The sequence below is a fragment of the Nicotiana tomentosiformis genome, chromosome 6 (genome assembly GCF_000390325.3).
Source record: "Nicotiana tomentosiformis chromosome 6, ASM39032v3, whole genome shotgun sequence".
Classification (NCBI taxonomy): domain Eukaryota; kingdom Viridiplantae; phylum Streptophyta; class Magnoliopsida; order Solanales; family Solanaceae; genus Nicotiana; species Nicotiana tomentosiformis.
This window is the reverse complement of record NC_090817.1, coordinates 117,394,345-117,465,682: the sequence shown is the minus strand read 5'-3', so window position 1 is coordinate 117,465,682 and position 71,338 is coordinate 117,394,345. Positions and strand designations below refer to the sequence as shown.

Below are 71,338 nucleotides of genomic sequence, written 5' to 3'. Positions count from 1 at the left end.
TTCATCTTCACTTTCAGAATAATCTACAACAGGACGACGAGGATTGAAAACTGAAGTAGCACGTAATTGATTAGGGTTACGACTCAATATTTTTGGAAATTCATCAGAAGCACTGTCATCATCATCGTCCCTATTTAAGTATGAACTACAATTCACGTACATTTTTGCCTTCTTTTTACTTTTGCTTAGATTTCCTTTGGTCCATGTTATTAAAGTATTTATAGCAGTTTTTGTAAGAGGAAATTATATCAAAGCTAGTCATATGATTCTTTGCTTAAACTGGACGCGGAATCAAGTTCTGAGAATATATATCCGAATGGCTTGTACTGAAGAAAGTGAATGATCCATAATGAAGATGATGAGAATTGTCCTAATAACTTAAGTATGAGGGTTTAAATTATAGTAGTAATTGTGTAAATAACTGTTATACTTGTACATGTTGTTTAACCTGATGTAAAAGTTTTTATGCATTGTCATAATACTACAAAACTTAAACTCGTATGAATTTTAATGTTATACAGTATAACTGCCAATTGAAAATACTTTTACCCTATCAACGTACTTTAATATGTTGAAATCGTCAATCTGTCTTATTTTTAAGTTACTATCCCATTTCTTATGGATGGTTACATGTAATTATCATTTAAGTGATAGTATAAACTGTATATTGCATTAACATAAACCTATATAGTCGTTGCAAAGCTGAGGTAATAGTGAAGACGTAAGTTTCGATCAGGACGTAAGATTCATTTGGTATTAGATTCACTTCTATCTTACAATCTGTTAGTACTCCATTTTTTCTTTATTGATATTCCTCGTCAGAGTTACTCTTAACAGTACCAAATATAAATGCTTATCAATAATTCTTTACTTTCTTTGATTCTTGATGTTATCTCTATCGCATTCATTGTACATCTTTAGTTTCCTGCTCCAGCATTTTCTATTCCAGAATATGTTGTGGAAATATAGAGAAAATTCTTATCTTTAATTAAAGTCAATATACTTTGCTTCGAAATTATGTATAAATAAAATAAAAATAAACACTTAGCAATACAGAATTTATGTCGCAAACCAGGTACTCCATTATTTATGCGAAATTTTATGTTGAGATTATGTTTCCATATGCAACCAACCAAACAATTTACATAGATAACTAGCCCTTTGTGTGCTTTAACCAAACTGGTATTAGTACCCGCGCGATACGCGTATATATACCATGTCTGTATACAGGTAAAACTGAGCCCATGGGACGATTCAGTTTCCGATGAAATAAACGGAGCAAGAAACATGAAGGCGGGGAACCGGAGTCGAGGCAAGGAGCCCCTCGATCCAGGGTCTGGGTAAAATACCTGCCCTTGGGAGTATCGCGGACATGGGCCCTGGGCCCGATTCAAACCCCAAAGGCCTCGTAGAGCATCACCAAATAATCGAGCACGACCAACAAAAGGCCGTGATATTCGCGACCAGCCGGATATCGTGGTGTGGATCTCGGCACGTATCGGCAGAGAACCAGTGTTTTGTTAAACAGAAGATATTTATCTTTTATGGAATTGTACTTAGGATAAAACTCTCCTACTATATAAAGGGGGTCTAATTATTCATTAGAGACACTGTAACAAGCACATCAAGGCAATATACCCTTATTTACTCTCTTATTCAAAGTTCTTATTCCTGTTCATTAGTGCTTCGTTATTGTGAGTCCGGGATCAAGGGCATGCATCTCATTAAGGCTGTTTTTGAGCCCGGAATCACCCCCTTAAGTGGTTTGATAATCTATTACGTCTTTTATCTGTTTAATCTAATGCAATTTGTCATTTGTATTGAATTAATCTGCATATCTTTAAAACCACATATAAATTCAATTGTTATCCGTTTATGAAGGTAAACAGTTTGGCGCCCCACTGTGGAGCCAAGGATAATATTGGTAATTTGATACAAATTTTTATAACACACTTTATTTTACACTTGTTCTTTGATCTTTAATTTCAGGTCAAATTAAAAATGCCAAACTTCCAATCTGCCCCTTTGAATGTTGATGTTGAGTCTGGCCACCATGGCAAGAATAACAATATAGCGCCCAACAACGAGGTTCACCCTGCTGACCCCAACGGGGCACTGGTCGCAGACCCAATCGATGCCAACTCCATGTGGCCATCGATGCTAACTTACCCACCGTTCTGGAAGTCAGCGTTCGCGAGGGAACCAGGGATACGCACGACAATGAGGGCGATGAGATCAACTTACCGGTGATCTTCGAAATGTTACAGGCTTAATAAGCAGTGATAGCCCAGCTGCAGAATCAAAGTCGCGCACCCAACAGAGTTGAGCCCGAACCATCCCAAGAAAATATTCGCATAAATGAACCAGTCACAGAGAGGCTGAGTGAAGCTGAACCCGGGACCAACACTGAGATCATAAAGATGCTCGAGGAATTAACAAAACGGGTGAAATCTAGGGAAAAGAAAATCAAAGCCAATGAAAAAGGTGGAAACCTACAACTCCAGGGTTGATCAAATCCCAGGAGTGCCACCGATACTGAAGGGCCTGGATTCTAAGAAATTCGTTCAAAAGCCTTTCCCTCCGAGTGCAGCCCTGAAGCTGATCCCAAAGAAGTTCCGCATGCCCAAAATTCTGAAGTACAATGGAACAACCGATCCAAATGAGCATGTAACCTCCTACATATGCTCCATCAAGATAAACAACCTGGAAGATGATGAAACTGAATCCGTTCTGCTGAAAACGTTTGGAGAGACCTTGTTGAAAGGAGCCATGATACGGTATCATAACTTACCTTCTAATTCTATTGACTCATTTTCTATGCTCGCAGATGCCTTTGTAAAAGCTCATGTCGGGGCCATCAAGGTCGAGGCCAGGAAATCAGACCTTTTCAAGGTAAAGTAAAGAGATAGCAAGATGCTTAGGGAATTCATATCGAGGTTTCAAATAGAACAGATGGATCTGCCCCCAGACTCTAATGCTTGGGCCATTCCAGCCTTCACCCAAGGACTCAATACTCGAAGCTCGTTGTCTTCACAGCAGTTGAAGCAAAATCTAATAGAATACCCAGCGGTAACTTGGGATGACGTCCATAACCGGTACCAATCAAAAATCAAGGTCGAAGATGATCAGCTCGAGGCTCCTTCCGGGTTCGTTTATCCCGTTAGAGCTAGTGAAAGATCCAAAAGAGACATTGATCGTGAAACAAGATCGAATAGAGACCAATGTCAACCATACAATGGAGATCGAATGGGTAATAGGTTTGGATGAAACCCAGTGAGAAGTGAAAGAGGAAGCGACTGAGGTCATAATTACCGGGGACTCATGAGCAAAAGTGGTTTTGACAGACCCATCGAGCCTAAGGAAGCACCAAGGTTATCAGAGTACAACTTCAACATCAATGTTGCTGCCATCTTATCACCCATCGGACGCATCAAACACACCAAGTGGCCTCGACCTTTATAATCCGACCCCTCTCAAAGAGACCCCAACCTAATGCATAAATATCATGGAACTCACGGCCACAAAACTGAATACCGCCGATAATTAAGAGAGGAAGTAGCCCGATTATTCAACAACGGATACCTCCGAGAGTTTCTGAGTGACCGGGCCAAAAATCATTTTAGGAATAGCGACTCCAACGAGCAGATCAAGCACTGGAACCCCAACACGTGATTAACATGATTAGTGGTGGGGTTGATGTTCCCCATGGGTCGATGTTAAAGCTTATCAAAGTGTCCATCACAAGGAAAAAATAGACTCGAGATCATGTGCCGAAAGGAACCGTATCTTTCAACGACGAGGACGCTGAAGGCATCGTGTAGCCACACAACGATGCACTAGTAATATCTGTATTCATAAATAAATCTCGAGTTAAGCATGTGTTAATTGATCCATATAGCTCGACCAATATCATAAGATCGAGGGTCGTAGAATAGCTAGGTCTACAAGACCAAATTGCTCCTGCAGTCCGAGTTCTAAACGGATTCAACATGGCATGTGAGACCACTAAAGGGGAGATAATCATATCGGTGAACACCACTGGAACCGTTCAGGAAATAAAGTTCTACGTGATCTAAGGAGATATGAGATATAATGCTCTGTTCGGGAGGCCGTGGATTCACAACATGAGGGCAGTACCCTCAACACTGCACCAGGCGTTGAAATTCCCCACACCAGGAGGAATTATAACAGTTTACGAAGAGCAACTGTTTGCAAAAGAGATATTCATGGTTGACGAGGTGGTCCCGATATCCGCGCTCTTGACATCAAAGAACCCGAGTTCGGTCACCAAGGAAGAAACCAAATAGCAATCACAGACACCAGCCCCGACCGAACCAGGAAAGCAGGGGAGGGACGAGAATGACGACTACGGAGTTCCCAGGTCTTTCATAGCCCCTGACGATTCCGATGCCACCAAGTCAATGGTCGAGGAGCTGGAGCAGGTCATATTGATGGAGCACATGCCATATCGGAAGGTATACCTGGGCACGAGGTTAAGTCCCGATCTTAAGAAAAAACTCATTGAATTCCTTATAGCTAACATAGATTGGTTCGCTTGGTCCCATCTTGACATGACAGGGATCCCGCCGAAATAAATACTCACAAGATGAGCTTGGATCCAAAATTTCACCCGGTTAAACAAAAGAGGAGGCCTCATTCCCAAGTTAAGCATACATTCATCAAAGACGAGGTATCTAAACTCCTTAAAATATGTTCCATTTGGGAAGTTAAGCATCCAGATTAGTTAGAAAATGTAGTAGTAGTCCCTAAAAAGGGAAATAAATTAAGAATGTGTGTAGACTATAAAGACCTGAACAAAGCATGCTCCAAGGACTCTTTTCCTCTGCCCAACATCGATCACATGATCGATACGATGGTGTAACGATTCGATTGGTCATTTTGAGCTCTAGCACGTCATTTAGCGATTTGAAGCCTTGAGTAGCTTCACTTCAGGTATTATGACTTGTACGTGTGGTTGAAATTGGATTTCGGGATATTCAGAGTTGATTCAGATGGAAAATTCTAATTTCAGAAACTTTAAGTTGGAAGAATTAACTAAGGTTTAACTTTTGAGTAAACGACCTCAAAATCGATATTTGAAGGTTCCAACAGATTTGTATGATGATTTCGGACTTGGGCGTATGTTCGGGTTGAGTATCGGGTCTTCCGAGAGCATTTCAATGCTTAATATGGAAAGTTAACATTTTGAAAGTTTAAGAATTTTCTTAAGTTTGATTTGAAGTGGACTTTGAAGTTGTCGATGTCTATTTGGGATTCTGAGCCTTGAATAGGTTCGTATTGTGATTTATGACCTATGCGCAAGGTTTGGCATCATTCTGAAATGTTTTGGTATGGTTCAGACGCGTTCGTCAAAGTTTGAAAGTTTAAACAAGGATTCGATCGTCGATTCATAGCTTCGATGTCGTTTGGTGTGATTTGAAGGATCGACTAAGTCTGTATTGTGTTTTAGGACTTTTGGTAGGTTTGGTTGATGTCCCAGGGGCTTCTGGTGGATTTCAGATGGTTAACGGATTGGATTTTAGAATGAGCAAATGCTGGAAAAAAATCTAGTTGCTGGTGTAACAGCTTCTGCGGAAGCTTCATCGCAGAAGAGACCTAGCAGAAGCGAGGCTGTGAACCGCAGAAGTGGCTGGGAGTGAACTAGGTAGAGGCCGCAGGTAAATGAAGCATTTTTCGCACCTGCGAGATCACAGATGCGACCGTTGGATCTCAGAAGCGGAGGTTGGCCAAGAAGGCCTGGGCCACAAAAGCGGAAGAGGGAGCGCAGGTGCGCGAGCGCAGAAGCGCTTGAGGCCCATAGAATGTAAGCGCAGATACACTGGTGGGAGTGTAGAAGCGAGGGGTGTTGGGTTGTGTTGAAGCCACACCGACGATGGATTATCCGTAGGTGCGGAGCCGCAGAAGTGAGTACCGTTCCACAGGTGCGAGGGAGCGCTGGGAAAAATTAGATTTTTATACGAGATTTGGCCCATTTTCTTTCATTCTCTCTTGGCTTGGGTGATTTTTGGGGAGCTTCAAATGGAGGATTTCATCATATATGTCAAGGTAAGTTATTTTCACCTATTGTAAGTTAAATACATAGATTCTATAAGGATTTGAGCATGAAAATTTGGTAGCAATTGTGAGATTTTGAAAGAAACCTAGAAATTGATATTTTTGAATTTTTACCACAAAATTGGACATGGAATTTGGAATAACTTATATATTTGAGTTCGTGGTGTTATTGTTACACCCTATATTTTCGTACGTAAAAGTGCATCGTGAGCAAACTAATGTAGGAGAAAAAATGAGATCATCTTTGAAAATATATAAAGTAAGGTAATCATGTTACCTTATAGAATCCATGTATTTAACTAATCAGGTTACAAATATTGAAGATTATGAACAACAAGTACAAAGAGGGTTGGAAGGTTCAGAAGTTAAAGAAATTGAAAAAAATAATGTTTCGTCGAAAGTTGACAAGTTGAAAATATTATAACATGTACTTTTGGTGTGAGACTAGGGTGCTTAACATGATGGGGAGGTTATTCACTTGGGAAGCGGAGGAAGAAATGAAGTCTAAATACCCCCACCTATTTCAAACTGAAGATATGGCTCGAGATGGGATACTAAAACACAGCTCTATTCACGCTAATATATGGCTGGCAAGTGGGCCGGTCCCGGGCCTAAACGGGTCAAGTGGGCCGACCCAAACGGTCTCGATCTCGGTCCCGGGTCGGTCCCAAATTAAACGGGCCAAATGGTCTTTTTGTAGGGACCAGCCCGGGACTGGGACAGAGACCGGGACCGTTTGGTCCTGGGCTAAACGGTCCCGTCCCACGGGCTAAAAGGGCTAAGTGGGCCCAATATTTTTTAGAAAAATAATTAAATAGAAATTAGAGACAAAAGGCTGTTAAAAATAATATCTAAGGCAATGCCTTGTAAATTTTATTATAGAATTGTGACCTAAATTTTTTAATTCAAATTTAAAATCTAAAGATAAAAATATTATAAAGAGATATTCAAAGCAATGCCTTGTAATTTTATTATAGCATTAAAAAAATATGACAATATCTTTCTTAGTCTTCCTCTCCAGTATGGAATGAGCATAACAAGGTGTTAATACCACCATTGAGAAGAAAAATAAACTAATCAAGATGTGCCAAAATACAAGTTACATAATACATACTAATTTTTGTTCATACAAGTTACATGGTATCTCTTACAAACTTCATAAATCCATCAAGGTCCGGAGGAATTTCTGTTGGTGTTGGTGGAAATATAGCTTCAGCACTAGATTCGCCACTCTTGGATTTCCCCTTATTTTTACCAAAAAGTTTTTTAAAAGAAGCCATCTTAATTAATAAAGTAGTAGAAAATAAATAAAACAAACAAAACTATAATATTAAAACTTAAGAGTTGGAACGAGTTTACCGAATTCACGAACAACTTGTTGAAAATTGATTATCGTTGAAGACTTGAAGACTTCAATTCACCAACTTCATAATTCTTTCACAAATTGTAATAATAAAGTAAGCAATAGTAGCAATTATAGAAGAAAATTAGAGAGAGATTGTGATTTGATGATTTTGTAAGAAAAATGAAAGCATTAGGAGGTATTTATAGTTGAACATAGGAAAAAAGTGTAATTATAAAAAGTTTGGGGTTAAAACAAAGTTGGGGGGTTAAATGGCTATTTTATAAATAGCCAACGACTATTTTTTAAATATTTCAATTTTTTTTTTTAAAAAGTTGACCATTTGGCCCGCAAGGGGGCCTATCCGGTCCCGGTCCCTGGTGGGCCAAACGGTCCCGGTCCTGGCGGGCTCAAAGCATAAGACCGGCCCATGAGACCGGCCTAGGACCAATAAAATCGGTCCTAACGGTCCTGGCCCGTTTGCCCCGCCAGTCCCGGTCCTGGACCGGCCCACTTGCCAGCCTTACGCTAGTAGGTCATCAGGTAAGCTCTTATTTCTTGACTTTCAGTATTTATGATTTACGGTTGTGTGAGGCAAACTGTTGCTATTTATAGACATTGGCCATGTGTGGCATGCATAGTATGTTTTCTGGCTGCGTGCAGGTTGGTTTTAGTCTAGTGTACGGAGGAGACTCTAGAAAAAAAAAATTCCAAAGTCTCTAAGAGTAAACATTCGAGGACGAATGTTCCTAAGGGGGGAATGATGTTACACCATATATTTTCATACGTAAAAGTGCGTCGTAAGCAAACTAATGTAGGACAAAAAATGAGATCATCTTTGAAAACATATAAAGTAAGTTAATCATGTTACCTTGGAGGTTACAAATATTGAAGATCATGAACAACAAGTACAAATAGAGTTGGAACATTCAAAAGCTAAAGGAATTGAAGAAAATAATATTTTGCCGAAAGTCGACAAGTTGGGAATGTTATAACATATACTTTTGGGGTGATACTAGGGTGCTTAACATGATGAGGAGGTTATGTTATGATTTATGTTAGTCGTATGATAGTCGTGTGTTATGTTTTGAAGTCAAGCGAGTTGTGGAACAAAGGTCGATAAAAATCATCACAAGTTACGTTCATAAGTTTTACTGAAACTTTGGGTCAAACGTAACTGCGATTTCTCCCAATATACTTAGAGTTATGGGGTGTTCCACCCATCAAATTGAATATATATGAGTCTATTTTGTAACTCATTAAACCGTTTGTTAATATGATATCGGAGTAGAGAGATATGGGTATTTTTGCAAGACTGCGCAGACTGCTAGGTGACAAATAGGTGTGTCACCTACTTGCTTAAATGAGAGTCAAAAAATTGGGTCGTCTAGAAATGAGCCAGTTTGGGTAGTCCAAAAAGTCCTTTTAAAGGCCTATTTTATTCATATATTAGACTGATAATAGGGCATAATAACCAGACATAAGCTCTGCAAAAATCCTCCCAAATTTTGCCCACAAACCCCAATTGATTTTCTCTCCCTTTCAAGTTCTAATTGGAGGTAAAACCTAGAGTTTGAAGAACCAAGATAGGAGCTTAGTTATCCAACAAATAAGGTAAGTTTACTGCTCTCTTTAATCCATTTGGTTCTGCTGTAAATGCATGGTAAGTCGTTCTATATTTGTAAGAACTCAAGGGACGGTGATCGGAAGCCGTGAGTTCGAGTTATTCACTTGTAGCGGACTTTTTTGTGGACTTTTTTGTGTTGATATTGAGCTGCGTGTTTTACTACTATTTTGTGGAGTTTTGGAGGAGGAAGGGTGTGTAAAAACACCACATAAATGCAAGGTGGTGGGCTGGTCATTCGTCGTAATATTTTCGGGTTGTTTGACACTACTACGATAGTCGTTTTGTGTATGAAGAGATTGGGGTGTGTTGGGCTATTTTGTAGTATTTTGTGATGTATATAAGGTTGGAAAATAATGTATATATGTTGTTATTGTTGCGTTCTTGTGTTGTTGGTGCTATCTTGAATTTGGAGGAAGTAAGGATTATAGGGGAGATGCTGCCCGTTTTAATACAAAATAAGCTTGTCGTTCGTTGTGCGATAGTTGTACCTTTCGTAACTTAATGATAGTATTATTATCATTGTTGTAGATTAAGGTGCGAAGAGGTGAGTTAAACTTGGTGATTGGAAAGATTGTGATAAAGTATGTTAAGGCTAAGCCTTTCCTTCATTTTGGCATGATCTCGTAACTACATGTGTTTGATAACGAGGCATAAAGAGAAGGTCATACTCCCGAATTTGTATACATTATCCTAGTCTAATAAGTTACAGTATTCTCCCTTATCGGGACTTTATATTCAATTGAGTATTGTCTTTTTCCAGTCAAGAGAGAAGAGAGTCTATATATATATATACAGTATTCCAGTATTTTCATCACCATCGAGTTATAATCGATGGGTAGGCCCCTATTGGGAAATCTCTGATCAGATGGTAAGTTATATACCGAGCCCACTGTGGCCGAGTGCCTATGAGCGAGCCCAGCATGGTCGAGATACATAGCCTAGTATGGCCGAGCGCCTATGAGCGAGCCTACTATGGCAGAGCAGTTATATATACCGAGCCTTATAAGGCCGTATAATTATTTTACTTACTATATTGAAGGAGTTGAGTCAGTATCAGCAGGTAAGTATATCTCCAGATCATCTTTGACTCCCAGTTACTTCCAGTTATTATATTATCAGTTCAGTTTCGATTTTCAGTTATGTTATTGCCTTACATACTCGGTACATTATTTCGTACTGACGTCCCTTTTCCGGGGACGCTGCATTTCATGCATGCAGGTTCAGATAGACAGACGAGTAGATCTCCTCAGTAGGTGTTTCCCGAGTTCAGCCTGATCGGTAAGCTCCACGCCTTTCGGAGTTGCCAGGTCTAGAGTGTTGTGTACATCTTATGTATATCTGTATATATGTTATGGGTAGGTCGGGGCCCTGTTCCGATCATAGTACATCTATCAGTAGAGGCTTGTAGACATATCCTGTTGGTTAGTGCAGTATGTTGGGTTTGTAGGCCTGGTATGTATAATTTGGTGGTTTGTCAGCTGTAGTAGCTATGACGGCCTTTTCAGCCTAGCTTTATATTGATGTTTAGTTAGCGCTAGTTTCCATTCAGTTTTATATTTTGCTTCGCAAATTGTCTTGCAAGGTGGCCCCATGGCCAAAGTATGACATTATGTGTTCAGAGTCCCTTAGTCGCAATTTGGTACGCCAGGTTAGGTGAGGCACCAGGTGCTTGTATCGCTCCTAGGTTCGGGGCGTGACAAACTTGGTATCAGAGCAGTTCTGTCCTAGGGAGTCTACAAGCCGTGTCTAGTAGGGTCTTGTTTATAGATGTGTTGTGCACCACATTATATAAGCAGGGCACTACAGGGCATTTAGGAGTTGGTTACCCTTCTTTGAAATCTAAATCGTGCTACAGAACTGAGTTATAGGAAATTTGAATTAAACTTATGTGTTGGTGTTTGCATGCACAGATGACGGTGACTAGGAAGACTACGGCTAGCCAGAGGAGAGATACAGCAGTAGGTGAGGGGACCAGCAGGGTACCCCCAGTAGATGGGGCCCAGTCTGAGGCTCAAGGTGAGACCCCTACTCAGCCATTACCGGCTCCTCCACCAACTACGGAGATTCCTAGGGAAACCGCACATCCAGTTCCCCCTCCACTTCCATCAGATCAGGACTTGAGGAGTGCGGTGCATTTGTTGACACAGTTGGTAGCTACCCAGCAACAGGCTAGGGCATCAGCTAGTGCAGGAACTTCTGAGGGGTCTGGGAGTTCAAGGGTCCGAGAGTTTATTGCTTTGAGTCCCCCAGAGTTCACGGGGACAGATCAGAGGGAGGACCCGCAGGATTTCATAGATCAGCTTCACAGGATCTTTCGTGTTATGCATGCCACGGAGAAAGAGGCAGTTGAGCTAGCAGCTTTTCGACTCCGAGATATAGCCATCCTTTGGTACGAGGGATGGGAGAGGTCCAGGGGACGTGATGCACCTCCAGCTATTTGGGAGAATTTTTCAGATGCCTTCCTTGACCAGTACTTACCGCGGGAGATCCGACAGGCTCGAGTCGATCAGTTTCTAGCCCTCAAGCAGGGCAATATGGGTGTTCGAGAGTATAGTCTCCATTTTGACTCATTGGCCAGATATGCACCTCCAACTATTCTTTAAAAGGAATAATTAGAACATTATGTCATTACAGATTTACTCCACTATTATTCTGCACTTCATACCTATTATGAATTATTATTTATTTATTTGAAGCTTTAGTAAGTGTCGATGTCGACCCCTCGTCACTACTTCTCCGCGGTTAGGTAAGATACCTACTGGGTACACATTTATTTACGTACTCATATTGCACTTCTGCACTAAATGTGTCGGATTTGACAGGTCACTTGGTGATCATCTTGGCGCGTTGGCGCATCTATTGAGGAGACTTTATGTGAGTTGCACTTCAGGCTACACACCGCAGTCCACCGAGTCCCCATTGTACTATTTATTTTATCATATTTCATTTACATTTTGGACATATGTTGTATTATTGTTATACTCCTTAGAAAATGTTCATGCACTTGTGACACCGGGTTTTGAGGGTTCCTTCGGGTTGTTCATTATTATGGTTCGTGTAAATTTTATCAATCACCCTGTAAATTCTATTTTATATTGCATAATTAAGGAAAAATTATGATTTTAAAATACTAAAATGAGTAATTAAATTGGTAAATCACTGTCGGCTTGCCTGACGGTGGCGTTAGGCGCTATCACGACCTATAGTAGATTTTGGATCGTGACAGCTTGGTATCAGAGCGTTAGGTTCACTTAGGTCTCACGAGTCATGAGCAAGTCTAGTAGAGTCTTACAGATTGTTATAGAGACTCCTGTACTTATCTTCGAGAGGCTACAGGGATGTTAGGAGCACTTCCTTTCTTGATTCCTCATCATGCGATTTGATTTCTTTGAGGCTTCTGCCTTTATACCCTTCATACTCATTCTTATACGATGTTCAACGCTCGTTTCAATTGGGTATCGAGGAGTTGTAGTGGTACTACAGACGTAGAGCAGGATGTTTCTCCCCGCGCATTCGAGCAAGTTATTATCATCTTCTTACGAAAGGATGTTCTGTCATTTCAGCTCAGTAGCTGTATTTTCGATAGTTTCAAGGCTACGCGCAGATTGCTATGATGTTCAAACGTTGTTATCACATAATGTTGGTGTAATGGTAGGGTGCTTATCTATGTGTCGAGGCAGTGAATGACTTGAAATGAGGATTTCTCGATGCATGATTTAGGGGTTCAATAGTTAAATCCAGCGGAGGAAAGACAATCGGTCTATTAATGCTCAGGCTTTGGTAGATGGAGTATCGAAACTTGATATTCTCGAGTATGGTGGAAATTTTTATTCTTGATGTGGTGTCGTCGTCCTTGTTGCAATGTGTTAAGGTACACTGGTGTTATGGTCTCCTTTGATTTGCCTTCGGGGCAGGGTGTTGTGAAATAGTGCCTAAACAACGGTTGTCAGATATGGCCGGTGTATGTTGGTTTCTGAATCGAATCGGCATTTCTAATCCTGATGGCTCGATAAATATGATTTTCAAAGAGGCTTAGAGTTGGTAGCAATTTATCAAATCAGGTGCTACAGAGATGGATTTTGCTTTGAGGCAGTATTTGGGCAGCGAAGGATGGGGAAGGGCATGGCGGAAGGTGTCTCGTGGTGATTAAATTGCTAACATGTCAAGTATGAAAATTAGAGGTCGAGAAGTTTCTTAAAGGAGAGGGTTTAACCAAAGTGGGGGAGTGGCAGAATAACATATGGATTCTGTGGCAGGATAGCCACATGCCTTGAGGAAAGTTTAGAGCGAGTTGGAAATCATGGTGGACAGCGACTAGGTCCACAGATTTTATTTGGAATAGTGGCTACTATGCTAAGGAAGGTTGAATATGACGGAAAGAAGTTGCTTGGAATGAAGAGGGTGTGAAAACTTGACTATAGTTTTTGGATGCAACATGACTTCGAATTTGGAATGTATTGTCAGAATTGTAGTTGATGTCAATGAGGTGTGAACAGACTTCTACAACTGGTGGATGAGCATAGGCTCAGGAGGGTTTATTGATTTCATTATTGTTGCACCCAGTGCAGCGTTGTTGGAAGATGTCGGCATGGAATTTCCACGCGTGGGTTATCTCTTCTGATAAGGTTAGCGGTTGCATGATATTGATGAAGCTTCTACGAAGAGTTTTACTTGCTACCAGTAAGAGGTCGAATATGTGATTGTGGCAGATGATTCAGAATATTCATGAAATATTTAACGAAAAGATTTCGAGAAATTTGGTGGGTTGACAGTACGAGATCATGGTATTTGAGAAGGAAGAATTGTTCTGGGCTCTACATTATGTGATGATAGCTTAAATCTAAGTGGGGGAGCCCACCATCTACGATTGGGTCCCGTGGTTGTCTACTTGTGCGGTTTCTGATTATCGGTGCATTGATGGATCAATCATGACTAAGAAAAGGAAAACATGAGGGGGTAATTCGAGCAGGAACTGGATGAACGTGTGCTATACTTTGCCTTATCGGTTCAGGTGCAGGTTTTGAGAAGACGTAGAGTTTATACTTCTTATGGATGTGATGTACAAAGAAAATAGATCATCTGGTTGCTTCTTTGGGAGTGTTCATGTGCTAACAGAGCGTTGAAGTCTGATTACATCCGGGACCAAGTTAGAGTAGATGACTCTCAACAATGGTTCTAGTTGGTTCAAGAATTTAAGTGCAGTGCCTAACGATTTCGAGTCCGTGGTGTGGTTAAGTATCGAGCTTTTGCAGTGGATTATGAAAAGGACTTGGAGTGTTTATGTTATCATCGGTCTGCGGTGCAGCATTGGAGAAGTAGGAAAAAATAACTTCGGATTCATAAAGGAACTATCAGAATGGGTGTACCAGTTGAAGATGCTATTGTGCACATGATGAGGGTATGAAATGGTTCATAAGTATTGAGACGATGTGGTCTCGTGATTCGGATCACTCGGGATGAGTGCAGATTGAGTCTGATATATTTTGAATGAAGCCATTGTTATTTCTAAGACAGGTCCAGAGTAAATTAGAAGAAGTTGGTTCGGTTAGTAATGGTTTAAGTCAGCATAATTGTGGCAGTGATCAGTTCCTTCAGCGTGTTAAGTTATACATGTGATTTGTGGTTGTATGTGCGAGGCTTGACGACTGCTGTAATTTGATTGATTTGGAGGTATTCAGTTATAATAGCATGTTATGTATAGATGGATCCCGGAAGAGTTATGATGGTTTAGACCATAACTTGAGGTTTGTATTTTTCTGCGATTATGGGAATTCAGTCGCGTGTTGCAATGGTTCTCCTGAAACGAGTTAAGTGTAAGGTTCTATATGATGAAGTGTTTATTCTATTGGTGGTTCAGGAGTTATGATGAAATTCTTGTACTCTCGCATAGTGGCATGTTAGGTGCAATGAGCGGCATGGGAATTGGAAGTTGAGGATCAAGGTTGCAACTCAGTGTTAATAAGAAGTCCCGGATGAGCAAGGAAGAATTCATATGTTCGGAGTAAGCTGGAATTTTCTTTAGTGTTACTTGAGAACGGTGTCCTATGTAAGAGGCTTTGTGTACTAATTTACGGATTCTTGATTTGCTTTACAGAATTAGTACGGTTGGTGGTATAGAGGTGCAGACTTTGCTACCTGGCGTGGAAGGTTGTGGGAGCGTATCACACAGGGTAATTTGTATAAGTGTGACTTGTTAGTCACTTGATTGTTAAGGAGTGAAACCAAGCATGGAGAATATGGTACTATCGTTAATGTGAGAGTTTATGCCTGGAAGGCGCTCTATTCCTTTGGTTCTGAACTGTGGGAGTTTAATACGGATTGGGACGGCTGCTCGTGTGTGTCATGAATAGGGCCACAGTGGATCCTTGAAATATTGTTGGCCCAGTATGGGATGATCGAAATCGGTTTGGGGTTTGTTGATGGGTCTAATGTGAATGTGTGCTCTACATCAGGTTGGATGTGTTCATTCAACATAGCATTCCTTATGGAGGAGTCTTCGGGCATTGGATGATATTTCCGTCATCAGCATAGCATTCCTTTGAGATATTATAGTAGAATACAAGATCGGGAAATTTATGCTTTAAAATGAATAATTGGAACATTATGTCATTACAGATTTACTCCACTATTGTTGTGAATTTCATACCTATTATGAATTCTCATTTATAATTTGGAAATTATGATGTCGACCCCTCAACACTACTTCTCCGGGGTTAGTCTATATACTTACTGGGTATTCGTTGATTTACGTACTCATGTTGTACTTCTGCACTAAATGTGCATGATTTGACAGGTCACTTGGTGATCATCTTGGCGCGTAGGCGCATATGTTGAGGAGACTTTATGTGAGCTGCACTTCAGGCTACGCACCGCAATCCACCGAGTCCCCATTGTACTATTTATTTTATCCTATCTCATTTACATTCTGGACAGATGTTGAATTATTGTTGTACTCCTTAGAAAATACTCATGCACTTGTGACACTGGGTTTTGGGGGTTCCTTCGGGTTGTTCATTATTGTGGTTCGTGTAAATTTTATCAATCACCCTGTAAATTCTATTTTATACTGCTTAATTAAGGAACAATTATGATTTCAAAATACTATAATAAGTAATTAAATTGGGAAATCACTATCGGCTTGCCTGACGGTGGCGTTAGGAGCCATCACGACCTATAGTGGATTTTGGATCATGAAAGACGGCCGTCCAAGATATACTCAGCTTTCTCGATGCCTATTCCGGGTACAACAAAATCCGGATGGACCCAACAGATCAGGAAAAATATTCCTCCATCACTAAGTACGAAATTCCTTCATCACTAAGTACGACACCTATTGTTATAACGTAATGCCGTTTGGATTGAAGAACGTCGGTGCCACTTACCAACGCCTAGTAAACCGGATGTTCGAAGAAAAAATAGATAAATCGATGGAAGTTTACATTGACGACATATTAGTAAAGTCCCTGCGAGCAGAGGACCATTTGGAACATTTGAAGGAATCCTTCAACATACTAAAGAAATACAATATGAAGCTCAACCCGGAGAAATGCGCATTCAGAGTCGGATTCAGAAAGTTCCTCGAATTTATGGTGTCCAACCGAGGAATCGAGATCAATCTCGACAACATCTAGTCCATAGAATACATCTCCATCATGGACAATGTCAAGGTCGTTCAAAGGTTAACCGGGCGTATAGCCGCCTTGGGCTGATTCATTTCACGGTCCTCATCAGTTCTTCTCGTTATTAAAGAAGAAGAAGAATTTCTCGTGTACCTTGGAGTGCCAACAAGCTTTGGAAGAACTCAAGCAGTACCTTTTGAGCCCGCCTTTGCTTCATACTCCGAAGGCAGACGATCAGTTGTACCTGTACTTAGTGGTATCCGAGATAGCGGTAAATGGAGTCCTAATCTGGGAAGAGGAAGGTAAGCAATTTACTATCTATTATGTTAGCAGAACTCTAGGCGAGGTCGAAACTAGGTATCCTCACCTGTTGAAATTGGCGCTCGCTTTGCTAAGCCCCTCCCGGAAGTTAAATCCATATTTTCAATGCCATCACATATATGTCGTAATTACTTACCCGTTAAGAAACATAATGCATAAACCCAAGCTCTCGGGATGACTGGCCAAATGGGCCGTGGAAATTAGCGGGTACGATATCGAATATCGACCCCGAACTGCCATCAAATCCCAAATTTTGGCTGACTTCGTGGATGACTTCACGCCGGCCCTAATACCCAAAGTCAAAAGGGAATTATTGTTGAACTCGAGGAATTCCTCGGGGATTTGGACCCTCTTTACGAACGGTGCCTCGAACGCCAAAGGGTCCGGACTTGGCATCGTATTAAATCCACCCACGGGTAATATAGTTAGACAATCTATTCGAACTGTGAAATTGACCAACAATGAGGCCATGATTGTAGGTCTCGAATTGGCTAAAAGCCTGGGGTCTGAAGTAATCAAAGCTAAATGTGATTTCTTCTTGTGGTGAATCAAGCCAAAGGGACGTTCGAAGTAAAAGAGGAACGAATGTGAAGATACCTGGATAAACTACAGGTAACGCTACATCGATTCAAGGAGTAGACCTTGCAACATGTACCCCGAGATCAAAACAACGAAGTCGATGCTCTAGCTAACTTGGGGTCGTTCGTTGATGACGATGAGTTCAACTCGGGAACGGTCATGCAACTTATGAAATCGGTAGTGGAAGAAGGCCACGCCGAGATAAACGCGACAAGCTTAACATGGGACTGGAGAAACAAGTATATAGATTACTTAAAGACCGGGAAGCTAACCTCGGATCCTAAAGAATCAAGAGCTTTATGCACGAAGGCGACTATGTTCAGCCTGTCCGAATATAACACCCTATTCAGAAGAACATTCGATGGCCCGCTTGCCATATGTCTGGGACCGGGAGATACCTAATATGTCTTGAGGGAAGTTCACTAAGGCACTTGCGGGAACCATTTGGATGCCGAGTCGTTGGTTCGTAAGATAATCAGAGACAGGTACTACTGGATCGACATGGAGAACAATGCGAAGGAATTCGTATGAAAATATGACAGATATCAGAGGCACGCACCGATGATCCATCAGCCTCGGGAGCTACTGTATTCGGTCTTGTCGCCTTGGCCATTCATGAAATGGGAATGGACATCGTTGGTCCCCTACCATGGGCATCCGGTAAGGCTCAATTTATATTTATTATGACCGGCTATTTTTCTAAATGGGTTGAAACTCAGGAATTTGAGAAAGTCAGGGAGAAAGAAGTTATTGATTTTATTTGGGAGCACATAATATATCAGTTCAGAATGCCTGCCGAGATTGTATGTGACAAGGGGAAGCAGTTCATCGGCAGTAAAGTGAGCAAATATTTCGAGGATCACAAGATCAAAAGGATCATATCGACACCCTAACACCCTAGTGGGAACGGGCAGGCGGAGTCTACAAACAAGACCATACTCCAAAACCTTAAGAAGAGATTGACCGACGCCAAAGGAAAAAGAAAAAAACTTTTGCTTGAAGTCATATGGGCATACCGTACGATCTCAAAATCTAGTACCAGGGCCACCCCGTTCTCGTTGGTCTATGGTGCCGAAGCGCTAATGCCGGTCAAGGTAAGAGAATCGAGTTTCAAACATTGAGGACTTGGTGTTAAGAAATATGACACTAAACACCAGAACCCGATCAAAGGGAAAATGGGACCAAATTGGGAAGGTCCATATCGAATCATCGAGATTACCGGTAAAGGTTCATACAAACTCAAAGCACAAAACGGTGAGCAACTACTGAACAACTGGAACGTAACCCACTTAAAACGATAATACTGCTAAGGTACGATCCCGTTTATTCTTTTCTTTACATGTGTTGCGAATTAGACTAACATTTGCAGGAGACAACCAAAGAATGATGTGATTGTTAGGTCTAAAAGCACGCGTTGTACTCTTTTCCCCTTGAACCAGTTTTGTCCCAAATGGATTTTCCGACAAGGTTTTTAATGAGACAACATTGGATCGTGCTAATTTAGAATCAAAGACTGGGTATGACCCAGAATCGATGGTCACATCAACAGTATCTGAGCCCTCTCGACGATCGACCTTGAATATTGGGGGCCATCACCCTTGGGTAATGATTTTAGCAAAGAATGAAACTTTGTGTTTGAACAGTTTGGGCTTGGTGGATAGGATTTATTGTAAAGGTCAAATGGTCAACTGAATCATTCCCGCGTAGACCACTTAAGCCATAACACAAAACTTGTACACACTTATAATCTTGTATGTTGCGCACAGGAATGAAAGAAAGTTTCTACCTTGCAGATACATATTTTGCCCCTTAAGACTATTACGTTTTGTTTATTAAGGATATCGAGCCCAAAGCCCGCCTCTATCCAGATCCAAGACATCACCCCCACTCGGGGACTGTCATCCAAGGCAAACTCGGACGGCTCGGGCTATCGAAGCCCGGGGGCACAAAAGCCTATTAGGCGGTGCTTAAACTTAAAAGGCTACGGCCACCCCCACTTGGGGACTGTCATCCAAGGAAAATTCGGACGGCTTGGGTATCGAAACCCGGAGGTACAAAGCCTATTAGACAGTACGTGAATTAAAAGGCTACGGCCACCCTAGAAATGGCTCGGAGACATCTGAAGTCCATTATCAAAATATAAGGCCTTCAAATTTCCAAACTAGTTCAAAGGCTACCCTCGCAAAGTTATAATCTAAAAACAGCTAAACAAGCACTTTGGGGAAAGCTTCCGGTCAAACCGAGCCCTCACAAGTTTCAAACAAAATTTACATCAATAATGAGTCTTGTTCGAACCTCGAACAGGACCTTATAACTACGTTTTATTCTGTGCTTAGGCATTTGAAATCTTTGCAATCATAAAAAGGAATCCAAAAGAAACGAACTCGAAAATTGCCAAAGGGAAAAAAGCCTTATATACATTCCAATAAAAGTCTTTAAAAAGGCCAACAATAACGGCCTCAACAAAATGAACAAAATTCGAAAACAAAGAAGAATCCCTAAGGCACCTAAGTCTGATCTTCACCAGAACCCTCCTCGTCACCGAAACCGTTGGGGTCTTCTCCATCCTCGGGTTCGCCAAAATCCTTAGAGTCTTCCTCACCTTTGGGGTCAGCCAGCATCTTGGCCTCGACCTAGGCCTCAAGCCTTTTTCGCATCTTCGATCTTGGCCGACAGTTCAAAACCCTGAGCATGGACCTCCTCGAGAGTCTCCCTTCGGGACAACCGCTTTACATACTCAATAGTAACTTTCAGGCGGTCCTGGGTTACCTCGGCATCAGCCCTATTCTAGGCCACCATCTCCTCTGCATCAGCCCTGGTTACTTCCGATACGGACCTCGTTACTTCGAGCTCCTTGCCAAGGGCATCCCATTCAGTAACGGCCAAGCCCAACTGAGACTAAAGGTCTTCGATTTGACGAGTCCGTGCTTCGGCTTTCTCTTTCGCCACTCGGAGTTAGACCTATGTCTATGCCAGCTGCTTCCGGGCGATCTCCTTCTCCGAAATCAGTCAATCCATTCTTCCTTTCCACTCTTCGGCCATAGCCTTGACCTCGTTCATCTCGGCTCGAAGTTGGTCGAACCTGTCAACCTTCCGTTGGACCTACAAGTTTTGGCCGTTAGTCGCATGTCTAACTTGTTATTACTAACTTCAAAAGTCCTTACTTGTTCCAACAGCTAGCTTGCTCCTTCTGAGCCGCATCCAACTCGTTCTGAAGGCTCTTGATAGCTTCTTCATGTTGCTCGCTAAGAAGCCTATACGAGTCCCTCTTCTCGGCGATATCCCTTACCTCGGCCTCGAGATGGTTAACCTCAGTCCGATACCTGAAACTGAGGCCTGCAAAAAGATAAAAGAGAGAATACATGAAGGACATTTAAAACTTAGTCAGAACACAAAAAAAACGTAATGACACCTTACCCGGTTCAGCGCCTGCTGCGCTTTGTTGAACAAACACGGCACACCCACTTCGTTCATTTTTTCCTGGTATTCTTCGGTTACCAGGCATAGGAGGTAGCTCGCTACTCCAACGGGGGCGGAAAGAACCTGGGCATCCTCCGGGACTGTAATGGTTATTGACCACTTTCGGCCGGGATCCATGCTCGAAGCGGGGAACCGATTGATTAATTTTGGGCTCGAGCTCAGCCTGTCGACCTCCGAAGATAGGTCTTTCTTTGGTACCTCCAAATCGCCCAACCCAGAGAAATCGTCCAGGGCAGTTGAGTCCACACCTTCAAAAAAGGAACGCAAGGGATCATCCATACCATGGGCCCCTTCGTTGGATCGTCCTTCGCCGCTCGGGCTTCATCGTACATAGACTCGGTAACGAAGGCAACCCTAAAATTTCTATGACACCGAGCGGAGAGGAGCCGTTGTCTCGAGAGGTCTCGGCCCTCACATCTACATCAGCCTCCTAAACCTGAGGAGGATCAACCTCCGTTATTTCCCCCTCGGCATTTACCTTCTCTTCGGGGAAGGACGACTCACGGGCCATAAAAGCATCATCTTTCTCGGGCTCGTCCCTGAGCCGGAAAAGTAAGTTTGAGTCAGGCGCTCGGGAGCTAGAACTCTTCTTTGGCTTACGAGCCAACCTTCTCCCTCGCTTCTTTTTCTTTGGACTCGAGGAACTCAGAGCACTCCTTTTCTTCTTCTCTCCTGCTACAGCCCCAAGCTGCACGGAAGCAGAGGGACCGACAGACAAGTCCTCGTCCCCTACTACAGGCTTGAGCTCAATGATCTTAGGCAAACCTGCAGAGGAAAAAACAAAGGAAAGAAGGTAAGTACGATGCTAAGGGGAAAAGCCAGAGGTTACCTATTCGAAGAAGGGTCCTACCGTGAGAACGGGCTTCCCAGCGGCCCTTCGAAAGTTTGTGCCATGAGCGCTCGGAATAAGGCATCTGCGAGCAAATGCCCTCGATCCACTCCTTGAGTTGAGGGATTGCGTTTGGGACTCGAGCAAGGGTTGCACCACAAAAAATACCGGTGAGAAAAACGAAGATAAAACATAAAATCAAAGTTTAAAAGGAATTCATACTTACGTGATACGTTCCACTTCTCGGGTAATGGCCTCCACTCTGTAGGGATCAAGTCTGCGGTCCGCACCTGGACAAAGCATCCCTGCCATCCCCGATCCCAGTCCTCGTCGATGCTTGAGAATGGGGCTTTGCTAGCCAGGTGTATAAGCTTTATCAGTCCCCCTCGGAATATTCGAGGACTGTACAGGCGGAGTAGATGATCGATGGTGAACAAGCAAGAGTCTATTTTGTTCACAAAGAATCGGAGGAGGATTACGATCCTCCACAGCGATGGGTGGATTTGACCGATGCATACTTCATACCTCCTACATAAGTCCAAGATGATCGGGGCCACCAGGCCCAATGTAAAAGGATAAGTGCCAGGGATAAATATGTCCTTGCCTGCCTAGTTGCAGTCCTTTCGGACTTTGAGGAGAATATTTTCGGTGATTGATCATATATATCTTGATGCCTCCTCACACTGACCCTGCACCGACAACAGCTTCTCAACCTTAAAGCCATCAGCAACCGAACAACCCCCAGGAACAAACCTTTTCATGGGAGGTTCGGGGGTCGGTTCATCGGTAGCCGCGTCAGCACCGGACCTCTCCAGGATGACCACATCAGGAGCGGTCTACTCGATTTTGGTGGTCAGCTGTGAAGAAGAGGAAACAACTTTTTGGGGAACAGTTTTGGAGGTTTTCGCCATTGTTATATGGGAAAAATTTAGAAAATATAGAGAAAGATTGGGAGATGAAGGGTAAAAGCTTCACAGAGAGGATCATGTGCGTTAGTAGAAAGTAAATAAAAGCTTGTAATTTGCTGAGAAATCTTGAAGAACGAAGGCAAAAATGTTGGAGTATGAAGAAAGGTAGTGATATCCTGAAGATTCGAAGGTAGAAGCTTGGTCAAAAGTGAAAAATGAACGAAAGAAGGGGTATTTATAGAGGCTCTGCACCATTTTGCGTCCAGAGACGGCATGCCGATGGCTGACACGCATTTGAAGCCATTATGACGCGACTGACGGGACGTTTCAGATTCTTTGTCGTTTCTGTCACGACGTATAGAAGAAGAAATCGAAGAGCTCATGTTGTTTCTCGTCGTCTCTGTAAAGTTACTCTCCGAGAAACGACAGGACTATCTGTATACGGGTAAAATCGAGCCCATGGGACGACTCGGTTTCTGATAAAATAAACGGAGCAAGAAAAATGAAGGTGAGGAACCAAAGTCGAGGCAAGGAGCCCCTCGATCCGGGGTCCGGGTAAATTCAATTTAATTAATCCGCATATCCTTAAAACCACATATAAATTCAATTGTTATCCATTTTTTTAGGGTAAACAATGTCAAATTATGATTTGTGTTATTTGAATTATGTACAAATAATCTTAAATTTTAAAATTCCAGATAAAAATTATAAATAATCATTAGATATTAATTAAGAAGCAGAGCATAAAACCATTTCTCAAATCTCGTATTGGATAGCATGTTGTCCTTTTCTATATTTATAACAAATAGGAGATTCTTTGCCTTTACATTCTAGTTTGATTGGTAGTTTTCTTTTGCTAAGTACACGAATTATTTCATGTTAAAAATAATTAATTTTTAATTGAGTACTTAAATTATTCATCACTATTTGATTCAATTATCATCAATATATCTTGATAAATGATAGATTTTTCAAAGAGCAATTGGTTAAATAGTGTTACGTTGAAAACGTAGTCGCCGGAATATATGTTTGGTAGTGTATGTCTCATATTTAAGAAAAAATTGATAAATAACCGAAAATTCGAAAAACCAACAAAAATCGAATCGATTAAAAATGACTTAATTGGTTTGGTTCCAATATTTGAAAAACCGACTTACTTGATTTGGTTTCTTTTTAGGGAAAAACCAATCCAAACCGAACCATGAACACCCCTACCTGCAATCAATAGTTTCACAATGCTTATGTTTAGTTGTATGTAGAGGTGTCAAATGGGTGGGTTGGGCCGATTTTGGGCGGGTGAAAATGGGCTAAGCCAATAAATAGACGGGTTAAATGACTTGTCCAAAAGTTATTTAGACTGAGATGGGCTAAAACTTGGGCCGTGGCCCAACCCTCTCCCTCCCCTCCCCCCCCCCCTAAAAATCTTACCAAGCTTTAATTAATTATGTGTTATTTTTTTATTAATTGTATAACTACAAAATAAGACTTTTTTCCTTTTTTCTGGTCATATATAATATATAAAACAAAAAAAATATTTCTATGATGTTTTGGCAAAGTTACTCATGGATCAATTTGACCTAAAAATTAGCCTAACTTTAAATAGGTTGAGATGAATTGGATCAAAATGGGATGAGTTCAATAAATGAGCGCGTTAATAACGAACCCAACCTTGGACGGGTAGAGCGGGTCATTTGGGCTTGGGCCAAATTTGACAACCCTAATTGTATCGAACAGACAGTTCATTTAGAACAGAAATAGAAAGAGAGTATATTGGAGTTTTTGGCCAATATTGTCCCTTATCTTTGATGGTAGGTCTATTTTGGTCCCTCGAATATAGCCCTGAGCTTATTTAGTCCCTTAAGTATGCTAAAGTGGAGCACATTTAGTCTCACTGACACAATGTGTTAAAAAATTAACGGTGTTACCCAACTCTGATTCATGAAGTAAATTTTCGGCTTTGAAGCAAAACGTTTCCTCTCCTTTTATTGGATAACGTAAATTTTCACTTTAATTTCTTGTTTTTAGCTAATGCCTTCTAAAATTTTGACCATGAAAATATCACATTTTGTGCCAGTTTTCAATGAGAAAATGATATTGTATAGCCGCTGTAAACAAAATAGCCAAAAAATGTATTTTTTATATATATATATATATATATATATATATATATATATATATATATATATATATATTGTATGTTAATATACAAAAATTATACAAATTTTATATATTTTTTTCACAGCAGATGTAAATAGTTTCTGGCACGGGCTAAAAGTGATAATACAGCATGGTTATTCGTTTGCTTCAATAATATGCCTAGAAGTGATCCTGGCAGCTCTAATTTTTTCAAATTTTAACTTTTCTTTTTGGAAAATCAATCGAAATTTTTAAATGTATATATATACAAAAAAATATATATAAATTTTATATATTTTTCGGCTAATATTTTTACAGCGGTTATACAATGTCATTTTCTCATTGAAAACTGGCACAAAAGGAGATATTTTTAAGGTCAAAATTTTAGAAGATATTATCTAAAAATGAGGAATTAAAGTAATAATTTGCGCTATCCAATAAAAGGAGAGGAAGCGTTTTGCTTCATAGCAGAAGATTTGATTCATGAATCAGAGTTGGGTAACACCGTTAGTTTTTGAATGCACTGTGTCAGTGAGACTAAAGTTGCTCCACTTTAGCATACTTAAAAGGACTAAATATACTCAGTATTATATTTGAGGGACCAAAATAGACCTACCAAGATAAGGTACAATATTGGTTAAAAACTCGAGTATATTGCCTTGCAGCTTAATTCCAAACTCACAGCTACTACCAGTACATGTTCTGGATTTCTTTTTTCCTTAGAACTGGTAGCTGATACTCCTAATAAACCTGCATAAGGCAAAGCATAGACAGTGATAAAAGGATGGCGAGACTACTTCTTCACAGCACAATAATATTGGCATTGGATTACAGGCAATTCAATATTAAAAATTTCTTAGGCTAATCGACGCTTAAACCTGATAACAGAGGCCTACAATTTTAACCAAAAGGAAATGTAGGATCTTTGCAAGTGATTAAAGGTACTAATGATGGTACTCAGCGAGTTGAGAAAGCTTGAGAGGGGTTGTTGAAACTAAGCTTACGATTTTTAAGCTTTTCCATAGAATGGAAACGAAGAATTTCCTTTTCTAGCAGAGAATTTTTGAAGTTCTTAATCCTGTCTCGACTCTCTAGTTGTTGCTTTGAGCCCCAGGCAATAAGCTTGAAAGAGTGGGAACTCCTTGGTTTCTCATTTCCTCTTGTGTTCGTCTTATTTCTTCAGGATCTGCCACATAAAAAAAAAGCAGCACATTAGTGCGATAAATCTTATGTAATGTCTGTTTGATCTAGCAGCGAAATGGCAATAAATCAAGAACCAAAAAGGTAAAGTAACTTCCAGAAATGCAAGCATGAGTTTCCCTGATGTCTCATGATCACTTAACTCTGTGCTATACAGAAGAGAATATAGGTTTACCGTTGACCAACAGAGTCTAGCTCTTAATTAATGAATCAATGTTATGTAACACTTGATCTGCAAACAATGGGTGCAAATAGGATGATGGATTTTGACAGATCAAAAGGATTAATTGAAAATGGATTATGGATTTTAAAATTTTTCGATTAGTATTTAGTTAATCCAAGGTGAGCAAGATCCAGGAATAATTTGGAGGAACTTTTTGACAGCTAGAAAAGATCAATCATTATAGTAATGCACACAACTTTTAAGCTGTTTTCCCTCTCCTGTCAATCTGCCTCCATTACCCTCCTATACGTGTTTTTGTTCTTCTGTTTCTTTCACCCTGTCACATACTACTGCACTCAATACTATTTTAACCGTATCTCATCTAATGCAGTCTGCAGAAACTCTAAAACGCCTTAAGGTCATCACTTATCAACGTAGGAAAGAAGAAAAGAAAAATGTCTTAAAGCCATCCCATTTAATTTGCAAATCTTTGTTTTTCAAGACAGACTGTGAGACATAAATATGAAGAACAAACGTTTATTAAATCATTGGAGCAAGCTAGCTAGGTAATAACTGCTGATTCCAAAATTTAAGATATCGATCTCAAGCTGCCATAAACAGCATAGAGCCACTAATGATGCATCTGGAGGGATTTTCTTGTAATCCTATAGGTGAAATACTAACATAAACATCTATATGTAAGTGAGATATATTAATCTGTTAGATAGATGATGCATATAGAATGACACACAAAGAAATATACTAGAAACACAGATATCCACGGATAAATTAATTGAAACAATATGTTAGACAAATAAGACAAATACAAGCATCTATAGATATAGTCGAGAAATATTATTTTGTATGTGTTTGGGGGCATGTGTGTGTGCGCGCACACTCGTGTGTATTTATATGTGTGTGGGGCATGTCTGCGTGTATACAACATGTAGTTATAGTTATATATACTGTAAACACAGATATCCATCAATACAAGAACACACATGTACTTGGAAAGAGTCCAGAATCTTCAGACAGAAAGAGAAGTGTGCTGTGTGCACAGTAAACATCAGGAGACGGTGAAGCTTGGGTTAAACTCATATATTATGATTAACAGCTGATGCTTGTTACTTTAGGAACTTTCACCTTTTCCATTTTTTAGTTAGATTTAGACATCCATGCTAAATCCCCATTTAACTCATGAAAATGAATGTGTGCCCGATATTCTTTTTTGTTGCATAATTCAATAATTCTATAGAGAATTAGAGATTGATGTATAAATGGATAACATCACATAGATTGGAATTTCATCACATTTTTAGTGCAGTCATCGTGAAGCGTACAAAATTTTAGCATTATGGACGGATAATTAGAATTGCATGTGTAGCTAGCCACTTCATTTTGGTGAAAACTTAGAGCACTCACCCATATTTTCTGCTAATTTTGGCATCAGAAACATTACAAACAGCATAAATCCAATCATCAGGCCCACTGGACTTTTCACCAGTGACATAATGGAGAAGGGTTCCTTTATCTGCAAGAGAAATTCATGCTGTGATTTGGAAAGAAAATTAGAGAAAAGAAGGGAAAACTAGGAGATTCAAGCCTGACCTCATAATACTGCTCCTCACTCAATGGCTCCAAAACCAGTTCAATCAGATTCCTCCTATTCTCGGTTAACGCTGCTTGAACCTTACCTGGGTTCCTTGCACTAACATCAACTCGGACCTGGCATCCAGAAAGGGATCAGAAGCATATAAATCCTTTTAAGGAAAAATTGATCAAGAATTAAGCAGAGAAGCTCACTGGAGAAAAGTAGTAGCCAATTGCAGACACCTCTATGAGATGTGTTCCAGCTGAAACATTATGGCTATTGCTACGGTTAAGGAATTGTACATAGAGAACAACATTCACTTCTTATGACCAGAAGGTTAGTAAAAGCTAAAGAGCAGACAAGAGGGCAAATTTCTCACCATGCTTAAGTGTATGGCTAACAGCAAATATGCGATAGATAATATGAATCACAATGTTATTTTGCTGCTGCTAGGAAATGAAGTCAACTCAATCATATCTGAAAAGTATAGCGCTGAAAACACCAATTATCACATGAACCACTCACATTTAAGCTCCATTTTATTTAGCCAAACAGATCATACAAGAAAACAATGCACAAAATCAATGAAAATACATTATGCAGGTTTTTTCTTTTTCTTGGAGAGTGGAGCACTGCAGCAATAAACATTCAGTTGAGGAAGCACAAAACTCATAACAATATATAGAGTCTAATCAAGATACATAACCTAAGATATCAAATCTGAAGACTGACTTAAGACATGGAGTCATAGGAAGGATACAATGAGAAATATCCATCGGGTCTCAAGAAAGTAACTCTTTGGCCACCATTGAGTATGACTTTTACATTTGAAGCTTTAGCTGACAAACCTGATCCTTTCAAGCTAAAGCCTATAAAAGAACCAAGTTATTAAAGTTAATAACCTGGTAAATCATCAGGGGAAAAGTTCTAAAACATCAACTGTAGTCCGAGGCGGACCTATAGCCTAAATATTGGGCACATGAATTTATGGTCTCTTCGCCAAACTAGGTATTTTATATATGTATTTTCTAAAATTGTTCTAATATTATTTGTTGGCATCCATGCTCCAAAAATATTGAATGGTGCATTTGGTTGAATACTGAGTTATTTACTCAAACAAACACAGATCAATTCCCACTTGATACTTTTTTTCTCTTTTCTTTAGTGATACACCTATGTTCTAGAAATCCGATACGCCTCTGACTTAGCGAAGCGAAGTGAATCTCTACAACAAAAGGACAACTTTAGCACTAGAATCTGAAATTAATAGAACACAGAGGTAGAAAAACTCTATCTATCTTAACAAAAAGTTGGAAAATTTGACCAAAAATATCACTTTTTCTGCCAAATGGTTGTTTAATTGGTACGTTGGGTCATCCCAAATGGTTTCTACTTTCCTTGGATGGATTTTTTCTTCACTATTGATTGTACTATGTAGTATATATTTTAAGTTTAAAATGTCCCATTTTTCCTTAAATTTAAATATTCAGCTAACAGATTAGTCAAACTAGCCAATAAATAGGATATGTATTCTGAAAATATAACTAGGAAGAGGAAGGTGAAAAAAAAGATTCGAGTATGTACCAGGAATTTTTACTCTAGCCGTCACAGTATAACCATCAGTATTCCTGCAAATAAAAATTAATTAGTAATGAAAACACAACAAGGAAAATGTGGATAAAATAATCAAATGGTGTTAATATGATGTAATAATCTTAAAAATGATTCAAAACAGGCTACGTCTTAAAAATGTTCAGATTCAGTTGTCACATGCCGTGGAAAAACCAATCAGTTGGGCTTTAATTGTTGCTAACAAGCCATACAAAAAAAAAAACAAAATAGGGGCACTGAAGATCCAAGATTCCAAAAAATTTGACATTTTTTCCCATCTAACAGAGAGAACACCAAAAATTCAAATGGAGATTAAATTTAGAAGCTAGAAAATAATCAAATGAGCCTTAATTTAGTGTTTAAGTTTGATATATAAATTAAAAAATAGGGGGACTGAAGATACAAAAATTTCAAAAGCTTTTGACATTTTCTGCCACCCAAAAAGGGAAAACACCAAATATTCAAATGGATAAATCCCATTAAATTTACATCATGACATGCTATGTGGGAAAATACTCAAATGGGTTTTAGTTTTTTATTAACAAGCTTAATAAATAGTACAATTTAGGGGAATTGAGGATCCAAGATGTAAAATTTCTCTGAATTAAGTATATTTTTACATGCATGCAAATTTATGGGTACGTATAGTGTGAAGGTAAAAATACCCAGAAATAAGAGAGCATAAAAAGAACAACTGAAGAAGAAAAACTGGCGGCATCCAACTGCGTGTCACTGCCATTGGGGCTATCTTTCTGTGCCAACAACAAATACAGAACAAGAATGTCCTCTAAGCAAGGAAAAAGAAAAAGGGAAAATTAAATCAGAGCTAGAATTTTTTACAAAACTGAAAAAAGGAAATAATAAATTGTTCTTAATTTCTTAACTGTTAATTATAGTATTACTAGATATTGATATTGTTAATATAGTTATTTTTAACATTTTAATTCGTTCATAGTTTGCGCTTCTGAGGTGCAAATCATCAAGATTATGTTTCTAATATCTGACCTAAGAGGGTAAATACCAAGCTTATGCAAAATTAATTTTCTTATTAAATCATGCAGTAATTTGTCTTAATTTTTTTATTATATTTGGAAAAGGATTGAGAAGGAGGAAGGGATCTTACCCAAGTGACGATATTTACAACAGTAATTTATCATAGTTGAGTGATATATTAAGGTAAATATATATATTTATTAATTATAATTTTGTGATAACCATGTTTAGTTCGGTATAAACAAGTTTTTACTTACCCAAATGACCGCGTCTAACTAGGATTTTGGTTCTTTGCAATATAGACCTTCAAATATTTACTTTCCATTAAAATTTAATTTGTCCAATTACATGTTGGATAAAAAAACTTTAGCCACCAACTTTAAACTATTACATATTCTTCTGCTTTTTAATATGGCCTACGTCAATAAAAAAATGATTTTCTTAGAAAATATTAAGAAACTTTTGAACATATGCTGCTTCAAGAATCAAGATCCATATCTACGGTGGTTTAGCAGTTAAATCTCATTAATTGCCCTGATTTACTGCAAGTTGTTGACTTTCTATGTTTAAAGCTCAGTGACTTGTTAATTAATGTTAAAGTAAATTTCTAAATATGTGTGAGAAGAGCACAAAAATAACTTAAACTGGACCGAAGGAAGTATACTATATATGAGGAATTTAAAAAGCACGAAAATCTTGGTTATTTAATACATATATATGCTGGATGTTAAAATAGTCTTTAACACGTCTTTATTTTAATTTAGTTGATTTTCTCATATGATTATGTGTCTATCTGTTGTATCCTATTGCTAATTAAACTGTGGCGTTGCCATACTACTAATGGTAATAATAACACATAGAGTAATAAATTACTAATAATGGTGACCTGAACTTGCTCCTATAAAATCGCTTATAAGCTAAAAAAGAAATAACAATTTGACTTAAAATAGAGTTCGTTGGGATTAGATGATTGTAAATAGTTGATAAGTTTGAAGTGTTGAAAAGCATTTTTAAGTGTTGGAACTGATTTTTTAAATAAGCATTTACATGTTTGGATAGACATGCTGAAACTGATAATAAGCAGTTGATATGTTTGGTAGAAAAATGCTAATAAGTTGTTCTTTTGTTATAAAGACTAAAATACCCTTAAAATATTTACAAAAGATTATGAATTAAAAAGTTTCTTTGTAGAGAAAATGATAAACAACGAATATGGAATGAAGAGAAAATTAAATAATTTATTTGGGAAAAAATATTTTGTAAATTTAAAAAGTTATTAAAGATAAACTAGGAGTAAAAGTCTTGGTGAAACTAAAAGTGCTTATAAGCTGAAAAGTCATAAGTTGGAGGTGACCAACTTATGGCTGATTTTAGCTTATAAACAGTTGGCTTATAAGCACTTTACGTAGACCATTAACACAACGTAAACCAAAGAAAAAAATTCTCTCTGTACAGAATCACATTTACTTACTAACGGTAACAAAAAGCCCTATTTCGGGTGACTGGGGCATACGCGCCGACTCATGGCGACGCCGGCCGGTACCGAACTGGCGCGTCCAATGAAGAACATAGCTCCCACACTTGGGGCGACCAACCCCATAGAAGGAGTTAGTCCAAAATTAGACTATGCAACAGCTATTGCTGCACCAATGAAGCCAAAATCCAACGGGAGGAGACTTGGTGGCCCTAATGTCAAAGCTAGGGTTACTACACACAATGGAATGTCGGCTGTAATTTTCAAAGCGAGCGATTACTACGGCGTTATGGCTGAGGAGTGTAAATACACAATCATTGGAAAGTTTTTAAGGAACAGACCTAACATCGAACGTATTAGATCGGTTTTTGCTGAAAAGTTATCTCTGAAAGGGGATTTTAAAATTGGTGCTTATGATTTCAGAACTGTGTTTATAGATGTCACTAACGATGAAGACTGCAAAACAATTTGGTTCAAAAAATCTATTGAAATAGATGGAATGATTATGTGGCTCCAAAAATGGCCGCCCGACTTTAAACCGGAAGAGGATTCTCCGATAGTGCCTATCTGGGTTTTGTTGCCGGGGCTTCCCTTCCACTGCCACACATGGAATTACGTCAAACAAGTTTTGGGACCTGTGGGGGTTCCTTTATCTATGGACATTGCTACAAACTACAGAACCAGGCCGAGCATGGCTAAAGTAAGGGTAGAAGTCGATCTCACCAAACAATTGCTCCAATCAGTTTGGGTTGGTACTGAAGATGAAACTCAACCTTTAAAGGGACATACTCAGAAGCTAGAATACGAAGGAGTTCCTAAATATTGCAAGTTTTGTAAACTGTTGGGCCATTTATTAGTTCAATGCAGAATGTTTGAAAAGGAAAAAGAAAATGAAAAACTGAGTAAACAAATGGCACAGCAGGATGCCAAAGCTATACTAGAGAACAATACCATCAAAGCAGCGGAGGGCAAATCAGAGGAAAAGGATGGAAATATACCTACTCAAGAAGAAAACAACAATGAGAAAGGGGAATCAAGTGTAAAGCAAATGAATAGGGCTAATAAGCAGGAGACTGAAGGCAGAAACAAACAAAAAAAGGAGAATCGGGCTGCAATAGAGCAAGAACAAGGTAGGAAGGAAAAGGAAAAAAAACCAAAAGAGAAAGGAACTCAGGAAATTGAAGGTCAAGAATATTACCAGTTTCAAAAATACTACAGACACGATCATTAAAGGAAAAGGTAAAGAGAAGACCAGGGATGAAGTAATTAAGGAAGTGGCGAACCAACCGACACTAGAGAGTGCTGGGAAAAATCAGGAAGAGTTTAATAAGGACGAGAACAACAAGATGGAAGAAAATAACATAAACGATGAGGAAAAAACTACATGCTCCAGTAACAGGCGGATAGAGGCGGGTTCCGTCAATGAGGGTGAAGATCAAGTGCCTTCTAAGAGTGAGGACCAAACTTTCCAAGAGAACACCGATGTAGAACAAGTAGAAGAAAGTGCAATATATCCAGAAACTACTTATCTATAAAGAGGAGGAAATATAACCATTGAGCTAAAGATAGATAGAAAAGAGACTTCCATCACAGAATACAAGGAGAGAAGAAGCGACAGCAGCACGAATACTGACAAAAGGAAACAGAATGATAACATACTTCAAAAGCAAAAAGAAGTCTTAGCCCCCCAGCCAATTGAATCAGATGATGCAGTTAGCAGGGAAATAGACAGTATTACGCAAAGAGAAGGATTATCTCCTAGAAGTAGATCTACAACTAGAAAGAAGAAGCAACACTTAGCTAGGTTAGCCTCTACTGGCGAGGTGAAAGAGAAGAAGAATGTGATTTAACCTCTATACTTCCAATGATTAGTTCTATAAATTGGAATATAAGGGGGGGTTAAATCAAAAAAAATCTTTTGAAAGACTGATTCAGCTTGTTAATTTGTATAAAGTTCAACTAGTGACTATTCAGGAGCCTTTTGTCAAATCGACCAAGCTGGAAAACTATAGGAGGAAACTTGACTTTTCGAATACAGCTGCTAACAAGAATGGAAAAATATGGTGCTTTTGGAATGACTCCATAGAAGCTTCCATACAATCCAATCATCACCAACAAATCACCTTTGCCATGAAGTATCTACCCTCTGACACTAATTTTTGGTATACTGTAGTATATGCCAAAACCAAAGCCAAGAGAAGGAAGAGACTCTAGAATAATCTAATAAACATTAGTGAGAGGGTTACAGGCCCCTGGGAAGTAACATGTGATTTTAATAGCATCACAACTCCTGAAGAGAAGTAAGGAGGGAGACATCACAAGGTAAGACATAATTTAGATTTTATTGAATGTATCAATGATTGTGAAATTTTTTATGCAGGTTTCAATGGAGATATATTCACATGGACAAATGGAAGAAAGAAAAGGAAGAGAATCAACAAGAGATTGGACAGGGTCCTACTAAATAAATCATGGGCTAACATTATGGGAAATACAGCAGTTACTCACTTGGCTAGGAAAGGATCAGATCATAATGTGCTCCTCATCAAATGCACCACTGATAATAATAACTATACCAAGTACTACAAATTTCTAAACTTTTGGACTTCTCAACTTGATTTTGAGGAGATAATACGAAACGTATGGAACATGTCTTTTGAGGGCAATCCCATGAGAATCCTCCAAGAAAAGTTTTAAAAACTAGTCAAAGAACTTAGTTCATGGTCCAGGATTTCTATAGGTGATATTTTTTAGAAGGTCAAAATTTTTGAACAACTTTTGACAGAACAAGAACTCACTATGAATATAGATCCTACTGGCTAGAATAGACAAGAATTGAATAGAGTGTCTGCTGAATACACCAGATACCTGAGTATACAAGAGAGTATCCTTCTGCAAAAGGCTAACATTCAATGGAAAGATGAAGGGGACTTTTGCTCTAAATATTTCTTCAGTGTCATCAAACATAAGAGAAGGAGAAACTTCATCCACAGGATTCAAGACTCCACATGAAATTGGATTGAAAATGGCAATGACATAGGGGAGGCAGCTATTCAGTACTTCAATCATTTGTTCACCAAAGATGATCACAATCCAGATTTTGCAGTTCTAAACTAAATTGACAAAGTGATCACTGAAAGAGACAACAACCTTTTGACAATGATTCCAGAAGAAGAAGAAATTTTTAATACTATTATAGAGCTCAGCCCAGAGAGTGCTCCGGACCCAGATGCGTATAATGGTTTCTTCTATCAAAATTGTTGGAACATTATTAAGACTGATATTGTTTATTTTGTGCAGGATTTCTTTAGAGTCAAAGGGCTTAGCATATTTTTCACTCACTCATGTCTTATTCTTATCCTTAAGGTTGAAGCTCCTGTGAACTTCTCTCAGATGAAACCTATCAGTCTCAGCAATGTCTCCAACAAGATCTTGTCAAAGATAGTTGCTTCTATAATCAATAACTTCTTGCCTAAAATGATCTCTGAGAACCAGACATGATTCATTAGTGGTAGAATGATCACTGAAAATGTCCTACTTACTCAAAAAATTATTCATAAAATAAAGAAGGCCAATTCTAAAGGCAACATGATTATCAAATTTGATATGGAAAAAGCATATGACAGGGTCTCTTGAGATTTTTTGACTGAAGTTCTAAGAAAGTTAGGTTTTTCAAAAATATTTATTGATATTATTCTGAGACTAGTGACTAACACTTGGTATTCTGTATTGATCAATGGTGTTAGAAAAGGATTTTTTTACTCTACAAGGGGTCTTAAACAGGGAGACCCCTATCTCCTACCCTCTTTGTAATTACTGCAGAAATACTTTCCAAGATGTTGAATCATTTTTTTCTAAAAAGGAAGTTCATTGGCTTTAACATGCCAGCTAATGTTCCTCAAATTAACCATTTAGCATATGCTGATGATGTAGTTATTTTTACTTCTTGGGACAGGAGTTCGTTGAAGATGATTATGAGGCAATTAAGAAGATATAAAATGGTGTCTGTTCAGAAGATAAATACTGAGAAAAGTTATTTTCTCACAGTCCCTCATATTGACAGAAAGATCAGGAAGAACATAAAAAATATCATTGGTTTCAAGAACTTTCCCTTCACATACTTAGGAGTGCCTATTTATGTTGGGAGAATTTTTTTTTGTTATTTTGCTGACATAACTACTAATATTCTGAAGAAAGCAGGCGGATGGCAGGGAAATCTACTGTCTTACGGAGGAAATGCTATTATTATTCAATAAATCCTTCAATCTCAAACTATGCACCTACTGGCAGCCATTGCACCTCCAAAAGCAGTTTTGAAACAGATCGAAAAATATTTGACAGATTTTTTTTGGGGATATAGTGATGGAAAAAAGAAATATCACTGGGTGTCTTGGAAGAACCTTTGTTATGCTAAAGATGAAGGAGGAGAGGGCTTTCAAAGCCTAAATGATATCACAACATCCTTTGCCATGAAAAGGTGGTGGCAGCTCAGAACTCATGATAATCTGTGGTCAAAGTTCATGAAGGCAAAATACGGTAAGAGAACTAATATTGTAGTAAGGAAATGGTCTTCAGGTCAATCACAAAGCTGGAAGGAGATGGAGATCAAGAAGTGCACTGAACCTCATATGATCTGAAAAATCAATAATGGGGAATCTATATTTTGGTGGGATAATTGGACTGGCATTGGTCCGCTTGCCCTTTTCAACTATGCTAGATTTAACTTGGGTAACATCCAAGTAAAAGAATTCTTAAACGGGAACATCTGGAATAATTCTAAACTTCAGGAATTGCTTCCTCCTAACCTACACTACTACATCAATCAGATTCAAAATTTTGACCGAGGAAAGAATGACCAATGTTTTTGGATGCCCAATCAAAATGAAGAATTTAGTTGTGCGTCCGCTAGAGAATCCATAAGGCAGAAGAGAAGTACTAATGATACCTTCAGGAATATTTGGCATAAGAGGCTCCTTTTTAAGATCTCTTTCTTAAATTGGAGAATCTTGAAGAACATGTCTCCCCTAGACGACTCTATTAATAGATTTGGACAACAAGTAGTTTCCAAATGCTCATGTTGTGTTCCTGCTAGCAATGAATCATCCTTTCATCTATTTTTGCAAAGCCAATTTGTTACAAGGGTGTGGACTTTCTATGCTAACTATTTTGGAGTCAGGTATAATTCTTATCATCTTAAGAATCTCATGTGGAGCTGGTGGAGTCAGAATACCGGCAATAATATGCTTAACTTTGCTCTAAAGCTTATCCCCTCTCTGTTTTGCTGGGAACTATAAAAAAAAGAAGGTGTGCTTCAAAGTATGGCCATATAAATATATCACTGAGAAAAGTCATTCATGAAATCTTTCTAAACCTGAAGATTGCTATTAGAAAAGATTACCAGCACTTGCCTCTGAACTCGAATTGGAATCAATTCTCTGAGATAGTAGAAAGGTTCAAGCCTAGACTGACCAGTATACTAGTCTATTGGTTAAAACCTCCTTCAACTAGATACAAATTGAATACTGATGGAAGTTCTATGATCACTGATAGTAAGGCTGGAGCAGGAGGAATACTTAGAGATCAGAGTGGTTCTATGGTTATGGCTTTCTCTGTCTCCATGATCTTTTGCTCTAATAATATGGCTGAGATTCAAGCAGCAAACTTTGGATTGCAATGGTGCATGGATAATAATTTCAACAACATTATATTAGAATTGGACTCTAAAATAGTGGTTGACATGATCAAAGGGTCTAGTAAAACCTTCCTGGAAGTTGCAATACTAGATCACTAGTATTCGGGACAAGATGGCGCATCTTAATGTTGAAGTTTCTCACTGCTTCAGGGAAGCTAACATGACTGCTGATGCCTTGGCAAATTTTGGTGCTATTGAAGATTCCTCCAGAATCTTCACAAATACTAATGAACTTCCTCGAGTTGCTAGAGGAAGTTATATTATGGATAGGACTGATTTACCAAATTTTAGAATCAGATCCCATAAAAAGGGTATAGGTTAAGGTCTTTGAATATATAAGGATTCTCCGGGAAAAGAGAATCCTTATTTGATCAGGGTACCTTTTTTGATAGCTAATTTGTTTGAAGGGCAACCCACTGTTTGTTCACACCCCCACCCTTGTATTCATTTTTTGCTTGTATTATCGGAGGTAAGGTTTTTGGTCCCCCTCCTGTGTAATCTTGTTCAATAATAATACAAGGTAGGGATTTGAATTAAAAAAAATAAATATTTTATGTTTACCAAATATGTAGAAAAGCCAAAAAGTATTTATAAGAGCCCGTCTGGATTAGCTGATTTGAAGTAGCTGATAAGCATTAGGGGATGAAAAGCACTTTTAAGTGCTGAAGCTGATTTAATAAATAAGTAGTTATGTGTTTGGATACAAGTGCTGAAATTACTAATAAGCTGCTGCAATGTTTGATAAAAAAGTGCTGATAAGCTCTTTTTCTGTTAAAATGACTTAAATAACCTTAGAACTGTTTACACTTATAAGGGTGTAATTTCTTCAAAATTTTAGATTCTAGATCGATTCAAATACAAAATATTCTATTTGTCAATTTATTTTAAATATAACTGTGATTGGATAAGATAATTTTTATGATAAATATAATTTATTTTATGATAATCATATTATCATAAGTTATATAACTTTATAAGATAGTTAAAGACCTAATGCATAACTTTATAGGATTCATCATGGAGAAATAGAGAATACGGGCAAAGAAATAGAGAATTTGCTTACCTCAAATATTTGTGAGAATTGCATACTTGAAGAGGCAAAGGGTTTAGGTTTGAAGAAATACGTGAGACAGTAAAGAAATAGGTTTGATGTAGGGATACGTGAGTTTTGTTTTGAAAAAAAATATTTTAGGGATAAAATAATAAAAATCTTGGTCAAACTTAAGGTGCTTATAAGCTAAAAAAGCATAAGCGTTGGAGGTGACCAGCTTATGACTTTTGGTTTATTTTTGGCTTATAATCACTTGGCTTATAAGCACTTTTAACTTTGTCAAACGCGTAGATAAGCCAAAAAGTGTTTATAAACTAGTTTGACCAGCTTATAAGCTTAGCCAAACACCCTCTAAGTCAGTTTGATCAGCTTATAAGCTTAGCCAAACACCCTCGTAATCCTGTATAGAACTAATCATTAATCAACACAACTCCAACACGCTTTTCTGAGTTCACAGATAATCAAAATAAGAGCAGATCACCTTTTTACTCATTTGTTAATCTCTTCTTAAACTGTTAATTAAATGCAGTTATATTTTGTTTCTGAACTCAGGGATATTCCTGTTAAGAGATTGCTTGACAAATGCATGTGATGATATATTAAATTAAGGATAACTCATAAATATCATTTGCGTATATGATCCTTTCAAACAAAAATAAAATAAAATTTAAGTCATGGTTTGATCTCGTTCGATTTTCTATTTCATAATTGTTTTCTCCATTCAATGACGGACACGTAAATGCAATCATTTTTTTTAAAATTTCTGATAATATATATAGAGCTCTAAAGTCTAAACATAACTAAATTTTATAGTAGTTGTTAAGACTTAAGAATATGTGAAAAGTTTGAGAAGATAACACAATTGGATAAAAGACTAATAGAAAACGATACGAAACTAAAATTTACAAAACTAACTGGATATATGTAGAACCCGACAAAACTAAATGATCAAACTTGTTAAGCTATATGAAGTAATATTATTACAATATTAGTATATAATGTTATACAGTTTTTTAGAGTATTCCAGCATTGAAAAAGTATAAATTAAGACAACAACAATAAATATTTAAAACATAAGATTCAGTCATGACAAGTAGTAATTAATTAGCCAACTTAGCATGCATTGGAAACTGTAATTATTAAATCATTGCTTGTGATCATCATGATTTAAGATTTCTCAAATGGCACATTGGATGGATATCAAGTACGTATAAGATATGGATTTTGATTATTTAAGTTTATTTTAACCAAAATAACATTGACTATAGTAGAAAATACAGGTCTACGAGCATTGAGGGCAAATGATCAAACATGAGAAACGAATTTACAAACACACCAAACTTGCGACCTTCTTTTTTAGTAATCGACAGTTTTAGTACTCGCATTGAGGCGTCGATTGATTTAAATTTGCATAGTAGTAATAATGTTCGTTAAAAGGGAAAAGTACCTTCTACCGAAATTGTTTTACATACTTATGACTCAACTACTGGAAACTCTGATTAAAGATAGAGTAATCTTATCCGTCCACCGCAATAATTCTCGCAACCTTTACTCGCGGCTCTCTCCCCTTTTCCGCCATCTTTTACAGCATTTATGGGCCTAGCCAGTTCAATGTATCTTTTTGTTAAATTTAAAAAGGAACTATTATAAAGAAGGAATAGATGAAACGAATTTGATTAATTTTAGAAATGATGTCATGGAAATGAAAACCTGCAAAAAATAACAAAATAATGAAATTAATTAAAAGGACAAAGAAGCACAATGAGAAGAAATATTCTTGAAATCTTGGATGTCTCTATTTTTTTTTACCTCCCTTTACTTTTGTTTTTAAAAATATTAGTTGGAAGGCAGAGGCAGATGTAGTGTGTTAGTAATGAGTTCAATTGAACTCATAACTTTCAACATGGAGTAAAATTTATATGTAAAAATTTATCAAAATTGCAAAAATAGTATATATGAACTCATAACTTTAAAAATATAATAGGTTCAATGGTAAAAACCTTAAAAGCTGAAATCATAAAGTTTAAATCTTGGATCCGGAGGGAGCTCCTGAATAATGTGATTAATTAATCATTAATTTGTTGAGAAGCTGGAGAGGCCTATAAATATGGCCCTTTCATGAAGCAAATATAATTGCACACAAAAAACACATTGATCTTTTACATATCATGGCTCGTAATTATGCTTTCTATTTCACTGTTGCCCTACTGATCATAGCTTTGGTAAATGACAGTTTTTACCTCTCGCTTTCTTTCTCTCTATGTAGCATTTTCACATGTATAACCTTTTACATATTCAAGCATGGTACTATATATCTAGTAAATATGCATTTTTGGTTACGTTTAAGAATAACAATATACTACTATAGCATTGATTATTGAGATTTGTCTTTTCTTATGAAATAACTATATATACAGTTTATTTGGCTCCAAAAGTAGTTGGTATGAGAGAGGTGGTGCATGATATATATAGGAGGACTGGAAAGGAAACTAGCAGCTCATCCCAATGGAGTAACTTGCTTTAGAAAATGCAGCTCTGATCTGTAGGCATTGTAGCTATGATGCTATTTTACACACCAACGCATGCGATATATATATACCTCCTAATTAAGGGATCAACTCGATCGACATCAATTCTGATAGCTACTTCTAAAAATGAAAATTAGATGTTTGTGTGTTATTGGTTATTGTCTTTTCTTTTCCCCTTTTAGCTTTGTTTAACAACAACAACAACAATAGTGTGTATGCACAGTTGAGGACTATTTCCAATAGAATTTCGGCTTTTTCAGCTTTGTTTGTGAGAAGAAAAAAATTGACCATGTTCAACTTAAGATTAAGACTATGCGGCCGAATGTAACTGTTTCTGCATTTGTTCTTTTAATTCAAAATCTCTATCACACTGCTTATCACAAACTGTGTTGCTTCTTTACTGTAGTTTCTGTTATATATACGCTTATGTAAGGTAATTATTCTGGCGAGTGGGATGGATTTTTTTGGGGGGTGGGGTGGGTGGGGGTGGGGTGTTGGATGCACCCGTGAAGATATAGTTGACAAGAGTGGGTTGTTATAGTGGTGAGCACCCTTCATTTCCAACCAAAAGTTTGTGAGTTCGAGTCACACCAAGAGGAAGGTGGGGAATTCTTGGAGGAAAGGAGCCGAGGGTGTATCGGAAACAACCTCTCTACCCCAGGGTAGAGGTAAGGTCTGCGTACACACTACCCTCCTCAAACTCACTAGTGAGATTATATTAAATTGTTGTTGTTGTTGCTGTGATAAATTGACTTAGGTCCTTAGCTTGTAAGTCAAATTAAATATTCAAATGGAGATTAAATTTACATGTTATATATGCCGGAAAATAATCAAATGGGTCTTAATTTGTTACTAACCAGCTTAATAAATTAAAAACAGGGGAAATGAAGATCCAAGATTACAATTTCTGGCTACATATTTACATGCATGCAAATTTATGGGTACATGTACACAGGGTAAAAATACCCATAGAGAAGAGAGCATAAGTAAGAAGAACTGAGGTGGCATGCAACTACGTGTCACTGCGATTGGGACCGTCATTAAACAAATAACTGAACAGAAATGGCTCCTAAGCAAGGAAATTCAGAACTAGAATTTCTGACATATAATATAAGAATAAGCAAAAGGTCTAAGACATGAAAAAAACTAGTCTCTTTGAAAACTCAGTTCTCTAAGTCTCTGAAAATAGTGTTTGCTTGAGCTATTTTCATAACATTATAAGAAAATGAAAAAAAAATAAAAAATAAAAGTGGGTTGCTCTCGTGGTAAACACTCTTCATTTCCAACCAAGAGGTTGTGAGTTCGAGTCACCCCAAGAGCAAGGTGGGGAGTTCTCGGAGGGAGGGAGCCGAGCGTCTATCGAAAACAGTTTCTCTACCCCAAGGTAGGGTTAAGGTCAGCGTATACACTATTTGAACATCAATTAACCATGTAATTAATATATTTTTACTTTATTAAATCACTTAACTATTATTCAATTAATTGAATTGATTGGGTATAAACACTGAGCGCGGATCAAATAAGTTTTTTGAGGGCATTGATCACAGAAATTGAAATGCTTCGAGGTCAATAACGCAATATAGACAAATTCCAAGGATGTAGTTGCAAATATACATTTCCCCAAATTCTAACCCCTCACAGGCTCCCATAACCCGATTTTGGTTCGCTGAGGACAGCCGCTAGCCGTCGTACGAATCGACCTTCTCCACCTCCGTCGCCCACCATTCTCCGCCACCAGCCTCTCCGCGCATTTTCCGGCGCTTACTACTAGCCTGATTAGTAAATTGATAAGTTTCTAGTCAACAGCTGAGCTAAAAATATCCACTTGAAGATGAATTCTTGATGATTAGAAAAATTGATTTTTTGTCCAGTTTGCTACTAAAGGTACAATCTTTTTAATTTTATTTTATTTTTCCTGCTGATCGTATTCTTATTTTGTGGGTAGTACTTTATTTCCTAGAAATTCTGAGTTTGATATGGTTACCTGAATTTTTTAGAAGCATTTTATAACTCTACATTGTTGAAATTTCTGAGAATTAGGATCAGTTAATAAAAATGGGCCTTGTTTGAAGTTAAGTGATCTTTAGCTTTTCTTATTATTAGTGTAATTATCCTTGAATTGTTTTATTGTTTATGTTGGATTAACTTAGTAAGCTTATGTTTGGTTATCGTTCAATTCAGATTTTTGGTTTTATTAAATAAAGCTGTCTAGAATATTTGATCTCATGGTAAGTTTTCTCAGAAACACAGCGCAGAGTTCTATGAGATATGAGTTTAAGTACTTCTTCAGCCAACCTGATTCGATAATTGTTGAGCTATGGAAACCTAACTTGGGTTATGTCTCGTTATGTGCTTTACCATTTTTCTGCTAATGTATGATTTTCACGAGAAGTGGTGCTTTTAAGTGGACCATCTTTGAACATATTTTTAACTTTGGAGGGTCGAAGCAGGAGTAGCTTGGGGTTGAGGCATAGTGATTGATTGCGTAGGGGGGAAGTGGGCTATGTTGACTATCTTTCTGACTGAGAAAACCGACTGATCAGCCGTTAAATTAGATGAAATTATACGAAGTAGACAGTCTTTTTTTGTAAAAAAAAAAATAAAAGAAAAAGGGAGATAGAAAGAAAAAGATAGGATATTGATTGATCATGCTGAGGCAAGATTCTTCCCAAGAAAGCAGAGTAGTTTCATTGGAATGAAAGACTTTCAGGCTTCTACTGTGAAAGCTGCAATATCATGTTTGTTTGGTGTTACTGCTGCTATTGTAGTGTGCTTTTTGGAAGATCAAAAGGAATGAGATTGGCTCGTGTACCTCAAAGATCATTTTCTTTAGCGCCAAAAGCACCATTGGTTCTCTTCTTCCTGCTACTCTGACTCTTTTAGACCATTCTTGTCTCCCAATTACATGTTTTATTTTCACTGCTACTTTTATGAGTCTAGCAGATTAGTTATGCTTATTTTCTGCGCCCTGTATCCGTGCATGTGCCAAACTAGTCAAATCATAAGATTTTATAGTGCGTGCTTCTGTGTTTTATCTGCTGCCTCAGGATGACATGGAGATCTGTTTTCTCTGGGTAAGATGGTAGCCGCTTTCTTCTGAGTATTCCAAAATGACAAATCAAATATTAAAATCAATGAAAATTTCGCTGCTTTTCTATCTTGCACTCCATCATAATGGATGATGTAGAATCTGAAACAGGTATGTTTTATATTAAGATGAATGTGTTTGTGGATCGTTAGAATTTTCTTGGGCTCTCAATATCTCTCTTTGGACCTGCTTTATTTTTATTTAAATTCTAGCTTATGCCGGCAGGATAGGTGGATTCTTTACGAAATAAAACGTCCCTACTGACTATGCATTTGGTTCAAGTAATAAGATCAAAGCCTGGAGGAAAAATTGAGAAAATATGTTTGATTATATTGTATCTCAAATGAGAAAGAATATAATGTTGTGTTTGCGCGTATCTATACATTTTTCGAGAGTCTCCTTTGGAGATGTCGAAACAGTGGTTTCTTTTGCATTTTCTTTTCCTAGTGCATATGCATGTCCATTGGGACATGTTGTTATCGGTGTTCACATGCTCGGATAAGTTGAAGCAAGTTTGCTAAAGAAGGATGCTTCTTCTCAGGAAATTTAACTGGCTCCTGCATTTCATATGCAAACGAAATTCTTGTTATAAAGGAAAGTCCGCTTTTCCGTGTAGATTTTTCTCCAAATGTGTCTGCTGTCATTTTCTCTTGCATTTTTACTCGTCTTCATACGCTTCAGTTTTACTACTTTCCAAGTTTATCTTGATTTTAAGTAAACTTGTCTAACTCTGATCTCCTTTTCGTTTCCCATATACCACGTAATTTGGAACTCAATCTATTGAGTTTTTCAAATGTGGTGACGTTTTTACTACATTTGAACTTTCCCCTCTTTCCAAATTGGATTATTTAAAAGAAGGTTGCAACTGATTCAGAAAGAAACCGTTTTCTTATTTACTTCTTGTCAACATCATCGCCATGCTGGTTTTAATTTCATGTTTCAGATGGAGGCAGTTTGTCTTAACAGTGAACCAGTGTTTGAGGACTGTGAAGAATATGAGGACGAAGAAGACTGCTCCTTGGAGGAACATGATGATGAAGTTCATGAAAAAGATTCCAAAATGAAGTCCCTACAACCCACTATTGGTCTGGAATTTGGGTCTTTCGATGAAGCATATGATTTTTATAACATGTATGGCAAGGAACAAGGATTTGGTATTAGAGTGAGCAACTCTTGGTTTAGATCAAAAAGGAAAGAAAGGTATAGAGCGAAACTCAGCTGCAGTAGCGCAGGTTTCAAGAAGAAAAGTGGAGCAAATCATCCTAGGCCAGAAACAAGAACTGGTTGTCCTGCAATGCTAGTAATTAAGCTTGTGGACTTAAAAAGCTGGAGAATTGTTGAAGTTGAGCTTCAGCACAATCATCCAGTAAGCCCAGAGATCAGACGGTTCTATAAGTCGCATAAGAAAATGATTCTCGCTGCCAAGAAGCAGCAGGAATCAACACCTGTTACAGAAGTACATACCATTAAATTGTACCGCATGTCAGTTGATGCTGCATGTAATGGATTGCAAAAAATCAAGGAAAAGGATAATAGGCTTCCTGTTGATACCTCAAAGCATTTGGAGCTTAAAGAGGGGGATACCAATGCACTATATAATTATTTTTGTCGAATGAAGTTGACAAATCCAAACTTCTTTTATCTGATGGATCTTGATGATCAAGGATGCCTCAGAAATGTGTTCTGGGCTGATGCTAGGTCTAGGGCTGCTTTTAACTATTTCTCTGATGCAATTGCAATTGATACAACAAGCTTGAGGAACAAATATGAACTTCCTATTATTTCTTTTGTTGGAGTAAACAACCACGGACAACCTGTTTTGCTGGGATGTGGTTTTCTTGGACATGAGTCAGTAGAGTACTTTATTTGGATATTCAGATCTTGGCATACATGTATGCTAGGAAGACATCCACAAGTTATTGTAACAGATCAGTCAAAACCATTGCAAATTGCAGTTTCTACGGTTTTCCCTCAAGCTCGTCATTGTTATTGTTTATCATATATAATGCAGCGTCTTCCAGAGAAGTTGGGAGGATTGGACGGATACGAGTCTATCAAGACGCAACTATATAAAGCAGTTTATATTTCCTTGAAGATCACTGAGTTTGAATGTTCGTGGGGTCAGATGATAAATCAGCATGGACTCAAAGACAATAAATGGCTTCAATCATTGTATGAAGATCGTGAAAAATGGGTACCAGTCTACTTAAAAGATATTTCCTTCATGGGAATCATGCCAATAAAAGAAAACGAGAGCTTGAATCCATACTTTGATGGTTTTGTACATAAACACACTTCATTCAAAGAATTTGTTGATAAGTATGATTTAGCCTTGCAAAGGAAGCACATGAAAGAAGCAATGGCAGATATGGAGTCGAAAAGTTCAAGCTTTGAGTTGAAAACAAACTGCAATTTTGAGGTGCAGCTCTCAAAGATATTCACAAAGGAAATATTCAAGAAGTTCCAAGCAGAAGTTGAAGGAATGTACTCTTGTTTCAATACAAGGCAAGTGAACATTAATGGGCCAATAATGACATTTGTTGTGAAAGAAAGAGTAGAATCTGAGGGAAGTGAGGAGGAGGTCAGGCAGTTTGAGGTTCTTTATGAGACAACACAAGCGGAAATACGTTGTATTTGCAGTTTGTTTAATTTCAAAGGTTATTTATGCAGGCATGCATTGAATGTACTTGATTATAATGGTGTGCAAGAAATTCCATCACAATACATCCTATCGCGTTGGGATAAAGATTACAAACGTAAGTTTCCAGTAGATTCTGGCCTTTGTCATATTGATGTGAATAATCCTGTGGAATTGTATAATATTCTACATAAACATGTCATGCAAGTTGTTGAAGAAGGGGCACAATCCGAAGAACACTACAAGGCTGTACTCCGAGAATTAGAAGCTCTGTTGAACAGGTTTTCCCTTGAAGACAACAATTTGGCTTCACTGTAATATTTGACAAAGAACATCCAATGCAGAATTATAATGCGTCTGTGTACATAATATACATCACATGTCCTAATGAGCTGTGCCCCTTTATACATACTCAAGAATGGAATTGAAGTAGTCTTTGCAGATTAGATGGGTAGTCTGTGCACGATATTTTTGTGTGTATTTCCTCAGTAAACAAAGATGAATGAAATGCAGCTTATTGGACTCTTAAGTCAAAAGATTTGTTTAGGATATAATGTTGAAGGTAAAAGATAACATGCATTCTCGCATCGTCCAACTTTTACCACTTACAAATGAAATGCTACTAGAAAATTGTTGTTTATGTATTCAAATGGAGTATACATCTTGGAAGTGGGAAAATTAGAAATGAGATTCCTTATCATAGTTACAAGACTTCTCATAAATGAAAAACAAAAAAGTTTTAGTGTTTGGTTGAAAAGCAGTTTTCGCAAAATGTTGAAATTACTTCTCCTAAACAAGTTTTGAATTTCTTTTGAAACAAATGCGACCTCAACCTTCCTTTGCCTTATATAAGAATACATATAGGGATTGCATATCAAAACTAAAAGATTATCAAGATGTATTTCAGCACAGATATCAAGCCAAGACTCAATCATGTATTATTTGACCACTTCATTTTCTTTACAGGAGCCAAGATTATAAATTTCTCAAGCCAAGAGTTTTAGCTTTGTTTATAAGCTTAAGAACTTCAAGCGGTTAATATATATATATATATATATATATGGCTACATCTCAAGCATGAGATCCATGCCAAAATAGGCATATAAGCTTTTACCTCCAGATGAATTAAGATTAAAGATTTGCACTACAATAGATGGTTCCTGGGACAAAACAGTTGATGTAATGCTGATCGAGTAATCCTCACTTCAAACAAGTCGGAAGTGTAAGCCCATGACAAACGAAAGCCAAAATAACATAAACTATCACGAGGAGGAGGAATATCAGTGCCACCCTGGAAAAAATCAAACATCACAAGATTAAACAATAAAACAAACTAAAGAATAACATGAGGCTGGCGAGTCCTTAAATCTGATTGAGCTAATAAAAACCATCAAGAACAAAGTACAAATATATTGAGAGAATGAGTATAGTATAGACCTATGAAATCTTCTATATACATAGGGTTCCATTGTTAGAATTGCTTCATACTGATCAATCATTCAAAGTCTATCATCCTCACAGTCTAGGACTCACATCTTAAAAAGAATGAAAAAGATATAAGATCTGGGTTCATTCACGTCTTAAAGATTGTTTCGCTAGATTGAACCTGGAAGATGCGCTATATCAGTTTTATAAACCATTTTAGGTAAAATACAGCATAACAAATAGAGCACAACAGTTTTCCTGATGCCATAACAACTATAAGAGATATTCACGTGTAACAACCTAACTGTTTGAATCAGAGATTAAATCCTACCAGCACAAGATATCTAATTATTATGAATCTATCCAACTCTTGAAAGAACACCACCCCCAAAATTAAAGAGTAAAGACAACAAAAAGGAGCTTTCGTACAAGTAATGGAAGCAACATACGTGAGTTTGACATTTCTCCACCATACAGTGCTTCTGAAACGGCGAGCCTGCTTTCTGAAGCGGAAAGTGTTCCCTTGCATATTAGCTGTTTTATCAACCAGCAACTCCAAACGATCACCTCTCTCTAGAACTTTATCAATATTCTCAATCATGACATTGCGCACCTGTTACATGGCACATACATCTTCAGACTTCTTAGTTTATGCCAAAATATAATGGGTGGTAACTTTATCCAAAAAACATAATGGCTGGTAAATACGATTGGCTGAAAGTTTCTAGTTTGTACAAGCAGACAAGTGAAATAGTAAAACTATTTTAATAAGTCAAAACAATAAGAGTTTCATCAAAGGAATGCATAAAGGACTATTGATGATATCAAGGGATACATGTCTCCATGTTGATGAGGTAATTATGCAAAATTCATCTGTGGAATTCAGTGGCAGGCAATCGCATCGAAAGCTGCATGCCTCTTTAGATTGAGAAAAATGTTGATTCTTGCACAAGCCATCATCTAGCACATAAGCTTCCTAAACAACATTGAGAACTGACCTGACTCATTTCACCTTTTAGCCTGTTTATTCTGTCGGCATTTGGATCACTAGAGAAATAGTCCATTTGCTGACTAAGGACCCTTGAAAATTCATCATTCATGCCATAAGCTTGTGCAGAGAGAACTGCTCGGCCATAGGTCCTCACAAATCTTTGGTGAATTTCTTCAAGAAATGCAAAAGGAATTCTCCCTGCACGGAAGTTTATCCACAATATATGACAGTTTTCAAGGCAACAGATCAATAATGTAAAATGAAATTTTTGGTGTTAATATAAGAGCTAAAATGTTTGAACTAAATTGAAGGAGAAATCAACATACATCTATCTATAAATCTTGTTGTGTTTTCAAAAGAAATAAATTAAAAAGAGAAAGTTAGGGTGTACTACTTGATACAAAACCAAGGAAGAAATTTCAAAGTAAAAAATATTGAAGAAGGAGATAGAATAAATGTCCACAAAAACAGAACAAAAGTACCCGTACATTATAAGAAAAGAAAAATGTGCTGCAGGACATTATTCAGATATTTCTGTAACTAAAAACCACAAGGCTGCGAAGACGACACTCACCTGGAAATTTTCGTTTTCTATGAACAATAAAATGGATTTAAAGCTAAGGAATGAGTCCCATTGAGAGGAGTCCTTTTTTCAATATACCCTTTCACCCACTCGCTGAAGTATAGTTATCTTAAGATAACTATATGAATTCCGTGCAAACAACATGTGAACAAGGCACATCTTCTACAGAAGAAGTGCAGTAGAATATATGACCAAAAAGCTCTAACTTAGCCCGACTTGCTGCTGGTGACGGTATTGCACATCAACAAAATCACTTTGGACAGATTAGACGCATAGATTAGGAAGCACCAAAGGGTAAAACATGATCTTTGAAAGCCCACTTTTTCCAAATAGTTTAGGTAGTAGATTCTAGTAAGTAGTTAACACATATCCTTCTCCTATAAATTGAGGGAAAAATTTACCGGCTACAACTGCACCAGGGAGAAAAATTGTCTATTCACATTCCTTGTTTCTATCCATAGAGACATGGTGCCCCTAATTTAATGTCTAAAAGTATGCCACAGTATGTCAGAAACAATGAACTAGGTCCCATATTATGAACTATGAAATTTGAAGGGATGACAAACACAACTTTTTGAGATAGGGATGACAAACACAACTTATCCAAAGGTAACTAGAAGCGGAACTACAACAACTATGCCTCAATCTCAAGCAAGTCGGGGTAGGTTATATGAATCCTCAATGACCATGTTACTCCATTTAAGCTCATCTCAGTTAGAAGCAGAACTAAGTAAGATATTTCTTTTATACAGTGTTTTCTGACACCATACAACAATACTAATCAATCAAGCAATCAACTATGTTTGAGGATTCTGTTAAATGAGTTATATGTCCACTCAACTCAATTCAGGCCCAGTTCATTTTAATACTAGGAAAAGATTCCGTCTTTCTGACACTATACATTCAAGTGAATGAATATTATTCACAATTAAGATGGATGATAGAAAAAAATATAAGCACTTCATCTCAGCACTACAAGCATAAGCAGCGCGATACAAAACATATCGTGCCTATTTTAATCAACTAATCACAAGTCCAACTTTATCATATAAACTACTAAACAAACACTTGAAAGCCAAGAAATTATATGCCGTTATATGTTAAAACGTGTCTGAATTCATTTCATTCGTCTATAATCTCTAGATATGCCTTGATTAATTGTAAAGATACATAACATATAAGATGAATCAACATAAACATGAATTGAAACACATCCTAATATGTAACAGCATTAATGCTCTTGACTTTAAACACGAACAAACTCGAATTCAAAACAGAAACGGCAAAGGCTTACTTCCAGCAACATCGTCGGCCATACAGAGAACAGTAAGTCCATCAGTGCGTTTAACATGAAAAATATACCGGTCCTGTGAGTACGACACGTTTGAATCATTATTCCCTGGAATTTTCTCCAGAATCTGCCTTGCTATTGTGCTCGCGTTCGTCGACGTCCCGCTCTGCTCCGCCAACACTACAGATCCCCTCGCTACCAATGCGTAGAGTATCGCCATTTCTTTCTCTCCCTATCCACCTTTCTTCCTCTGAATTATACACAATTATGTAAGGCTATCCATAAATCTGTAATTATCCGTAAAATTTGAGATCGTATATGCACATATCAAAAAAATTATTTAAAAATCTGTATATGTACTAGATTATACATATGCTAATTTCAAATATTAGATCCAACTCTGCGTCTATATATGTAGCTTATATGTTTATCTATCTGTAAATTTTGAAAGCACACATTAATTTCAAATCCGGATCCATCTAAAGTCTATATGTGTACGTGTGAATATGAACAGGAGCAGAATTTAGGGTTTGTTTTTGCTGAATTTACAGGTGAATTTGAATGATGCTTATAGTTTACCTTTTTGGGGAGGAAGAAGGTGATGAAAGCGGGATCTGAAGCGTTGGATGGACCCACGCTTTATCTTTTCGAGCTGTCAACTAACTTTAATACGAGGACACCATGGTGTGTTACTTTTGAGGTACTTTTCTAAGAATTTTTAACCACAAAATATTTGTAATGAGTCATAAGACCGATATTCTCAAGAATAATTACTATTTTGAGACTTTGAAAGAACTTGAAAAGAAGAAAAATCAGGTTAGCAAAAAAAAAAAAAAAAGTTATGTGAAGTGAAAAAATTTAATTTTTTTCTTAACAAATATAGTGAAAAAGGATTTGCAACTGTTATGATTTCTGCCAAAGAAAATGAATTTGAAATGAATGTTGAACCCAAATTTCGTAGTAAATGTGTGATATATAGGAAGAAATAATTTGATAAGAGTGTTGATAATGAAATTTCAAAATCTCTCGAAGAGTCCTTCAGAGTTGATTACTTTTTATACATAGTAGATAAAGCTATTTTTTTTACTTCGAACAATTCGAAGCATATGAAATATTTTTGATTTTCTATTTAGCGTTAAAAAATTGAGATCACTAGATGATGGAAATTTAGAAAAATATTGTCTTTATCATGAATAATTTAGATTTAATTTCTGAATTAAAAGTATTAAGAAAAATCGTACAATTAGAAGATAGCAGTTTAATTGATATACTCAATCAAATAAAAGGATATGATTCTTTAACAAATGCCTATATTTCTTATAGAATAATGTTAATAACTCTTGTTACCTTTACTTCAGTGAAAATAATTTTTTCGAAATTAAAATTGATAAATTTAACTAAGATCAATAATGTCTCAATAGAGGCTAAATGGATTAACTATTCTGTCAATTGAGAATGACTTATTAAAAAACTTGACCGTAAAAAAATTATTAATAACTTTGCATCAAAAAAAATCTACAAAAATAGAATTCAAATAAAAAAATTCTCTTTTTTTTTTAAAAAAAAAAGTTAAGTCCCGTCATAAAATTTGGCCTTAGTCACAAACTTTGTGGGACCCTGTCTTTTCCAAATGTGACTTTGTTTCTGCCACAATCAATATTCGACCCCACTTGTGTCAAAACTAAAGCATTCTCTTGATTTTCTAAAAATAAAAATTCTTTATTCAAAACTATCATTGTTTGCCTAGACCTTTTTCCAGCCTGCTACAAGGGTCTCGTATCCATCAATAAGAAGCTATAGTTATATCAAGTATCTTAAAAATTGCGTATAAATTCAATTGTTATTCGTTTTTTAGGGTAAACAGTTTGGCACCCACCGTGGGGCTAAGGATAATAGTGATTATTTGGTGCAAACTTTCATAACACACACTATTTTACACTTATTTTTTGGAGTGTTTTTTATTCCAGGATCAAAATATCGAACTCACAATCGGCACCCCTTCACGTCGACAATGATTCAGGCCACCACGGTGAGAATGACAACATAGCACCAGGGAATGACGTACCTCCGGTCAATCTCGATGGAGTTCTGATGGGATCCGATTGACGTCAGTTCGCATGTAGCCGTCAACGCAAATTTGGCTGCCGATCCCGAGGGCAATGTCCGTAGGGATGTTCGATCGGCCGCTCAAAGAACCCATGGCGGCGAAGAGAGTGGGATCAACCTGCGAGTAATCTTCGAAATGTTGCAGGCTCAACAGGCAACGATAGCCCAGCTCCAAAACCAGAATCGCCCACCGGACAGGATCGAGACCGAGCCATCCCAGGAAGTTGTCCACAAGGTCGTGTAACGACCCGACCGGTCATTTTGAGTCCTGGCGCATTATTCGGTGGTTCAAGGCCTTGAGTAGCTTCACTTCAGGTGTTATGACTTGTACGTGTGGTCGGAATTTAATTTCACAAAGTTCGAAGTTGATTTGGAAAGAAAATTCTAAATTTGGAAGCTTTAAGTTGGAAGAATTGACCAATCTTTGACTTTTGAGTAAACGACCTCGGAATCGATATTTGAAAGTTCCAACAGGTTTGTATGATAATTTCAGACTTGGACGTATGTCCGGATCGGGTTTCGGATGACCCGGGAGCATTTCGACGCCTATTGTGGAACTCGGCATTTTGGGAAAAGATTTCATAAATTTGGGTTGAAGTGTATTTCAATATTAGCGATGTCCATTTGAGATTCTAAGTCTGGGAATAGCTCCGTATGGTAATTCTGGTCTTAGTAGCGTGCCCGAATATTAATTTGGAGGCTCGTAGGTAATTTCGGAGTCATTTGGCGAAAGTTAGAAATTTAAAGGTTTTTAAGAAGTTTGACCGGGAGTGGACTTTTTGATATCAGGTCCGGATTCCGATTTCGAAAGTTGGAATAGATCTGTAATGTCAATTATAATTTGTGTGCAAAATTCGAGGTCAATCGGATTTGATTTGATAGGTTTTCGGCGTCGAATGTAGAAGTTTGAAGTTCTAAAGTTCATAAAGATTGAATTGGGGTGTGATTCATGGTTTTCATATTGTTTGATGTGATTTGAGGTCTCGAGCAAGTTCGTGTTATGTATTGGGACTGGTTGGTACGATTGGACGGGGTCCTGTGGGCCTCGGGTGTGATTCGGGGTAGTTCCGAACCAAGTTTGGGTGTCGACCTATATGTAAATGACTCCGGAATAGAATTTTGATGATTCCAATAGCTCCGTACGGGGATTTTGGACTTAGAAGCGTATCCGGAAAATTATTTGGAGGTTTGTAGTGGAATTAGGCTTGAAATGACGAAAGTTGAATTTTTGAAATGTTTGACCAGGGGATTGACTTTTCGATATCGGGGTCGAAATCCGATTCTGGAAATTTGAATAGGTCCGTTATGTCATTTATGACTTGTGTGCAAAATTTGAGATCAATCGGATTTGATTTTATAGGTTCCGGCATTGAATGTAGAAGTTAGAATTTTAGTCTGTTTTCATTCTTAATTGAGCTATTTCAATGTGTGTAGTTATCCTATTTAGTTTAATATCGCATGTCTACGTGCTTTAACTACTTATTTGAACTCTGTGATGCATGCCTAGTTTATTTTCCGTTTTCCTTGTTCTTTATCAGTATTAACTGTAGAATCTTGCTGTTAACTGTTGTATTTACCGGTTTGAGCTGTGCGTTTACTTTTGAGATTACGAGGCGGTTCCTCGAGAGTTCTCCCTGCACATTTTCTTTTGAGACTACGAGGCGGTTCCTCGAGAATTTTTCCTGTACATTTACTTTTGAGTCTACGAGGCGGTACCTCAGGAGATCTCCTCACATATTTACTTTTGAGACAACGAGGTGGTACCTCGGGAGATCTCCTCGCATATTTACTTTTGGGACTACGAGACGCATCTCAGGAGATCCCCTGTTGAGTATTTACTTTTGGGACTACGAGACGGTATCTCGGGAGCGCCCCATGTTGTTATCTCATTATGCTGTGATGTTATTTCTCTGTGAATTATTCTTGTCAAATTCTCCGTTTTACTTCATTTTATTATATCATCTGTCTTATTATTATATTCCAGTAGGGTTCGGACCTGACCTCGTCACTACTCTACCGAGGTTAGATTTAGCACTTACTAGGTACCATTGTGGTGTACTCATGCTAATCTTCTGCACATATTTTTGTGTGCACATCAATTTTCTGCCACTCGCGGAGTGTGCTTACAATAACAGCTACCAGTCGAGTATTCAGATGGCTCCGTATAAGGCTTTGTATGGGAGACGGTGCCGGTCCCCAGTGGGTTATTTTGAGCCGGGTGAGGCTAGGCCATTGGGTACTGACTTGGTTCAGGATGCTTTAGAGAAAGTCAAAGTGATTCAGGAACGGCTTCGCACGGCATAGTCTAGACATAAGAGTTATGCCGACAGGAAGGTTCGTGATGTCGTTTACGTGATTGGGGAGAAGGTTCTGCTCAAGATTTCACCCATGAAGGGTGTGTTGAGGTTCGGGAAGAAGGGCAAGTTGAGCCCTCGGTATATTGAGCCTTTTGAGATACTTAAGAAAATTGGATAGGTGGCTTATGAACTTGCCTTGCCACCTAGTATATCAGGTGTTCATCCAGTGTTCCATGTATCCATGCTCCGAAAGTATGTCGGGGATCCGTCTCATATTCTGGATTTCAGTACAGTACAACTGGACGGTAATTTGACTTATGATGTGGAGCCGGTGGCTAATTTAGACCGGCAAGTTCGAAAGCTAAGGTCAAAGAACATAACATTAGTTAAGGTACAGTGAAGAGGCCAGCCAGTCGAAGAAGCTACTTGGGAGATTGAGCAGGAGATGCGGAATAAATATCCACACCTATTTGAGACTCCAGGTATGATTCTAACCCCGTTCGAGGATGAATGTTTGTGTAAGAGGGAGAGAATGTAACGACCCGGCCGGTCGTTTTGAGTATTATAACCCTGTTCCCTCATTTACTGCTCAATTTATGTCTTGCCATTATTTTATGACTTACCGGATTAGTGGGTTCAGGTCCGAAAGGAATTCGGAGTGAATGAGACACTTAGTCTCATAATTGAAAAAATTAAGTTAGAAAAGTTGACCGGATGTGGACTTATATGTAAACGACCTCAGATTTGAATTCTGATAATTTCAATAGCTCCGTATGGTGATTTTGGACTTAAGAGCATGTCCGAAAAATTATTTGGAGATTTGTAGTGGAATTAGGCTTAAAATGGCGAAAGTCAAATTTTTGGGAAGTTTGAACGGGGGAGGGGGGGGGTTGACTTTTTGATATCGGGGTCCAAATCCGATTCTGATAATTTTAATAGGTCTGTTATGTCATTTATGACTTGTGTGCAAAATTTGAGGTCAATCGGACGTGATTTGATAGGTTCCAGAGTCGTTTGTAGAAATTAGAAATTTTAATGTTCATTAGGCTTGAATTGGGGTGTAATTCATGGTTTTAGCGTTGTTTGAGGTGATTTGAGGATTCGACTAAGTTCGTTTTATATTTTAGGATTTGTTGGTATATTTGGTTGAGGTCCCGGAGGGCTCGGGTGAGTTCCGGGATGGTTTCAGATCATTTTTCCTTGTTTTGCCACTGCTGGAAGTAGTGTTTGGTATTGTTCTTCGTGAACGCGAAGGGTCTCACGCATTCGCGAAGAAGAAATTTGAGCTGTTGGGATTTACCCATCACGAAAGTGAGCAAGGAGACGCGAATGCGAAGTAGAGATTGAGGAAGCCTACGCGAACGCGAGTGGGCTAACGTGAACGCGAAGAGAAAAGGGAGCTGGGGCCTGCCCGGTGTTAAGCCTTCGCGAACGCGGCTCGTGTCTCGCGAACGCGGCTCATGTCTCGCGAATGCGAAGGGCAGAGGTAGGAAGGCATTGCGAATGTGATGAAGAGATCGCGAACGCGAAGAAGAAACCTTGGCTGCATATTTTTTTGCGCTTCGCGAACGCGAAGACATGGCCGCGAACGCGATGAAGGCATTTCTGAGCAGAATTAAAAGTTCCAAAACGGGAATTTTGAGTTCATAACACAAAATTGAATTGGGAGCTCCGTAGAAGGCGATTTTTGGAGATATTCTTGCGTGGGTATTTGGGGTAAGTGATTCTTATCCAGTTTTAATTAATTTCCATGATTATGCCTTTGAATCCATCATTTAATGGGTGAATTAAGTTGAAAATTTTGGAAAACCCTCTCGATTTAATTTGAAGATTTGAGGGTCGAGTCACTACAAGGGCCTAATTACGGGGGTTATTTTTAAGGTTTGCGGCAGTTAAAATCCCCGCAATATGTTGTTGCGACAGTCATTAAAACCCCCACAATAAGAGTCACCGCAATCGATTTGCGGCAGTTATTTGGTGACCGCCAGAACTAAATAGCGGAGGTTACTTCGCGGCGGTTGACCCCGTAGATCTAAAATTAAAATCTTTTTAAAATAATTTTCAGTTATGAATTGCAGCGGTTTTAAACTTCCACAATATAATTTTTATTCTTTTTTATTAGCTTATATTTAAAGTTCATGTCAGTCATAACCTCAATAATTTATTGAATTTTTAAATTCATATTTTATTGAACAAATCACTAATTAAGTTGTAAATCATAATCAAAGCAAAAAAATGCATTTTAAAGTTAAAAGATATCGATAACATATCGTAAAATCACAAAACGTTATCATAAAATATCATTAGTCTTTAAAACTAAATTGTTAACATTAAGTAGCATCATCACACTCAAAAACTATTTTAAACACAAAACATTCACTCCAACATTCTAAAATCTGCTTCAACTATACAATTACTATCACCACATGATCTTCTTGCGTCCATGGGCGAAAGGGGTTCACTGTCCGCATCACTTGGCTGCATAAAAAAGGCAAAGTATAAAAATTATGCCAGAATCAGAAATTGCAGTAACTCTAAGTTCTACTAAATACTGTAAGTAAATAAGTGTAATTCTTCAAGCTTCCTTTGTACCTAAAACTCAAATTTAGATCAATATTGCAGTCTTTTTTTTTTTATTATTGGATTGAGAAAAAAGATGTTTGTGCATCCCATTAGAAAGTGAGACTAATTCATGCTAGAATCAGAAAGAAAAATATAATAGAGAAAGGGGAGTTATACAAAGAAAACAGATACAACATACATGAATAGTACTAATCTAAGCCACTCTATCTTTGCAAATAGACAAATTTAAGTGAATAAAAATTTAAGAACTTTACTTACCGTTGTAGGAGAAACCGTCGAAGGAGAAGCAAAGAACCCCGCAAACTGTTCTGGTATCGTCCCTTCTTTCATTATCATATATGCCTTGAAAGCGTTCATCATTTGATTATGAGCATTCATCATTTGATTATGGTTATGTTGACATTGGGACGAACATGAACTTTCACTACTTGAAGCACTTGTACCACCAAAACGAGGTCTTACTTGTTTAAAAACTCTACTAGGGACAGGGCCAAATCCTAAATACCTCACCCTTCTAGAGTGCTCTTTTCCTAGCACCTTACCAACGGCATCATTTGGTGAAATTTGAGACTAGTCTATGGTGCTTTGGCTCAAATCTAACTTAATTTTTTTCTACACATACAAAACTCATTGTCACAACTAAACCAATAGGAATGCATTTGTCTAGTGTCAAAATATACATATCTTAATCAGCAGAACTATATAAACCTTGACACGCCCACTTGTTTCCAATCTAGGCTTAGTTGTCCAACCTATGTTAGAAATATTATCCTTTTGATCAGCAACTTCTTAGAGTAATTCCCAAGGATTTATTATGGTTCTAGTCTCTGCTTCATTAATTAGAATACTCCATATACAAGATTTTCTAAAATTTTCAAAATGAAATAATTAAATAAAAATAGCACTAGTCATCACGTTTAAGAGTAATATATATATATATGGGGTAATATTTGAAATTCAGGTCATAAATTATGGAATAGAAGATTCATTTCTTGACAAAGTGTGTGATATTAGCAAACAGTTCTTTGCTCTTCCAACTGAAGAGAGGCTTAAATATGCCAGAACAGTTGATGGCATTGAACGATATGAAAATAGTTCAGTTCTATTGGACCGACAGACTGTATCTAAATGTGATCCATCAAGACATAAGAAAACTCCAATATGGCCCCAAAACCTGAATGTTTTAGGTATATGTTCTCTCCTTTTTACTCGAAAGTAATGAAGATATTAGAAGCACAGGGCTAAAAATATTACCTTACTTTCAGGGAAGTTTTTGAAGAATATATCAAGTTTGAGTAAACTTCAATTATCTAGCATACTCATTAGTCCTCATGATTTGTTTCTTAAGATAAGCTAAGAATTCACAAAAACTTACGCATATTTCTTTTGCTTCTTCATTAACATATACTCCATCTTGATTCTTATGAGTAGCAATGTATATTTGTGCTCGTCCAGGCATTTGTCCAGTCTGAGCCATCTATAAATAAAATCAAATCAGAATTAGTTACTACTTAGAAATAGTTACATAGTAAGTTAATTTACTCACCATTTCAGCCCTTCTCGTAGCATTGGCTTTGGAACCACCTGTGTATGGAATCGTCTGTTTTTTTCTATTTTCAGCATTTATTTTACTCATTTCCTTATAAAAATATACTTGAAACTCAATTAAAAGAACAAACAATAATATAATTATAAAGGCTAGTAGAAGCAGTTACATAAGTACTTTTGTTGAATCTTTATATTGGTAATCAACAAAAGAAATTCATTGATCCAGCGAAATTCCAACCGGCACATTATCAATAAATCTCAGCTCTACTTTTAAGTGGGTCTTCAGATACACTCCACAAGTTAAGCCTATTTGTAGCCCATTCAAGAAATTGAAATCTGATGAGTTCTCAACAACATCTACCATATTAGGATTAGTGTCTAATAGTATTACCAAAAAGCGTAAAAGCAAATTTGGAAAGCACATGAAATTGTCCAAATTTTATTTTAAAGGCGAGCATGCAGAGAAAACCTGCTAAGTACTGCAATTGCATCACAAAATTCAAAGTGACCAACTTTTACGTAAGATCTGAAGGGACTTAGAAGGGACTGTTGAATATGTACTAATAGTCAAAAGTATTTACCTATTGCTTCTACAGTCCAATGGCTCCCATAACGCTTTCTAGATGAGGCCTGAACTGTTGGACCTGATTGTGATGAGGCCTGATCCATTGGAGTTGGATGGAATGTTGAGTGAACTGATCGAGACGGCTGTGATGCCGACTGAAATGTTGGAGCTGCCTGTGATGTGGGCTGAAATGATGGGTCCAGATGTGTTGTGGCAAAAATTGATGTGGTCGGATGTGTTGGCATTCAAGGCGTTGATTGAAGAAAAGAAAGTGTTGATTCAATACCTTGTGAAGTAGATACTGACTGATCTGAATTTTGGTTTTTCAGCAAACGCTTGAACCTTGGCATATTGCAATTCAATAATGAATGAATTTAATAAGCAATGCAAAGAAAATCTACAAACTTCAAGATAAAAGAATGGTGTGCAAGTTGGAATCTAATTTAAGATATACACATAAATTTACTGAAGTTCTCTTTCTCATAGCTGGTATTTTAGCATGCTAATAACTACAGGGACAATGATATATGGGCAACTGCTATTCATTCAACAGTGCCACAATGTCTTAACAAATAAACCAAAAAAATTAAGAACTTTCAGTAAGTTATTGATACCATCAATTGCCCTAACGACTTCTCACACAAGAAGGATACCTCAATATTAGCAAATACAACAACACCATGAAAGATTGCATAGTCTCTATGGATCAAACTGCATACCACAATACCAAGTTAATAAAATATAGCTCCTAAAAACAGTAGTAACTGAGAAATATATAAAATAAGAATCCAATATGGTTAAAAAGTAAACATTCAAAGAAATGTTTGAACATGTTAGATCCACATTATAATAGCTTATCAAACATTTACTGAATTCTACGTAGAACTCGAGCAACAAACAATCACAAAATTTTCGTAAAGAATAAAGATCACTTTCTTAGCCAAAAGATAGTAAGTTTTGAAGAAAAAAATACTAATCAAACTATCCTAATCAAGCAAAAAAAAAAATGATTGTCCAAATTCTTGTTACAATTGCAATTTGGATATTTTATTATATCTATTCAGTCATATACTCCTCTATTGCAATTTGGATATTCTCGTAATCAACATTAAAAAAAAGTCCAAATTCTTGTTGTCGATATGGCTCATTCTCGTATATTTCTTCTTCATCAACCCCTCCCATATCAAACAAAATCTCTTGGCTTTAGATGTACAACCACACTCCATCCTTTATCAGTTTCATCATCAACATAGTAGACCATATTTGCTTGTGGTGCTTCAATATATGGATCATCATTCTCATGATCACCAGTGTGGATCAATTTAGAGAAGTTGACACAATTAAACTTCCAAACATCTATTTTGAACCCTCTGTTTCGAGTAGTGTCAGCCCACTGGCATTTAAAGAGAACAACCTTGAACCGACCATAATAATTAAGCTCAATAATATCTTTCAACTTCCCATAATATGGTAGGTCTGCTTGTCTTGCATATCTATCTGCACTAGATGCAACACAAGAAGTGTGAGAGACAAGAAAAACTCCACTATTTTGAGTTTTTAATCCTTGTTCTCTAGACAAAGTTCGAAATTTGAATCCATTAATGTTATAAGCACTGAATCTTCTTGCATCTTGTGTTGGACCTTGTGCTAAGAACTTGATATCATCAGAGACAGTGTCAGCTATATCCGGATTCATAATCTAAATAAATAATATATTTCTGTTAAAAATTACAAATTGAGACAAGAAATCTTAGGAAACCAATTAGGAAACATTTTAAATATCATTCACTCACTCGCTTAGGAAACCAATCAGGGAACCTTTTACTAACTCTCCTCTCTACCTCTGTTGGTGAAAGTTTTCGGCCTCTACTTCTTCTGATGTGATGTCTAAATTCACTACAAAGGTGTTATATGCATCAATTTTAATCCAATTACTCTAAATATTTCTTATAAATCAAATCAAATCAAATTTCTTACTCAATAAATGGTTTTACTGCTGCGCAATTAGGTAACACATATCGATGGGCTTGAGTTTTCTCCAAAAGAGTCAATGGTTCTGTTGTGGAGCCTCCAACATGTTTACCTTGTTGAAGGAACATAGATGACACTTCAGAAGCCTCATTATGATTTGGTTCATCGTTTACACGTTTAGGTCGATTTAACCTTAACTCAATTCCCTCAAACTAACGAGAATAAAGAGTTAGAGCTTCTTCAACTATGTAACCTTCAGCTATAGAACCTTCTGGTTGTGATTTGTTTCCTACAAGGGACTTGAAATGACCTAATAATCTCTAACCGAAATAATTAAGTGTTAGAAGAATCATTTACGTTGAAATAAGCATTTACATTGAAATACTATTACAAGATCTATTAAAATAATTTTGAATAAGAAATATTTTACCTTTCAACAAAATACATCCACTGATAATGTACCGGGCCACCTTGTATTACTTCATCCACTAGATGAACAGTTAAATGAACCATTATAGTAAAAAAAATGATGGAAGGAATAACATCTCTAGATGGCAAAGAGTTTCCACAATCCGATTTTGTAGCTTTTCTAGGTCTAAGAGGCTTAAGCTTTTCAGATAAAGATGCCTAAAAAGGGAGGAAAGCTCTACCAACATTGCAACAACCTGGTTTGGAAGCACGTTTGCGAATTGCTATTGGTAATAATTGTTCCATAAGGATGTGACAATCATGACTTTTTAATCCAGAGATCCTTTTTTGATCCAAATAAATACGAGATATATTATTTGAATAACCATCCGGCACTGAGATATTCTTCAAAGTCTTGAGGAAGGCCAGTTTCTTCTCCTTTGGAATTGTAAATGCACCAAGCCGACATTCATCATTCTCATCCGGCCAAAGATCACGCCTTATACCCATATCTTGTAGATCTCTTCGAACCTTAACATGATCCTTTGATTTTTCTTTATCATTTAGCAAAGAGTATATAATATTATCAAACACATTCTTTCCAATATGCATAACATCTAAATTATGGCGCAATGAGTTAGACTCCCAATATGGAAGATCAAAGAATATGCTTTTTTTTCTCCATTGTTGAGTTACACCTTCTCCAACACTCTTTTTCCTATTTCTTTTCCTTTTATCATTCAATTCTGCTTGTCTTCCAAATGTGACATTGATATCTTTCACTTGTTGCAAAATGTCTGATCCTGATAACTTATTTGGAAGGGTCCTCTCTTCGACATTTTTATCAAAACGATGTCTCTTCATTCTAAATTTATGATTTCTTCCCAAACACCGACGATGGCCAATAAAATACCACTTTCTACTATGACGAAGTCCACAAAGTTCTGCGTCAAAATTACAAGAGGGGCATGCAAGACCAGTATGTGTATTCCAACTCGATAAAATATCAAGTCCAGGAAAGTCGCTAACTGTCCACATAAGAGTTGCTCGCATTCTAAACATTTCATCCTTTTATGAATCAAAAGTGTCCACACCTTCACTCCACAACTCATTCAACTCCTTAATAAGGGGTTGTAGGTATACATCTATATTATTCCCTACTGTACGTAGACCTGGAATGATCATTGAGAGGATAAAATTTGGTTGCTTCATACACAACTAAGGAGGAAGGTTATATGGAACCAAAATCACAAGTCAAATACTATAATTAGTATTCATTGTTCCAAAAGGATTGAAACCATCACTAGCCAGGCCTAATCGAACATTTCGAGGATCAGAAGCAAATACAAGAAAAGTTGTATTAAACCTCTTCCATGCCTCACCATCTGTAGGGTGTCTTATGGTTCCATCTTTGTTACCATCCTCTGCATGCCATCTCATATGCTCTTCAATCTTAGAGCACATGAACAATCTTTGTAATCTTGATTTTAATGAAAAGTAGCGCAAAAATTTTGCAGCTTTCTTCTTTTTCTTCTTCTTCTTCTTCTTCTTTTGTTTCTTACTTGTAACAGGTGCATGTTCTTTACTGCTCTCCTTCTCGGGCTTCCATCTAGAAGTGTGACAATACTTGCATGCTTCTGCATTAACATCATCCTCCCAGTACAATATGCAATCATTTGGACAAGCATCTATCTTGATATAATCAAGACACAACTTACTGATGGTTTTCTTGGCTTCATAAAAAGAATGAGGAATCTTTGCAAATTTAAATGCATCTCTGAGTAGATCTAGTATCATAGTCATTCCCTTGTCATTTAACCCAGACAAATACTTTATGTGATAAAGCTTTAACAAAAATTTCAACTTTGAGTACTTAGACCCTTCATATAATTCTTGACGTCCATCTCTAAGCAACTCAAAAAAATCTTTGTTATTTGAAGTGGGCATATTATGTATCATTTCTTCTTCTCCAACTACTTGTGATGGACCTACATAAACACTCTCATGCCTTAAGCCCCCGAATGCTTCATTAATCAACAATTCTACAGGATTTTCAATGGGTGGTGCATCTTGAGTGACCTCTATATTTTCAGAATTATGCAATACATTCATTTTCCCATGCATAACCCAAGTGGCATAATTTTGAGGGAACGACTTGTCTATCAAATGATTCCTTGGCATTCCAATCCAAGATTTATCTATTGGAAATTAGATTAATGTGCAATAATATCACCTATAAGGTTTCATGAGGAAGGAAATGAGTAGTCTATTAGCATAGGTTAAGAGAACAGAAAATGAAAAAATTAATTAATTCTAACAGAGAACATAACCAAATATCTTAAGAAAAGATTATTGTAATTTTCATGAAGTACCGGTAGATTTGAGATAGAGAAACAAAGTAAATAAACTTGCTATTCTTCTACCTATTTTAATCTCTCTTTATTCTTCTAATTTGTTTTAAAGGATTTTAGGTTAAGAAGTAGAGTAAATTTCAATAGTGAGGGGGAGAGAGGCGACAATATACAATAGAGTAAAAGTAGACTCAATCGCTTGAATTGAGAGAGAAACTCAAAGTCTTAGAAACAATTTTGGTAACTCTTAACTCTTATACGATGTGAAACATGTATATTCTCCAACATATTCTCACACATTAACATGGCTTAGGATCAGCCGAGGTGCCAACTAACCATAGAGTGAAAGCTTTTTACCTTTTGTTATGCCCCTCTTTTTCAAGTCCTTTTTTGTTTTTGTTTTTAAGGACTTACAATTTTCAAATGCCAAAATAATTCAAATGGGTTTAGTGTAGGCCAGCAGTGGAGGGAAAAAATTTAACGAGCAGAGAGTAGAATTGATAGGCTCAACTGAAATATAATCTCACAAGTGGGGTCTGGAAGGATAGTGTGTACGTAAACCTTACCCTTACCTTCAAGAAGGCAAAAAGATTGTTTCCGAAAGACCCTCAATTTAAGATAGGTAAAAAGAAGGGCAATAACAACAAGCATACAAATTAGAAAATCGAAGAAAAAATACAAAACTAAATACACTAGCTACTACAATCACGCCTAAGCAATGAGATAAATGTCAAATATCATGATAATCAAACAGTTCATTTTGGAACAGAATATGCTTTTTGTTGCTACTTTGTCACCAATTATCATTGAATTGTTAATTCATAAGTTGCCCTCTTTCTTAAACTCTTTCATTGTGATAAAAGTTGAAAATCAGTAGCTTGTAGACTATTCAGATAACTTAAAAGAATTCTGATGATGATAAAATCATTTGCAATGTTGTTACTTCCATACATCTTACTTAATTTTCTTGTTCGACACGACTAAAAATTGTGGATTGGATTTCATTTTTTAACAGGACATATTTGCTGCTGGCACTGATACCTCATCGCTCACAACAGAGTGGGCACTTGCTGAGCTGATTAACCATCCAAGCATTATGCAGAAAGCAGTAAAAGAAATTGATACTGTTATTGGAAAGACCCATATAAATCCTCATACAACATGGTGTAAAAAAATTATATTTTCTACTAATTTAACAAAAAAATCTCAAATAAACAGAGAAAATCCAAATCTAACATAAAGTATGCAAAACAACACCAAAAACAAAATTAAAGCCACATGCAATAGAAAACATACAAAACTTACAGATTATACAAACCCAAAAATGGGGAAGATGAAAGACCCATTTGTAGAAATAACATTGCACTAAACCAAAAAAGGGTAGAAATACTTACTGTAATTGAAGATACTTGTCGATTGCTATATCCGATTGAGTGATTGAGATGCCTTTGCCACTGCTATAGGGGGAAAACGTGAGGAAAATCAAAGAAAAAAGAGGGAAAAACGAGGATTGAGTTCAAATCTTACAGACAGAATGAGAAATTCACACAAAACTTTCAATTCTAAAAAAAATACAGTAGAAAGAATCATGAAATTTGAGTTAATCTCTCAAAATTGAGACCTTTACCTTGAGTTAATGGAAAAAAGTTAGTGAGAAGTGGCGGAACTTTTGAGGTTTTGTTATATTTGTATATTTTTCAGAGAAAAAAAAAAGAAGCAAAAAAAAAGTGTGGGGAATATTAGTGCGTGCCTTGTGTCGGTTAAGTAAACCCCTGTTATTTAATGAAATTTGTGGGGGTTGGAGCTGAATCCCGCTATTAAACCGCCGCAATTAGGCCCTTTTTTTTGTAGTGAGTTAAGGTTAAATTTTGGTAAAATTATTATGGTTAGACTCGTGGTTGAATGGGCTTTTGAATTTTGTAATTTTTATTGGGTTTCGAGACATGGGTCCCCAATCAATACAAATTATAGGAATAAATTCCTATAAGAAAATACATTTTTTCTAACAAAATCCGAAATTTAACCCAAAAATAGTCTATGGGGCCCACATCTCAGAACCCAAGAAAAATTATAAAATACGAACGTCCATTCAACCACGAGTCCAACCATACTATTTTTACTAAAATCCGACATCAACTCGACTCTCAAATCTTCAAATTAAACCAAGAGGGTTTTCTAAATCTTTCAACTTAATTCACTAATTAAATGTTAAAAATAACCATGGATTCGGGTAATTTGACCAATATTGAGTTAAGAACACTTACCCCGTTGTTTTCCTTGAAAATCTCCCGAAAATTGCCTTTTTCCCGAGCTCCAAATCGGTAAAAATAGAAAATTGGACGAAATTAAATATTCTGCCCAGTCATTTCTTATATGCGATCGCAGACAAGGTCCCGCGATCGCGAAGTGTAATTACAAGCTACCCAGAAAAGACCCTACGCGATCGCGGTGTCCTTCATGCGATCGCGAAGCACAGAATCCTCAGCCCTACGCGATCGCGGATAGCCACACGCGATCGCATAGAGCAAACGCGTGGCCTAGCCTTCTGCCTCATTCCTCTTCGCGAACGCGACATTTTTCACGCGTTCGCGTAGCACAACCTGTCCTAACCTACGTGATCGCAGATGCCTTCACGCGATCGCATATCAAAAAATCTCACTGCTCCAACTTAGCCTACGCGATCACGGACATTCTCATGCGATCGCGTAGAAGGAAACCAGTAACAGAAAACCAACATTCTTTAGCTGGAATGCAAAGTCCAAAATTGATCCGTTAACTATCTGAAACTCACCCGAGGCCCTTGGGATCTTAACCAAATACACCAACAAGTCCTAAAACATCATACAAACTTAGTTGAAACCTCAAATCACATAAAACAATACTAAAACCACGAATTATACCCCGATTTAAGCTTAAGGAACTTAACAATTTTCAACTTCTACATTCGATGCCGAAACCTATCAAATCAAGTCCGATTGACCTCAAATTTTAATGGAGGAACTGGATTGTAATACTCAAAACGACTGGCTGGATTGTTACAAATATTTATCAAAAATATTCTTCCTAATAATAATTTGCCCCTCGAAAAAAATGATCCTTCAATCTAAGCACAAAGTCAAAATGAACGAGACAAAAGGAAAACAAAAACAACATCATCATCATCATAAATTTTCACGGGAAATCAATAGAAAAATAATGTATCTAAGAAAGCAAAGATGCAAACATCAAGGATGTAACAACAAAATTTTAATAAATTGATTTATTAGTCTTCACTCGAATCTTATAAATCTAGACAAATCGGAATGAAAGATATGGTTGACAATGTATCTTAGTTAGGGTGCATAGTTTGTGCAAATCCGAAATGCAAATAAATATCCGAATTGTTTGGATTTTTAGTTTGAATTTTTGGATTATAGATTGGATTTCAGATTTAATTTTTAAAATTTTTGAATTTCGGATTGAATATTGAATTTGGTACTTCAGATTTTTGGATATCCGAAAATTTAAATTTTTTATATTTTATATTTAGTCCATTATTTATATGCCAATAGTAATTATCAAGTAAAATATCCTAACCATTAGACATAATCTCATATATTCAATACTAATTATTAAGTAACTATCATAATACTTTCTATTTGGATATGATTTTACTATTGCTATTTCTTATCGGTCTAACTAATGTCTTTGTTGTATTTTCTTGATGATGATTCCATTACTTGAATACTTTATTTGGATTATTGCGGTAAAAATGAAAATTTTTTAGGCAATTTAATATGAATATTTCATTTGGATGTTCATTACCGTAAAAAGAAGAAACATTTCAACTTATACGAAAAATTTAAAATATCTAAACCAATTAATCCGAATCCAAACTTAAGAAATCCAATCCAATCCGAATTTAATTTTGAATTGTCATTTTTTCAATCGAAAAATCAAAAATTCAAACTGAAATTTTCATATTCAATCCGAATTGCATGAAGGCCCTTCCTTGTTGTTAGCTTGTGTATTGCAATTATAATCCATATACGCTTGAAGGTCTTATCAAATGGGAAGTGTCATGTGTTTATTTGTTTTACTTTTTCGGAATGTGCATTTCTAGTAGGTAGTTTATACGACATATGCGATATTTATTCTTCTCTTCTTCGCGAAATATAGGGGTGGATATTGCCCAAATTATGAGGCACGTGAACTCATAATTTCTTTATCAATATATGTATTTTATGTATATATTTTTTAGAATTAATTTAATATTTTCTGTTAGTCTTCATACTTCAAAAAAATTGAATGATGCATTTAGTTGAATATAATGTTAGATTATTTGTCCAATGTTTTCTTTCCAAAGTTCGATAATATATGGTTAACTTAAACAAATTCGGCATAAAATTTGATAAATATTTAGGGAATCTGTGAATATTTGGGGAAAAAATAATAATCTCTTATGTGCCAATTCTTGCTGATTTGGCATCCACAAGTGGCAAGAAAAGTATTATGCTAGAAACTTTTAGAGATGCTCTTTCTTACATGCGAGCTCATTAATTATAGGATAGTTGCTTAAAAGGGAGAAAAGCTTTGAGCTTAAAATGCAATGACAGTATGGAACAAAGAAAAAAAGAAGAAAGAATTAATCCAAATGGCCGTCCCATCCAATTAATTAAACTAAAAATAGCCCATGAAGTATAATATATATATAAATTTTATGTATTATATGTATATAATCTATGTATCATATCATACTATATTATAAGTGTGAAATCCTTTTAGGTAAAGTTAATTTACGTAATTATCCTTCAGTAGTCGAACGACCAAATTAACCTCTACCTAAAAGTTTAATTACTTGCTTAAATATTTTATTTGGATCAGTAATGCTATGTCAGTTTCACTAGATAACTGTACACGAAATGAAATTGGCTATTCAATAGGAATATAGGATTCCTATTAAATGATAAATTATGGCTACATAAAATGTCTGAATTGGAAAAAACTTTGCCATTTAATTGGAATCAACGAGGACATGGCAATATGACTTTTCATTTGTCTTAGGTGAATTGTAGAGGAAATTTATTACATTTCTTATACAATTTGGCTTCCTAGGGTTGAGCGTATATTATTCCTCTTTACCATCAAACAACTATTGTCACACGGAAAAACAGATTGGTAAGGTAATTGGACAAGTGCATATTTAAGAGCAGTCAACCACGAAAGCTAAGGCGCCCAAGGATGTGAAAATTCAGGTTATCAAGTATGCCTAACTTGACTCATAGAGAGTATTTTTGGTTGAATTTTCTTCAAAGATAAACTTTCGCCTAGACTCAATTTGCTAGCATTAAGACAACTATTTGGTGTGTGTACATATATATATTTGCATGTTCTTAAGTGGTACAACAAGCATTTGATTCATGTTGCATATGTAATTTATCAGCAAAATATCCATCTGTCTTCTGAATACATTCCTAATTATATTAACCTTGAATATCTAGGGAAACTGTTAGCTTTGGTTCCTTGTTTCTTATACCCTATGGATAACATTCAGTCACAGGTTAAAACTTCGAAAAAAAGTAATTTGTTTCTTCAAAGTTTATGTACAAAACGTATATTAAATATTTATGTTGGAATTTTAAAATAATTTTTTATTAAAATTTCAGAAGATTTATTGTACACTATGTATCTAAATTCGCATTTTTAACATTATTTTGAAACTATCATATATGTATATCACCATATAGATACACATCCAAACAACTCTAGCTAAATTGCTCACTTTGTTTGCATTGATATTTTTGCTGCAAATTAGTTTAAAGATATTATTCCATGTTATCATTTTAAAAATGTTATTCCATGTTATCATACCTGTGATTATACTCATGTTAAAGATATAGTTGTTTCATCTTCTCAGAGCTGTGAAGGCTCTCCCGACAGTCAAGCTCGCCTTTTTCAAGTTATTTTCTCAAAGAAGTATAAATGTCATGTAATTCTTGAGATACTTGTTTACTCGAAAAACGGATAGAGTTGAATTTATACGTAATCCTAAGGATACGTGGTGTAATTGGTACAAATTGAAAGGATAAGTAAAAATATATCGAATAGTGACTGTAAAAAGAATGAATACAAACCCAAATAGAGCAGAAAACGTTTGCTTAAACGAACAGACGAAACAATATAAAAAGCCCAAAGAATGACAATATTTGCTATAAGTTGTGTAAATCTCTATAATCTGTGAATGTGAGAGTGTATGAATGAGTCCCTCTTACAAATGACAGCCACTCTAATATAT

General features: G+C 37.1%; 6 protein-coding genes across 22 annotated transcripts in view; 2 read left to right on the top strand and 4 right to left on the bottom strand.

Moving 5' to 3' along the window:
- The window catches only part of LOC104114073 (protein VACUOLELESS GAMETOPHYTES-like), a 1,262-nt gene extending 1,056 nt beyond the window's left edge, over positions 1-206 (bottom strand). Inside the window, exon 1 of the mRNA XM_009624462.4 lies at positions 1-206. This exon is cut by the window's left edge and continues 1,056 nt beyond it. Coding sequence (XP_009622757.1) covers positions 1-162 — 162 coding nt within the window. The 5' untranslated portion in view covers positions 163-206.
- Positions 207-25,713: 25,507 nt separating this feature from the next.
- LOC104113993 (ER membrane protein complex subunit 7 homolog) lies at positions 25,714-30,328 on the bottom strand. Of its 2 annotated transcripts, none has more exons than XM_018777579.3 (7): positions 30,147-30,328; positions 29,455-29,498; positions 28,631-28,739; positions 28,113-28,146; positions 27,888-28,004; positions 27,702-27,810; positions 25,714-26,102 (listed from the first exon to the last, which is right to left on the bottom strand). In XM_018777579.3, exons 1-7 carry the CDS (start codon positions 30,218-30,220, stop codon positions 26,008-26,010), a joined length of 582 nt encoding a protein of 193 aa, XP_018633095.1. In that variant the 5' UTR covers positions 30,221-30,328; the 3' UTR covers positions 25,714-26,007. The 2 variants fall into 2 exon arrangements, with proteins under 2 accessions (XP_018633095.1, XP_009622653.1); XM_009624358.4 differs by having other exon boundaries at positions 28,083-28,146; positions 30,147-30,322.
- Positions 30,329-36,222: 5,894 nt separating this feature from the next.
- Positions 36,223-36,585, top strand: LOC108948219 (uncharacterized mitochondrial protein AtMg00310-like). Its single transcript, XM_018777073.1, has one exon. The coding sequence runs from the start codon at positions 36,223-36,225 to the stop codon at positions 36,583-36,585; it is 363 nt and encodes a 120-aa protein (XP_018632589.1).
- Positions 36,586-42,767: 6,182 nt separating this feature from the next.
- LOC104113861 (protein FAR1-RELATED SEQUENCE 6-like) lies at positions 42,768-47,481 on the top strand. Of its 4 annotated transcripts, none has more exons than XM_009624264.4 (3): positions 42,768-43,103; positions 44,267-44,418; positions 45,251-47,481. In XM_009624264.4, exon 3 carries the CDS (start codon positions 45,251-45,253, stop codon positions 47,261-47,263), a length of 2,013 nt encoding a protein of 670 aa, XP_009622559.1. In that variant the 5' UTR covers positions 42,768-43,103; positions 44,267-44,418; the 3' UTR covers positions 47,264-47,481. The 4 variants fall into 4 exon arrangements, with proteins under 4 accessions (XP_009622559.1, XP_009622495.1, XP_018632649.1 ...); XM_018777133.3 differs by having other exon boundaries at positions 42,791-43,103; positions 44,533-47,481; XM_009624200.4 differs by lacking the exon at positions 44,267-44,418 and having other exon boundaries at positions 42,790-43,103.
- A 379-nt stretch (positions 47,482-47,860) lies between these two features.
- Positions 47,861-51,972, bottom strand: LOC104113680 (vesicle-associated membrane protein 711-like). Of its 3 annotated transcripts, none has more exons than XM_009624100.4 (5): positions 51,815-51,972; positions 51,239-51,485; positions 49,369-49,559; positions 48,800-48,983; positions 47,861-48,236 (listed from the first exon to the last, which is right to left on the bottom strand). In XM_009624100.4, exons 2-5 carry the CDS (start codon positions 51,453-51,455, stop codon positions 48,226-48,228), a joined length of 603 nt encoding a protein of 200 aa, XP_009622395.1. In that variant the 5' UTR covers positions 51,456-51,485; positions 51,815-51,972; the 3' UTR covers positions 47,861-48,225. The 3 variants fall into 3 exon arrangements, with proteins under 3 accessions (XP_009622395.1, XP_009622253.1, XP_009622328.1); XM_009623958.4 differs by having other exon boundaries at positions 48,820-48,983; XM_009624033.4 differs by having other exon boundaries at positions 48,820-48,983; positions 51,239-51,522; positions 51,815-51,958.
- A 5,933-nt stretch (positions 51,973-57,905) lies between these two features.
- Positions 57,906-66,805, bottom strand: LOC104113535 (uncharacterized). 11 transcript variants are annotated; one of them, XM_070177724.1, is made up of 4 exons: positions 62,312-66,685; positions 62,128-62,230; positions 58,480-62,033; positions 57,906-58,116 (listed from the first exon to the last, which is right to left on the bottom strand). In XM_070177724.1, the coding sequence occupies exon 1, from the start codon at positions 64,892-64,894 to the stop codon at positions 63,968-63,970; it is 927 nt and encodes a 308-aa protein (XP_070033825.1). In that variant the 5' UTR covers positions 64,895-66,685; the 3' UTR covers positions 57,906-58,116; positions 58,480-62,033; positions 62,128-62,230; positions 62,312-63,967. The 11 variants fall into 10 exon arrangements, 10 of the variants coding, with proteins under 10 accessions (XP_070033825.1, XP_070033826.1, XP_018632762.1 ...); XR_011408816.1 differs by lacking the exon at positions 62,128-62,230 and having other exon boundaries at positions 58,480-61,831; positions 66,459-66,685; XM_018777246.3 differs by adding an exon at positions 66,692-66,805 and having other exon boundaries at positions 58,480-66,518.
- Positions 66,806-71,338: the final 4,533 nt, after the last annotated feature.

What these genes read in the sequence shown, in the direction of transcription:
- LOC104113861 (XM_009624200.4), top strand. Translation starts at nt 43,062, where the DNA reads ATGATTAGAAAAATTGATTTTTTGTCCAGTTTGCTACTAAAG. An exon ending in TGTCCAGTTTGCTACTAAAG is followed by an intron (nt 43,104 to 45,250) that starts GTACAATCTTTT and finishes TTCATGTTTCAG; the next exon opens with ATGGAGGCAGTTTGTCTTAA.
- LOC104113680 (XM_009623958.4), bottom strand. Translation starts at nt 51,455, where the DNA reads ATGGCGATACTCTACGCATTGGTAGCGAGGGGATCTGTAGTGTTGGCG. An exon ending in GGCCGACGATGTTGCTGGAA is followed by an intron (nt 49,560 to 51,238) that starts GTAAGCCTTTGC and finishes ACTTCCGTGCAG; the next exon opens with GGAGAATTCCTTTTGCATTT. An exon ending in TAAAAGGTGAAATGAGTCAG is followed by an intron (nt 48,984 to 49,368) that starts GTCAGTTCTCAA and finishes GCCATGTAACAG; the next exon opens with GTGCGCAATGTCATGATTGA.
- LOC104113993 (XM_009624358.4), bottom strand. Translation starts at nt 30,220, where the DNA reads ATGGCAGTGACACGCAGTTGGATGCCGCCAGTTTTTCTTCTTCAGTTG. An exon ending in TTATGCTCTCTTATTTCTGG is followed by an intron (nt 29,499 to 30,146) that starts GTATTTTTACCT and finishes TTTTATTTGCAG; the next exon opens with GAATACTGATGGTTATACTG. An exon ending in TTGGCTACTACTTTTCTCCA is followed by an intron (nt 28,005 to 28,082) that starts GTGAGCTTCTCT and finishes TCTGGATGCCAG; the next exon opens with GTCCGAGTTGATGTTAGTGC.
- LOC104113535 (XM_018777246.3), bottom strand. Translation starts at nt 64,894, where the DNA reads ATGCCAAGGAATCATTTGATAGACAAGTCGTTCCCTCAAAATTATGCC.
- LOC108948219 (XM_018777073.1), top strand. Translation starts at nt 36,223, where the DNA reads ATGCACCTACTGGCAGCCATTGCACCTCCAAAAGCAGTTTTGAAACAG.